The 65,534-nt window shown below is 35.5% G+C and overlaps 6 protein-coding genes and 1 pseudogene across 10 annotated transcripts; 2 read left to right on the forward strand and 5 right to left on the reverse strand.

Moving 5' to 3' along the window:
- Positions 1-18,430: 18,430 nt before the first annotated feature.
- LOC108564750 (pickpocket protein 28-like) lies at positions 18,431-21,764 on the forward strand. Its single transcript, XM_017927872.1, has 12 exons — positions 18,431-18,579; positions 18,639-18,977; positions 19,044-19,158; positions 19,581-19,729; positions 19,791-19,986; positions 20,058-20,242; positions 20,298-20,383; positions 20,445-20,504; positions 20,558-20,585; positions 20,647-20,784; positions 20,847-20,938; positions 21,006-21,764. Exons 1-12 carry the CDS (start codon positions 18,431-18,433, stop codon positions 21,164-21,166), a joined length of 1,698 nt encoding a protein of 565 aa, XP_017783361.1. The 3' UTR covers positions 21,167-21,764.
- A 38-nt stretch (positions 21,765-21,802) lies between these two features.
- LOC108560513 (E3 ubiquitin-protein ligase RNF13-like) lies at positions 21,803-26,319 on the reverse strand. 2 transcript variants are annotated; one of them, XM_017918469.1, is made up of 5 exons: positions 26,134-26,319; positions 25,568-25,717; positions 25,012-25,500; positions 23,954-24,128; positions 21,803-22,760 (listed from the first exon to the last, which is right to left on the reverse strand). In XM_017918469.1, the coding sequence occupies exons 2-5, from the start codon at positions 25,637-25,639 to the stop codon at positions 22,348-22,350; spliced, it is 1,149 nt and encodes a 382-aa protein (XP_017773958.1). In that variant the 5' UTR covers positions 25,640-25,717; positions 26,134-26,319; the 3' UTR covers positions 21,803-22,347. The 2 variants fall into 2 exon arrangements, with proteins under 2 accessions (XP_017773958.1, XP_017774738.1); XM_017919249.1 differs by having other exon boundaries at positions 26,044-26,134.
- A 742-nt stretch (positions 26,320-27,061) lies between these two features.
- On the reverse strand, positions 27,062-30,628 carry LOC108562766 (transient receptor potential cation channel subfamily V member 5). Its single transcript, XM_017921586.1, has 16 exons — positions 30,484-30,628; positions 30,348-30,430; positions 30,198-30,293; positions 30,060-30,147; positions 29,837-30,013; positions 29,592-29,781; positions 29,374-29,527; positions 29,053-29,307; positions 28,780-28,996; positions 28,509-28,723; positions 28,305-28,456; positions 28,138-28,247; positions 27,890-28,071; positions 27,620-27,736; positions 27,413-27,538; positions 27,062-27,328 (listed from the first exon to the last, which is right to left on the reverse strand). The coding sequence occupies exons 1-16, from the start codon at positions 30,572-30,574 to the stop codon at positions 27,230-27,232; spliced, it is 2,352 nt and encodes a 783-aa protein (XP_017777075.1). The 5' UTR covers positions 30,575-30,628; the 3' UTR covers positions 27,062-27,229.
- Positions 30,629-30,845: 217 nt separating this feature from the next.
- LOC108561911 (replication factor C subunit 1) lies at positions 30,846-34,564 on the reverse strand. The gene is made up of 7 exons (XM_017920430.1): positions 34,437-34,564; positions 33,524-34,333; positions 33,346-33,469; positions 32,164-33,281; positions 31,504-32,105; positions 31,047-31,443; positions 30,846-30,968 (listed from the first exon to the last, which is right to left on the reverse strand). The coding sequence occupies exons 1-7, from the start codon at positions 34,443-34,445 to the stop codon at positions 30,870-30,872; spliced, it is 3,159 nt and encodes a 1,052-aa protein (XP_017775919.1). The 5' UTR covers positions 34,446-34,564; the 3' UTR covers positions 30,846-30,869.
- Positions 34,565-34,818: 254 nt separating this feature from the next.
- LOC108569215 (NADH dehydrogenase [ubiquinone] 1 alpha subcomplex subunit 9, mitochondrial) lies at positions 34,819-36,382 on the reverse strand. Its single transcript, XM_017931072.1, has 3 exons — positions 36,311-36,382; positions 35,943-36,142; positions 34,819-35,885 (listed from the first exon to the last, which is right to left on the reverse strand). Exons 1-3 carry the CDS (start codon positions 36,345-36,347, stop codon positions 34,929-34,931), a joined length of 1,194 nt encoding a protein of 397 aa, XP_017786561.1. The 5' UTR covers positions 36,348-36,382; the 3' UTR covers positions 34,819-34,928.
- A 795-nt stretch (positions 36,383-37,177) lies between these two features.
- Positions 37,178-57,715, forward strand: LOC108557919 (spondin-1). Of its 4 annotated transcripts, none has more exons than XM_017915036.1 (12): positions 37,178-37,337; positions 42,322-42,547; positions 53,459-53,673; positions 53,733-53,924; positions 53,992-54,198; positions 54,461-54,715; positions 54,771-55,373; positions 55,425-55,698; positions 55,784-55,957; positions 56,026-56,136; positions 56,472-56,711; positions 56,781-57,715. In XM_017915036.1, the coding sequence occupies exons 2-12, from the start codon at positions 42,370-42,372 to the stop codon at positions 57,011-57,013; spliced, it is 2,682 nt and encodes an 893-aa protein (XP_017770525.1). In that variant the 5' UTR covers positions 37,178-37,337; positions 42,322-42,369; the 3' UTR covers positions 57,014-57,715. The 4 variants fall into 4 exon arrangements, with proteins under 4 accessions (XP_017770525.1, XP_017772815.1, XP_017772069.1 ...); XM_017915810.1 differs by lacking the exon at positions 37,178-37,337 and adding an exon at positions 40,340-40,393; XM_017917326.1 differs by lacking the exons at positions 55,784-55,957; positions 56,026-56,136 and having other exon boundaries at positions 37,179-37,337; positions 56,781-57,714.
- Positions 57,716-58,012: 297 nt separating this feature from the next.
- On the reverse strand, positions 58,013-59,290 carry LOC108556274 (annotated as a pseudogene).
- Between the last annotated feature and the right edge of the window lie 6,244 nt (positions 59,291-65,534).

Here is a 65,534-nt window from a genome sequence, read left to right on the forward strand (position 1 = left end):
CGAATTCCCGACCGGCTGGACAATGATGGAATTAAAGAAAGAAATGTAGAAAGAATTAAAAAAAAGGGAAGAGGCACGACGAATCGGTTCAATCTTCTCACAGAGCCCGAGACCGAGGAAACGTTCACTTCACGGCCGGAATCCGTGCGGATTAAAAACGAATTGAAACTAATTCAATTCATCCTTAATTCCACTAATTAACTTCTGTGCTCGTTTTCTGACTCGAGCCGCTCGTCTCCTCATTAATAAAACGCTGCTGCTCTCACAGTAACTTTAATTGCACTCATTTAAAATCCACTCATAGAACAGTAGTCGTTCAATTACGACATTGCAACGTTAAAGAAGAAACTGCAATAAAGAAACAGTTTTCATTTACATTAATTATTTGCTCTTCAATGTTCTTTATAATTTAACAAGTTGTAGCTTATATATTAAATAATTCTCATTTATTTACATTCAAAACTTAGTAAAGTTTATTTTTACTAAAAATTTTAATATCAAAATTTTAAACAAAACACAAATTTGTTATGAACTCGATGTTAAACTTATTATGTAACTGTTGTTTTATTATAACATAAGTAAAGTTTAACTTTATTTCGAACATTACAATACAGTGGAACCTCGCTTAACGAGTTTAATCCGTTCGAAAATTTCAGTATAGTGAAACATATTCAAAAATACACATAATATGTGTACACAAGTTTTGAAAATGATGTAGCAGACGAACAATCAGCGACTTCTCTTCTCCGTTATGCGAAACGTCGCTCGTTAAGCGAGTCATTTTTCTTACAATTAAACAACTATATACAAGATATAGTTGGTTTTATCAAAGTAATGTCGAATGTTTTAAAAAATATTTATATAATTAAAAATTTAATGTATAAAACAAATGTTAGTTAATTCATGTTTCCACGCCCAAAATATACTTTATTGTTTACTTAATAGATACGAAAGTAGGAGTTTAGTTTTCATTAAATTTATAGCTTGAATTTGATCTATCTATTGCAATATTTGCTGAAAATACAAAAAGTAATCAAAAATAAGTAAGTGGAAAAGCTCTGGTTGTTAGCCCAAAGTAAGGTTAATAAATACATAAAAAACTAATTTTTAATTATCAATAGTTATTAAGGGTATGAAAATTTTGTTTTTATATTTTCATCGAAATTGATAATTGACATTTTCAAATAAATTTTAAAAGATTTACTTTATAGACAATATTTTTAATTTTGATAATACTTAGTTAAATTGGACTTATTACTTCGGTTGTTTGATTTCTATAAAATTTGAATTTCAAAATAAGATTTATTTTCTAATTATTTATTTTTATTCATATTGTTTAAAAAACTTAATCAATATTTATTTAATAAGATTATTTTATTTGTCATAAAATAAAGAAAAGTTCTTTGATTACCATAAATATATTGATTGTAGAGTTTTAAAATCATTATTTGTTGGTATCCCACGTGTATCGATTCTCAATCCTATTGGTCAATAATTTTCTCCAATCCAGCGGCTCTGCTTATACGATTATTATTTACATCCAAATTATTGTTATTCTCTAATACATTCGTTTCAAATATGGCCGTAATTGAGATTTTACGATTATTGCAAATTCATGCTCCATGAGAGTACATGGAGGTTGTTGAATAGGAGGAGAGGGAAGAGCAGGATAATATAATTTACGATTAGCGTTTGACGCATTTGATAACTCAATATATTAGAGTTTACGAGTCGCAATTAAATTCCGTAATTGAAGAAGAGGATCGCGGAAAAGCGAAACGGCGAGTCTGGAGGAAAATAAACTCGGCAAGATCATAAAGTACCCGGCTTAATATCGGTTCTCTCTCTCTACTGTTTTTTTTTTTCAAATAATACATTCAGAGCCGTTCAGCTGTAAGATTCAGAACCTGATTTTCGAACGTCTGCATATTACGTGCGCGCATTCATAATCATTTTTGTTTATCGGTAATCGACTTAATTCTTGATTCTTTAAGGAATCGTCAATGTTTATAGGCGTATCGAAGCAATTTTACAATTACTTATATTTTTTATATCGTAATAATTTTATTCACAATCTATTCATCAATGTGAACATTGAGTAAATTTAAGATCGCGGTTGACATTAAATGGATAATCTTTCCCGGTGGATAATTTTGAACATTAATAATTACTTAAATCTATATACTAAATCTAGTGGTTTGCAACGCTTCAACCTGTTTGTGGTTTTACTGTTGTCGAGTGGGCCAATAGCCAGAACATTAGTATGTGACCAAGATACACTGGGTATCTTGGTATCTACTACTAAATGTATTGTATCCTCGACCATATTTATATAAAGATCTTCGTGAATTTGTTTATTCTTGATGAACCTTGGAGTCCTAATAACATTTCTTAGGCATTTTAATTGGAACCTTTGTATGATTTGATACTTATAAAATTGAATTCTTTAAGAAGCCATGCTTTAAGGATTTCGTAATTTTCTAAATAAATAATCATGTTTTATATGTATTATTAAAAAAAATGTATTTAGTGTTTGCGTGTTTGACAATAGAACTTTGTTGACCAGAAACAGCGAAATCTACATATTTGATTTATAGTAAATATTATAAGTTTGTTAGGAATATTTGAAGATTTGGATAAAAAAAAATACATATCAATATTTTTTTTTTGTAAATTTAATAATAACAGACTTAACTAGAAATGTAGATTATAAAGAAATTTAAGATCTTTAATATTTCGTTACTCGCGTGGCGTCTGAGAACCACCGTTAAATATAACGTTAGCAATTTATTTATATAAATAAATATAATTGATCAGATTGAGGAAAAAATAAATATATTAGCTTCATCGTCACTACTATCGTTTGTCTTTATTTGATTCCATTGCTAATTTTCATAAAATCTCTGCATTCGCATCAATTTCTGGATGAAAAACTTTTTAATCGCGTGGCGTCTGATAGACTCTGCTAAGTATATTTTTCTGTTAATAGTTCAACGAATTACTCGAAAATGGCTTGATGTACTTTTACAAATCCTCAATCAGTAAGAAGAAGGTAAGTAAGGTTGTATATAGGTCAGCATTGCCTGACATTTCCAGTTTTAAAAGTTATGATTGGTATTGTTCACACTGGTGTCTCACATACGAAAACAAGAAAGTTTTCATATAAATAAATAATTTTTCTTTGTTAAATCAAATATTCTAAATTTCCTGATTATTGATTATTCAATATCAAAATATGTTAATTGAGTCAATTAATGTACAAAAATGTTTCTTGACAATTTGAATTCATTTTACTCGAATAGTAATAAAAACTTTAGACATTATAAATGCGTCAATTAAATTTAAGTAAATAAAATGAACAAAATGCACTTTCCCGGTGCATATATACCTTAACTTTTTTTTTCGTTAACTCTTAAACAATTGAAACTTGAATGTGTCACGAATTTCGAATATGTGTAAAGATTATATCGTGCTTCGGAAATTACAAACTAAAGGTGGAAAAAAAAGAAGGAGAAACAAATAATCTACGACGTCTGGAGATCGTAGATAAAACCACTATAAATTAAGAATGATCATAATAATAATAATGTGTGTGTGTGTATACGTGTTTGTTCCTTTATTACGTTTCTTTCATCCATATTTTTGGGGCAAATTGGGCGGTGGGCGCGATCAGCGGGGCGCCATCAGAAAGGATAAAACAAATGACAACGAGATAAAGTGGGAGGGAAAACACCAACAAGAACAAGGGAGGACGCGAGAGAGAGAGAAGAAACAAAAATGAAGTGAAAACATCTGCGCGCAACAAAACAATACCGTGACAATTAACCCGATGCGCTCTTATTTCGCTCGTCCCCTTTACTTTTTCCTCTTTCCCCATACCACTCGATACTGGTTTATATATTTTTTCTATCCTTCTTTTGTTCATCGTCACGGACCTAATGATTACACGAATGATATATAAAAGAGGAATTAATATAATTTTATTCCCTTTTCAGTACCTTTTTTCCTTCCATTCGTCTATAACTGTGTGTTTGTGTGCAACCCTTAAATAATTCATTCCGGATTGGCCCACGCTGCGTTTCTGATATTATTATTTTTTACTATTATTATTTTACATTCGTTTCTCTCCTTTGCGAGTCTCAGCAACATTTGGAGAAAGAAAGGATCGAATCCTTCAACCCCCTCCGAAGGATGCGGGTGCACCCCATTTGTTAGACGTCATCGGCGTTAGCCCGATCCTCTCGACGGACATCGGAATCAGCAGCGAAAAGCCTGAATAAAAAGGATGAGGAATGAATGTGGTGGATGAACGGAAAATCGAATCTCGAAGGAGATTGATTGCTGCCCCGTATAACTTTCCTTTGCTACCTCGGTCTTCTTCAATCTCCAAACAATACATCCATTACAGACGATTCATCCACGTCTTATCCTCCCTCCTTACCTATCATAAACCATCAAAACGTATTTGGAGCATTGTCATAGAAACATGCAAACGTTGCTATGGTAATTATGCATATTAACAAAATTAACGAAACTTCGAACATAAGTCTAATCGAGCATTTCGCTTAAGACCAAAATAACTCGCTTATCGAGCGACGTTTCGTAATAACGAGTGACGAGGAGAAGAGAAGTTCATGAAAAATCGAGACCATTGTATTTAACATTAGTTTATATGGGGAAAATTTTGGAACGGATTTTGCTCGATTCCACCGTATATAAAAAAAATAAAGATTTGTATGCATGTGTTATAAAATAATCATTACAGCTCGGTTCTACCATCATTTCTATTTACTACAGAAGTTATGTCACTTTTAAATAAATTATTGATTCTACAGTTTTCAAATAATATTTTTTTAGACAACAATAAAAAAAATGTATTATGTGTTATTTTTGTCTCGAAAGATCCAATTTGCAATTTGTCATAAACGAAACTTTTGTTATTGCTTTAATCATTAAAATAACAAAATCGTATTTCATTATAAGATCAACGTAATTTGATTGGAATGATAAAGTTCAAATTGATTAATTTACATTCAAATTTATTAAATATTGAAAATAGTAAAACAAAAACAGTAATTTACAAATATTAACATGATATTTGTCAGATTTCGTGTACAATATTAAGTAAAATTACTTTTTACATAAATTCTTGTGTTCAGTTTACAAACAACATTACAAAATAAGGCTTCCATCAGTCTGGATTTACTATAATCAAGTTAAAGAACATAAATTGTTTCTTTAAACAATTATCTTTTTGTTTATTTTTTTATGTATTTAATTCTCAAGTCCTGGATATTGGCGGAAACGATTGCACGCAATATGTCTGGCATTTTTATATATCAGTCGTCCCCAACCGCGGATGAAATGCTACCATTTTTTCTATTTTATTTGCTGTGGTGTATTTCTCTCAGATTTGTGCGACTTTCTATGGATAAGAGATTATTTATGTTTTTATTATATTCTGAATCCATTTTTTTTGCAATTTTCGCATTACTAAGTTGTGTTTTTATAAATACTATTTCATATTTATAAACTTATTTTTTTAAATGTTCTTGTAGTGTTCCGTGGGATTAAAAATTTTGAATTTAGTGAAGTCCGCGAGGTCAAAAAGGTTGGGGACCGCTGTTATATATGATTAACTATATGAAATAATTTTAAAAAATATGAGATAAGTTACAAATATTAAAGGTAATTACTTCCTTATGAGATTATTGAAACATTTTTCAGCATCCGCAAATTCCAAAAATCCGAAATTCCGAGCATCACTCCAAAATGTACAACTTTATCTGTAAAATACAACTGCCATAAATAAGACGGACCGAGATTGTGACTCGAGTCGAAACCGCAACTATTCTCTTTTCACAGCGAGAGAGCGAAACTAAAATTGGAACTATTTATTGGGGGGTTAGGTCAATAGCTTTTCTTGTTTGCGTCCTTTTCAGGATGTGCCTTGACGTAATTTCACCATTCATCGCTTTTGTTCCTCCTCGGACTATGAGACTATGAGTCGTAAATAAAAAAAAGAAATATTTGTGCTTCGAGTCAAAAAGCGTGTCGAAAGGAAGGAAGGAAACGGTCGTATAAATTGACGTGCGTCGTAAAATGTCGCAGTGGTTCTGTTTATGCAGAAATTTGGATGTTACTTTTTTTCTAAAGTTATTTATAAGTTTCTAAAATACTGAAACACCTTGAAAATGATATTAAGTAAATTGGTTTGAAAGATTTATTGGTTTTTCGATAGAAAGGGCACAATAGGCCCTAGATAGATTCATTAGGCACGATAGGGAAATATATATTGGGTGAAGTAAAAAGTTTTGATATTAAGTTGCTAAGATATTCACTCTCCCCCGACGTTATCTACTAAACTGGGCGAGCCCACGAAATTGTATTATTTGGTTTTGTAAGATTTTTTTTTTCTAGTTTATCAATTTTCAATATATATTCGTATAAACGAAGCATCATTTTTTTATGTTTAGATTTTACTATTTTTTATTTAATTACATTATAAGATCATACATACATCAACCGACTTAGATACCCGATTTCTCTACTTTAACAATTATTTGTTGTTTTTTGTATTATAAAGGTACTTCGTTTCAGACGCACGTTTTGATTTGTGATTATCTTCATATTGCCTTCTGAGGATTAAATTGTAAATGTAAACTATGAATAACCAAAAAAATTGTGTATTATTCGAATATGAGTTCCTCGAAGTGTAAACGATGTGTTAGGTATGAACATGACTAATGAGCGCACAGTACGTCGATGGTTTGAGTAGTATAACTTTATTCTTAACCCTTTTGGACCTGTCGGTCGCATTTTCCACCGAAATATATAAAGCGTTCTATTTTATAACTGAATACCGATTTATAGCATGAAATATCATCAAACTATTGCAAAGATATTTCGTTACTAATTTCTACCATATTTGAATCTTTTCGTATCTGAATAACTGTTCTGTGCAAGGTGGCAGATAATATAAATATTTTCTATACAAAGAATAATTTTGACATTATTTTGTCTAGAATGTAAAGTACAAAGTTTATGAACCTACTATACAAAAGTTTTGTGTGGTTTTTACAAACACCCATCTTCATAGCTCTTTGAAATTTGTGTGCTCAATTGACATAACTGGGCATTTTGTCTAGTTTGACGATAAAAAAACATATTTTTATTTTTATTTATATAATATATATAATGATGAGTTGCAGTTTTATGGAAATTTTAAAGAAATTTAAAGAAAATATATAATTGAATTGACATTGAGGAAAAGTCAGATGATGAGCAGTAAGAAAATGAAGATGACAAAAAAACATACACAGTTCCAGTGAATTACATCAGATATGATAATCTTGGTCATTGGCCAATACAGGTACGTGGCCATGAACAACGTTCTAAAGAACTATTAAGTCTGATGGAGGCATTTTCCACGATTTCCTAGTTTCTATACCTATGAAGGAAACCAGTTCAAACTTGGTAGAAGTGTTCTTGTATGAAGCACCATACGAAAAATATTTAATTCCCAACAAGATGTAAAAAACGGCATTAAAAAACTACCATTAAGATAAAAAAAACTGTATTTATAGTTTAGGCACATACTCTGGTTAATTATACTACTTCCTATTTGAGATATAATAAATTAAACTTTCAATTCAAATCCATTTCATACTTAATGACCTAATATATCTTTTACATTAAATTCGACTTACGTCCAAAGTTACGGAACGTAAGTCGAGAATTGATTTCTACAAGAATTTCATATTTTTTTCTGACGATCACATCAATGTGTCAAATAGTATATATACTAGATTAAAGTGTGTCTGGCAAAAGCACAATGGAATCCGGACGTCTATGGATCGTTGACAGTGACATCTCTTGTTGTCATTCGATGCGGAACGGTGGAGGAGAAGAAGGAAGGTACGAAGGGGTTTCCCGAATTTGCACAAACAGAAAGACAACACTTTGAATGTGTCAAAAAAGAAACGATGAGCTAATGCAGATGTCTTCGCAGGACAACATAAAACGCATCCCTTTTGCGGTTTTCTCTTTTCGCCTTCAAAGAAGGGCGTGTAACATGGGTGGTTCATTTACGGGCCCCCCACATACGGAACCCACAGTTTGTGCAAATTTATAGTACAATGCAAAATCGTCGGTGGACAAAACGTTGAGGACGAGGGGACGGATGATGGATGCGTCGATTCAGTTTATACGTTTCAATTAGTCCAGTCCGGTAGTTGGATGGAAAAAGTAGGGGGGCAATTTATCGTCTTCATTAAAAGTATCACCGAACCACCCCCCACCCAGCATCCAGAAACAAGTGAATTAATTGTGTGGCTCGTAAATAAATAAAGAATAAGAAACGATCATCACTTTGTTGTTGATGCCTGTTGTCGAGTCGAGTTTGAGTGCTGTCGTTTTCTAGCTAATCGTGCTCGAGACGGCAAAAAGACTTTACGATCCGAAGCTTAACCTTTAAGTATTTATTAAATTTAATTAGGAAACCGATATCGAGAGGCGATCGTAAAATATAAGGATCGGTTTTGTTTTTGAGGGGGCAACAACGCGCATATACGATTGGATCGGAGAATATGGGATTTAATAACAATTCCCCCGTCCATTTATTTATTCCACGTTACGTCCTTTTAACTTGTTTATCCAAGTGGGGCATCCAATTAACTGCCCCTGGGAAAAATTATTATTGCCCCATAATTTCAAATTATCCACGTTTTCTTTTCTCTACTTCCAACTCTTTCTCTCATTTTTCTCTCTTTCTCTCTTATTTTTCATCTTCATCTTCTGGTATTCATTTAATATATACCACTTCTTCTTCTATCCTTGTTTCTCTACTGTTTCGTCGTCTCCGCGCGGCCATTAATTTTTAATGAATTGTTCTCCTCCGTTCGCTCGGATTTTATTACGATTTAATTGCCACAAACACACAAACCGAGAATTTAATGAATTTAGAACCTGATTCAATTCACATTACGCCAACAAATGCCATCGCAAGAAGTAAAACAAACATTCAAAAGCCAACCGATAAAGCGCTCTCGCGTATTCTCTTTTTGTCCTTCTCTTTACCCCGTTTCATCTCTCAACTCCTCCAATTAACAACATATCTTAGTTTTCATGGTAATTACAATTTTGTGTGCGAACGCAGTAATCTTCATCCGATACATTAATTAACCACAATTTTAATGATTATCAATTAATAAAGTAATGAATGTATTAATAATAATGGTCATGACAATAGAATTCATTTTGTCAGTGATATATCGGTTACATCAATACATCACATAGGCTGTGGCTTTTTAATTGAGCAAAATAAAAATAAATTTAAAAAAATTAGTACACTAACTTATGTTTACTATATAAATGATCGATATAAAAGCACAAATAGAGACTTTACCTTCCTACAATAATAAACAATAATTTAGTTTCCATGGTAACTGCAAATTTGAATGAAAGATCAAAAACTCTGTCTAACAGTTAATTATTTTTGTATGTTTTTTATAATTATATCAATAAATATTATTATTAATTATAATGAATTCAATAATTAATAATACTCAGATGATGGATTTACGCTTTTTACAATAATAAACATTAATACTAAACCGATAATAATAAAACTATTTCATTTCTCGTATTTAAATCAAAGAAAAAGATTATTTACATTAAAAAATATTATTAAACGTTAATTATCGCCTCATTTCTCAATTTACCTTCTATTTATGTGTTAATATTAACTCAGTTTTAATTTAATTTGTGCAGATCTTCCAGAAATTAAATATAAGTTTTAAAAAAAGCAGATCATTTAATTTTGTTTTGAATCCTTAAGAATTTTGTTACTACGTTAAAAAAAAACGAAAACTCACGTGACACTTGTCAATTTTATTTGGACAAAAAAGTGATGTATTTGTAGAATGAGAGTAGACTAAATCTAGTTTAATTAACAGCAAATGTAACAAACTAAAGCCAAAATTAAGCTTATTGATCCAACATTCTTGAAATTTACATTTCTTAAGGTGTCTTATATATTATTTATCGTACATTTGGAAGTATTTATAATGTGATGTAAATATTTAAATTTAACTAGAAATTTAAATAATAATCATTATTAGTCACAATTGTAAAAAAAGGGCTATCGACTAATTTTAATATTTTCTGTAAAAATAATATTTTCTGTAATAATATATATATTAAATTTAGAAATAAATATTGTGTTAAAACTTTTTTTTTTTCAAAGTTTTGAAAATATTTGAATTTGTGTATAAATTTGCATCAAATTTGAAAATTACCATTATGAAAGTATATAGTTTCAATATCAAACGTATTACAAAATATTTCAATAAAAATAATATTTAAAGTCGATAATTGTGCGATTTTTAGTAGTTTCGAGATTGTGTTGAAAGGGTGAAAAAAAACAATTAAAATTTGAGGCTCTAAAAATGTCTAATTATGAAAGTGTTCAATATACGTCCATAAATATTGGGCTCGTTGATGTGCGATGCGCGCCTGTCAGTTGTTCGTTTGTTTAATGAATAAAGATCACATGATTACGAATGCGAAAAGAGGCACTCCGACAGTTTATAGATAAATTAACTTCGACGTTTACGACTTTTTCGAGGCTCGACGTTTAATGGCCCAAACCATTGAAGCAAAATAAATAGATTTTGCATTATATACACACACACATATACATTTTTTCTTATTCTTCGCATCTTTTCTTGGTGTGTTCCTCTCTCTCTCTTTTTTAGGCAAAACTTACTTGGTTTTTCTCTTCAGCCTCGGGTAGGAAATTCGTGCCGGAGCCCACCCATGAAATCAATGTGTAAACATCGACCATTGTGTCCGGTAAATGGATCTCTTCTCTCTTTATTCATTCTCTTTCTATATTTCTCTCTCTCTCTACATATATTATATATCTGTAGCATTTATGGGATTTGAGGCATAACCGAGTCAAAAGTCAATTGGAACTGTTTTTTTTTCTGAAGTCTGCCCTTGTTTCGTTTGAATGGTGCACACCCATTGTTGCTCATGGCTCGTTACATCTAAATCTTCGTTCGCAGAAAAGTGCAGCTTTCACTGCGGGCCGGAAGATCCTCTCGGACAACCAGTTTTGACGTGCAATACAAATGTGCTTTTGGGAAAGAAAGAAAAAAATGAAAAATTAGGGTATTTTCAGAGACGAAGGACAAATAAACATTACGTCCTTCAATTTACTTTATAATTTATCGAAGAAAAAGAAAAAAATGATAATAATTCATTAAGTTTATTATCATTTTCTATTTTATTTATTTATATATACAGTAGAATTTTATTTTTGTGCGATATTTTTATGCTGTCTGTATATGAAATCCAACCAATTCCAACGGCGTTGACACCGTTGTAATGTTTTCGAACAGTGTACATACGTACAAACGATTCTGTAGTCCATTTTAAACGAATTCATCACGATTAACACGAGTTGCAGTGAATTATGTATGTGTATTTTGAAAATTTCTCCATATGTACAATGAGAAATTAAATGTTTGTAAAATGTTTCCATGTGAATTAAGTTATTTATTTTGTTTGGGTGCACTTTCTTCATTTCAAAATTTCGAATATTTTTGTTGTGCGATTTCTTTTATGCGGTTTCTTATCTACCGCACAAAAAAAGGTTTTACTGTATATAGTTTATTATTTTCATTGTTATAATTCATTTGTATTGCTGCCTTGAACTCTCAATGCCAGTTCAAGTGAGCTTGTCCTGTCTTTTACTTTTTTTTAAATCTTCTAGTTTGGTTTTAAATAGTTGTCTCTTTGACTTCATTTAGTAAGAAGTTGTATAGTTTCACCACTTTTGTAATTATGCAATTATTTAGTGCATTCCTTCTGCTTTCCTCTCTTCTGATTTTTTTTTTGTTTATTCTTTTTATGTGTAAGTCTCTCCATTCATATGTAGTTTGAATTTGTATTTTTTTTAAATTTTATGAATTATAGAATTATTTGTTTTACTAATTATCACCTATTAAATAGTTACTAACAACAGCGTTGCTTAAATTTTCCATAAAACAACAAATATGGTGTAATAAATAAGTGATTTTTTTTAAACAAATGAAATATTAAAGATTTTGTAATAATGCATTTATCAACAGACAATTGATGTAAGTAAATAAAGAAAAGCAATCCAACAAAAATGTTGAAATTAAGAACGTAATTTTGAACAACAGTTCCAAATATATTGTCTAAATTAATTGAAAAATTAAATAATGATTAATAATTTCAAATATTCAGGCTATACATCTTCATGTATGACATGGATGACCTTGACATAGAACAACTGTGTCCGATAGCTGCATGCGGCTCTTCGTTGAATCAAGTGTGGCTCCCACTTTAATATTTATTTTTATTTTTCCTAGTTTTAATACTCTTAATCAGAAGGATTACTTCGTTAAATAAAATCAGTCTGACTCCTTATTCTTTATTTTATTTATTATGTTTAATTATTACATAATATTTTTGTTAATTTGGGCTAAAACACTGCGGGCAATAGTTATACAATAAATCTTGTTTATTATTATTAATTTCAAATATATAGATATATATATAGATTTTTTTTATTCTATCTTTAAAATTCGAAAATTGCTGTTATAAACTGTGTAAAATGATAAAAAACGTATAATAATTACAAAAAATTAAAAAACAAATATGATTATGTTGTAACACTTATAAACATCATGATCTCAATAGAATTTGTCTCTACAGTTCACTGCTCGACTGTATTCTAACTAAACTAATTTATTTCGTAATAAGTAATAGGATATAATGGATTTAGGATTAAATTTGTGTGTGTGTGTATTGAATCCGGACAACAATAAAAAGAGAGAGTGCACCAAAAACCTACTGCGAAGAATTTGGCTCTAGTTTTGATGCAAAATAAAAAAACAGGGGGCCGCGACAATTGTTCGGAGGATCGCGGGGGTCCGGAACCCCCGGAATGACCCCCTCGCGAGGCCCACCCCGCGTGTCTTTGTCCCTTGTTGCTCGGATCACACGTGCTGCTGCGACCCGACATATGTACGTAAGTACGTACGTGCGCTTTATTCCTACATTCTACTACGATTTCTTTCTTTTTTTATGAACTAACTGTTGAAATGTTGTTCGATTATTTTTCCCTTCCCCTGGTGTATAAGATGCGGCTCCTTCAGCTTTACCTTTCGACCGGAAAAACGAAAGCAAAAGAGAGCGTGCCGTTCAAATAATAATAATAAAGGACTTACTCTGTTTTTTTTTATGAAAGAGATGAAGGGTGTAGCAACGTCTGACGCATCTCGAGATGCCACTGATGAAGTCAAAAGGGCATATGGAAATATTTAAATACACTGGTATTGTTGGCAATGAAGTACATTCGTCGAAAAGGGAACAACGGCTGCACGTCAGGTGGTGATGTGTCAATTTGATTCGAAAATATTCTTTTATTATAATTATGTAAGCCTCGTTGCAATATTAATCCTTCTAAAATGTTACCAAATATCTATATTAAAACAAACTGCAAATTACTAACGACTAGTATTGCAAACGTCATTGCAATTATGACACTTCGTAACGTAGTAAATGTTATATTTTATATATTTTTTAATAGAAAAACATTCGAACTTTTCGACTCACAAATCGTGTAATTTGTTTTATTTAAATATTATCGTCATTCTAATCCAGTATATAATCGCTCTTATTATATAAAAAAAAACAATTGAAATGAACTATTCCTTAATATTGAAAATTGAACAAATAATTGTAATTTCTTCAAAAAAAAGGAAGTGTTGTGCTTTGATTTTTAATATGTTGCTTAATTATCATAGTAAGTAATCAATTGGTTTGGAATTTTCTATATAAATGTCAGAACGAAAAGCGAAAGTTTTCAAGTTTGAAGTTTTACGGCGTAAGTTTAGTTGTTTAAGCGAAATAATGGATATGCGTTTAGGAAGTGGAGGACCGTTTCACGGCTAATAAGGCTCTCTTGATACTCCCTGTCGTGGAGGCAGTTGTTTTCTATATATATTTTTTTTGCGGGGGGCCTCCCAGTGGGCATCCGTCCGTTTTGTCAACTCCGGGGGGGTCGAACTGCTTTTAAACAATGCGGAAGTCAACGGTGGCTGCGAGCCCCCCGTGAAACACAACACACTGCAATAAAGGGCACCGACAGAGAGGAGAAAAAGAATATATGCCGATGGGTTGGTAACGTATGACGATCGACCGCACATGTAACCCAAATTACTAGTTCAAATTTACCGTAGAAAACCAGTCAAAATTAGAAAAAAATATGATCAAAGCGAATGCATTACGCTTGTTTTAATGTATTATAGAATGCACAATTTTTCAAATGCGCCTTTTAATATTCCAATTGAAAGTAGAATAGACGCTCTTACCGCTCTTACCCAGTCATTTTTGCGCAAAATATCATAATTTCAATCTCCTTATAGCTCAATACATTTAGTCTAACAATTATATACCAAGTTTATAATTATTTGTGTCAAGACTTGGAAAATAACTGTCTACACACCAGCGGTCGGGGAACTTTTTTAACCATTACCCCAAAATATTTTTGCGTAAGTCGATATCAACCCCCACCCCCATTCTGAAAAGAAAACAATCAATGTAACAATAATTACTTTAAAATTAAGACTTTTTGATGTAAGAGCAATTTGAATACAGTCTTCGGCGTTTAATCGATTTCTGTTTTACGTTCATTAGAGTGGAAAAGCCTTGTTCACAAAGGTAGGTTGTTGCAAATGGAAGCAATTTTTTACCACTTCCTCATGTGCAATTTTGAAAGCCTTTGCAGCATTTGATAACCAAAAAGACGACAGATTTGCTTTGGTCTGAAATTGAATACGTGCTTCAGTATTGCGATCGAAGTTCAAGAATTGCCTCTGCCAAACCTGGAGGTTCTTCTGGTATGTTAGTAATTTCACATTTAAAAGGATCTACAACCCAATTCACAGTTGGTACATCAAGATCTGAAAAGTAGTCAGAGAACCGCTCTCTGAGTTTCGTAAGATGAAATTAGAAAATTTTCCCCCATTTTGGGTAATTTACCCCGGTTCCCCGACCGCTGCTCTACACCATCGATTACTTCTTGAATGGACAAAAAAACGCTTTCCAGAAAAAAAAACTTTTTTGGGAATGTTCAAGCAGTTTTATTCTTGTTAAAACGATGTTCACTATATTACTATTCTATATGTGTGGCTTTCAAAACTTTTCAAACTCCTCGTATATGACTCATTTCAAAATAGAATAGGCTTGAACGGAACCGTGGTAATGTGTAATTCTTACACACTAAAAGCATTCGCCTCTCAAACAGGCATGTAGGACCTCATCCCCCATCATCATTTACTTATTGACCTGTCGTGTCCCGGGATTCAAATATCTCTGGACACTGTGGAATAGCTCGTAGTTATGTCGTTGTGGAGTTTTTAAGAAATGCTAGAGGCGAAGTTGTAGTTTTTATGATAATAAACACTTTATTATTCACTATAAGATTATTAATAACTTCTATGTCTAGATTCCAGTTGCTAGGGTTTTTATGAGTCTAACTAGGACTCGGGAGGACTCTCCTCTAAGAATAAAACTAACTTGGACTAGCGACTAGGACTGCCTAGGACTCCCTTTGATATCCTATTATATTGTAGTGAATTAGCATAATGCAAGTATAATATTTGGTAAGAGAAGATAGTACCTAACTTTCCCTAATCATTAAGTAATTAGGCAGATGTACATATTAGTAGTCATTATCGATTGGCCCTTTGAATTTGTGCACAACATGATGACTAACAATAGTGATTAAGAATAGTCGTTACATAATGATTAGTTATATAATCTTCCTAAGTGGTGTACATAACACACCAATAAATATTTGAATGAAAATTTAAACATTTATTTAATTGGTTCCTAAGGCCCACGACAACCTTTATACGAACCTACTCTCAAACCAAGTCATTTCATATGGTATTTTAATTATTTTTTTTTAAGGGCATGCAAATAAAATTAGAGTCCCGAACTATTCTTAAACCAACACTGCATGTCTCTCTCATCTTTTTTTTAATGGTATGTACTGATGCGATATAACAATCTACTACGATTCACTTCTCCTGGCTTTTCAGATGATTCTTTACCAGGTTTTCTGGCTCTAGGAGCTCTATCAACTAAGCTTCATCATCGTGATTATTCGTCGTCCTCCTCTTAGCAATACCAGCACTTTGGGTCACTTTTCTCGTAATGAAGTAGAGGTACAGCGTGCGCGACTGTTCCTAGTAGCCTTCGTTTTCTCTGTTTCGGCCCTCCCACGTTTGGCATTAACATACTTATGGAAGTGGTGGTTAATGACGCGCGCTCCGTCGGGTTCTCAAAACTGAAGTTATTGTCTATAGCATTTGATGGCTTTTTATGATATATAGAAATATTGTAAGCCAAGCCCCGCTGTCATCATCTATGTATCCAAGTGACATACCCATAGGTATTTGATTGCTTTCTGCTACTTCTGTCGGTCAGCATTACTGCCTCCATATTTTCTGTCATTAAGATAAGTTCATTTCTGTCCATCCACTTTTGGATGTTGGCAACCGCCAGGTATGCAGATTCCACCAGTTCCTCTTCAGTTTTGGTGATATCTCCTCAAGATCAACTCTTCGTACAACTTGCCCATAGTGTCGATCATATACAGTAGCCTGTATAATGACGGGCTTCATGTGGGCTTCCCTGGCCTCTTCACGAGTATTACTTTCGCGGGCCGAATTAAGGTTGTCGTGAGCCCTAGACCAGATTTCCTACACTCTCCTCAGCATCTCCTTACTTAACTTAATAACTAACTATGTATTATTGCATCCTAAATCCAATATTTGTGGTGCCCAAAAATGTTCGTATACCTTAATATTGCTCGGGTTCACGAAGCATATTTCCTAATGGATAATGGTATTAACCTAGGGCCCCCAACCATTGGATTAATGATCAAGGTATGGTCTTTATTCGAATTTTAGAATCATTTATTTATCCACGAAATTCCAGTTGCTAAGCTGCCGAGAGACGCACAACAACCTCCCTCGTCATGTATTGTCCTAAGTAAGTAATAAGTCATGAAATTATATAATTAATAACATTAGTCTTTTTGTGATGTTTTACCAAGAACATCATACACGAAAGAGGACGAAAATGGAACGACTGTAGGGTTTACCTTGTTTAATTGTATCATATATTTGGAAAGCGTCCTCTTTGTGCAGAATCATTCGAACCAGCTGACTTTCTGGAACTCCTTAGTTACGAGTTTTATGTTCCAGAGGTTTTTCCTGCTTCGCTCATGAACTCTGGCGAATTCGTCTCTATGAACAGTATCTTTCCTTCTTCGGTTCTGGTTTCTTCGTCTTTCTGGTGTTCTTGCCCTACCTGTATATTCTTCCTCATGATCTCTGAGCAAAAGATGATGAAAATTGAATGGCTATCGGATGTAGCTTATATAAGCCACATGTACATGTATCATGGTTATAATTATCTAAAACTTATTAATTAAAACAAAGAGTATAAAATAGGTATTATATGTAATTCAATATACTGTGTAATAAATGACTATCTTCCACAAATAAACAAAGTATACAAATTATCAAAGTTGTGAGAATCATGGCCCATAATTTTCAATTACTTTAGAAATGAGAACGTACGTAATTGAAGTGGCCCCGAGGGTAAATTAATTGTGTTTATAGAAACAACACGCGGGCCGACGATTTTCCTACATTTTCCTCTTCCACCCCCATGCAAACTGTTTTCCCCTTTGACTTATCATTTTCCACCTGACGTTATTTTCATTTCCCTTTATAATATGCAATTTACGTGCTAGCACGCATCCACTGTAAACTGTTCCTCGCACTTTGTTATCATAGCTTATCCAAAAAACATATCTACAGTGTCGTCTATGTTGTAACCTTTGCGTGCAGCAACACACACACACCTATTCCCATTATTCCTATACACGTAGAGTATAACTAAATTTAATTAATTTAGGTCGCATTACGACGATTGGAAAACCGTAAATTGCAGGTTGCCATTGTGTCAAGAAGAAAATGAATATTGTGTCTTCTCTTGTTTAAATCAAACACATCAAGCAAATTACTTTCACCTTTTTCCCCGATTCTCTTCGTTTTTTTCTATTTGTTTCATTCTGACGTGTCGTGTATGTAGTTGTTGCGAAGGGTAATTAAGGCACGCCTCATAGATAACCGATGAAATAAGGGAAAACAAAGTTTCATAGCTAGCTCGATCAGACTAAGGACGACTTCGACCAGACTTCTTGACGATGTCCGACGTAGACCTAGTCCGCTGCCACAAGTCAAAATACGTCAGCGAATTTATCATTACGGAAACGAGAATCGAGAACGGACGCGCCATTCAGTTTTTCCGAAAGATGGATCTCGGTCTACGACCTCGCCGCAGCCTTCATCCTGTCTGGCCGGAAATTACGCCCAAATACGTAAATGAAGCATCCGTCTATCATCTGACCGACTACAACAACACCAACGTCAATCGCCCAAAGATCAAAGAGAAGAGAGATCGGTATTGAAAATTTGTATAGATATATCAACAAATTATTTACATTGATTAATTTATTTCAGTATGAAGCAATTCCGGAAAGAGACTAAGAAGTTTTATGGCAGGGCTATCAACAGCTTCGATAGGTATTGCCAAAATTCTACGTTGCACGGTTTGAAGTACGTTGGAGATGAGAACATTTCGACAACGGAGAGGCTCTTCTGGCTTTTGGCCTTCATTTCGGCGATCTGTTTTTCCACATACTTCATCACGAGTCTCTATACCAAGTTCAATAATAGCCCAGTCATCATCAGCTTCAGTCCTACTCCTGTCACCCTGGATACAATTCCATTTCCGGCCATCACCATTTGCAATGTCAATATCGCTACAAAAATGAGCGCCGAGAGGATACTGAATTTCGGGTAATTAGAAATTGCAATTACAACAGGAAAATTACTTAATAAACTGACATATTGGTCCATCTCCAGGAGCGAAGTTGACAAACGTTTACTCTCAGATATGTGCAATTTGAACAACTCTTTTTCCAACGAGACGGACGAGGATACCGCCGATTGGAAGACTGTCCGTAAATTTATCATAAAAGTAAATTATAGATTTTGACATTTCAATATCGTATTTTGACATTCAATTTCATAGATATCAAAACCAAACGACATCACTAATTTTTATATTTTGACAACGAATCTCATATTCCTAATGTCAAACTTCAACATTCCTATAATATTGACAATGTTCAAATAATCATTCTTTAAGATTTTGAAAACTATCCATATCGAACCTTTAATGTTAATATATTTAAAATTAAAACCGTCAATCAACATTGAGGTTGATATAATCATAGGTATCATAAAATTGAAGTTTTTGACTACCAAAATTATATTGTCTATGAAACATTTTTAATATCGAGAGAATAGGCATTTTTATTCTTCATTTTTTTTTAATGTAACTCATACTTCCGTCATAGATTGATGTCGTAGATAAATCTAGATATTGTGTACTTTAAGATAAATCAGCGATGCGACGAAATGTTTAAAATTTGCCGTTGGGAGAATAAAGACATAGACTGCAAGTTCTTCATCAACAGTGTGCTGACGGATGAGGGCTACTGCTGCTCCTTCAACCGACTTCCATCCAACTACTCTCTGAGACAAACGTACGATTAATAAATTATCATAGTAATTTTCCTCTTCATACAAATATAGTCCGCATTTCAGTGCCGACGATATGAACGAAACATTCTACAATAAACGTGTTGATTGGAATCCGGAGGTTGGGTATCCTCCTGATGCCGACGCCGACGTCCTACCAAAGAGAAGCTACGGCGCCGGAAGTCACCTTGGTTTAACACTGGTCCTCGACGCTGATTTGGCACAGTACTATTGCTCATCAACGAGCAGCACCGGTTTCAAGGTGATCTAAACTGCACTTACTATTTAAATATACTAGTTATTAATAATTATTCATTTTATATATTTTTATAGGCTTTGATTTCCAGTCCCATCGAGTCTCCGAAAGTAGCGGACTTTGGTTTCTTAATTCCACCAGGAGACGAGACAAGAGTCACCATCGAACCAATAATCATGGATGCTACCAAAGGTATAAAGGGTATCGATATCAAGAAGCGACAGTGCTTCTTCAACAACGAAAGATATCTACAATTTTATAGGTTTTGATACAATTTTCATATCAAACACGCAACAAATTAAAGTATCGATTTTTAGGCTGTATTCCGAGCGTAACTGTAAACTAGAGTGTCAAGCTAACTTTACATTGAACCTTTGCGGATGCATCCCATATTATTTACCAAGTATAGCAAAATCACAACTGAAACTAGTGCACATTTCTAAGTTAAATGTTTTTTTTTTCAGAAAATATGTCCACCAAAATATGCGATAAGAAAAAGGAAGAATGTTCAAATAGAGCTAAATGTACGTAGTCGATAATTATATCCGCATTTATAAAATTTAATAAAATGTTTTAGATATAATCGAAAAGTACACAAAAGAAAGGTAAACAACGATTAAATGTGACGTGAAAGTATTTGAATTAATTGCGCGATATTTTATACAGAAGAGAATGCAACTGCTTACCAAGTTGTTTCGACATAAACTACACCAAGAAGGGATACTCTATGGGAAAGATCACCAAGAAATACAACAGCACAGTCAACAGCGACATCATGCAAAACGCAACATTCGACTATTTCGCGTAACAATTGTTTTACTAAACATAATTACAAAACTTACCCAATTATACTTTTTTTTTTTCAGAGAAAACATGGCAGTCGTCCACTTCTTTTTCAGCAACGACAAATTCATCAAGCAGACTAAAAGCGAACTCTACGGATTCTCCGAGTTTCTCTGTAAATTTCCCCATATCTTCGCTGATCCAAAGAAAAATATCAATATTTGTATTGTTTCATATTTCAGCCAACACCGGCGGCCTATTGGGTCTCTTCTTGGGCTTCAGCTTCCTCAGTGCCATCGAAATATTCTACTTCATATTCCTGAAAACCAGCTGCAGCTTCTACAAAAAGGAGAGGAACAAGCGCGACATGAAACCGATTTCAAAATTGCCCTTCCTTCAATGAACCACATTCGGTGTGTGTTATTTAGTTGCATTATAGTTGATTCAGTAATATGGAAGTATTTAATTGTATAATAATAGAAGTGTGTATTTATTTTTTTTAATATTCTTTCATATCTAAAAGTGATTAAAAAACTTATGTTACGTAAAATACGCCATCTACGATGGGAGAGATGAAAGTTAGATTGAACTTACTTAGGCAACTCCACGGGCGATTAGAGTTGTGCGCGAGTCAAGACACGGAGAAAAACCTTCACGAAATCCGGTACAAAACATATAAACGTGTTTCCTTTATTATTTATGTACATTTACAAAGTTTAGTTTCAAATAATCAAAGAAGAAAAATAACCTAATTCAATTAATTAGTTAATTCTCAACTACGTAATAATCCTCTTAAAAAAATAAAATCTAAATCACATTTAAAACAAAATAATAAACAAAAACAGTGTATGTATATGTATAATATATATGTATAAGGTGCTAAGGGAGAGAAACAACAGAGCAATTGCTTCCCTTTATCTTAAAGTATACTTTTTTGTTTAAACTAATCATAACAATATATTGGAAATAACCAATTTAAACAATTAAAACAAAAGTCTTTGGCTTTCATGGAGAAAAATAAACAAATTATATGCATGTGTGTATATATATATATCACTTCTTTTCGATTGGGTTAAATCATTAGCACCAACTAAACGTATAAACTAAACTCATACAGGGTGTAATAAAGACATAAACAAAAAACAACATTCTTCTATGCATTCCGCTAATGCAAATAACACGTCCAACACCGAAATTCGAGTTTGATCTTTCATCTCTTATCGCTCTTCCAAACGCTCGCATGTACGTATTCATTCTATATATATATATTATATCGTATTAACAATTATGTATTTACTTGATTGCAAATATTTAGTTACTGCCGCAAAGCAAACAATTAAAATAAACTTCGTTTAAAATTATCTAAATATGTTTTGTATGTAAGCATCAGATACAATAACCAGTCAAATGTGTTTTCAATTTATCTTATATGTATAAATATGTAGTCGTTATCGTGAAAGAGAAATAAAATAATAACAATAATAATAGTATTAATATAAACAGGCGGACAGAAGGCGACAATTTGAAATATCTTTTTTTGTAGGAGAGAAATCAATAAGCGAAAGTATATTTGTTACCAGGACGTTAGACGATGACGTCCGTGCGGCTTCCGTTGTCCATATGGCCGGAGCTGACGGAGGAGGAGTCGGTGGAGCCAGAGTCGGTAGAGCTGGAGAATTCATGGAAGTAGTCTGAGTCGTCCGGGTTGTGTTCACCGTTGATGCTGTGGCGATCGGAAGCGGTGACGAAATTTGCGGGCTCGGCTTGCGATTGATTGAGAAAGAAGTGGGAGGGCACCAGATCGGAGAAGGTGCCGCCCTGTGTGACAGTTCGCCCGTTGGCTACGCCTGTCAGCAGGGGCGTTCTGTCATCGCTGTCGGTATCGCTGTCGGTATCAGAGTACGGGACTTCATCGTTCACGAACACCTTTCTCTTGCACACCGGACAATCGCGACGTGCCTTCGTCAACCACGGATCGATGCATTTCGCATGATATGCTAGTAAAGGGCGAGAATAAGAACAACAACATCAGAATAAAATATTAAAACCAGAGTCGAACCGGAACCGAAAACTTTAACAGAACCGTAAATGTAACCGGAACGTAAAATGGCTCAATTTCAGTTCAATTTTATTTTTTTCATGAAATTAATTCATAATCTCTTTCTATCATGTATGTTCTTTTATGGGGGGTCTATATCGCAAGCCCGACAACCGAAAGACCGTCTATTGAAATCCCGACTGTATCGAAATCCCGACTATATCAAAATCTCGACAACCATAATCCCGACTGTATCGGAATCTTGACAACCATAATCCCGACTATATCGAAAATTTTTACAATAACATTTTAAAATTATTTCGGAGCGCAGTCACCCTGTGCTACACTTTTATTATTAATAACAATAAATTATTATTAATTTATTTGATTTTGTTGAATTATTCATAATAAACCTTGACATTATGAAATAATTTCAAATACAATTAGATTATTCATTGTTATTATTTATTATTAATAACAATTTTAATGTCACTACGCTCCGGAATAATTTAAAAATGTTATTGTAGACATTTTCGATATAGTTGGGATTATGGTTGTCGGGATTTCGAACGTCGAGAACTTGATTGACAGTATTTCGGTTGTCGGGCTTGCGATTGCCACCGCTTTGATGGTAGTGTGCCGGTGCTAGTGTTTTAATTGATTTATATATTCGAAAAATATATTTTTTCGACATTGTGTTGGTTGGTGTATTGTTAATAGAGTATATAAACAAACAATGTATAAGAGACATCCACAAAGTCTCTTTGAATACTCCGAATTCTCTTTTTAAATAAACAAATACATAATAAAACCATCCAGGCATAATTCCGTGGGAACGCTTAATCAATAATATAAATAAAACCCTACTCCCAATCACAACCCATAATAATAAGAATTTATTTATTATTAAACGGAAACCAAGCCGCAAACATCGAACGTCATAAACCAAAATTTGATATTTGATCCGATTTTAAATTTTAACTTTAACGAATTTTATCATCCAGAACTGAACCGGAATCAAACCGAAACTGAACCGAAATTTTTAGACTAACTGAAACCGAATCCGGAACGATAAACATTTACATGGAACGTAACCATAAACCGAAACGAAATTGATTTCAGTTCGACTCTCTGATTAAAATGTTTGCATACCATGGGAGCATGGCAGTATCCTCAGCTTCTCGCCGTCGACGTAATCGTCCAAGCATATGGCACAGGTCTCGTACGGATCACCCTTCTGGAACTTATTCGTTGGTATCTTATTCAGAGCCGAAGAACTCAATCTATCTCTGCGTTGCCTTCTTCGGTCTCTCACGTACTTGACGACCTACAACAACGATGCATCATCTCTGATCGATTTACTAATAATTATTACCTTTCATGTACAACAAATTGTTTGAAAAGCAGTTGGAAATTATAGCTAACACGAGTAGATTGCATTGTTTAATAATCACTATAAAGTGAACTCTGTATCAAGTTTTCTATCACTTATGAAGCATGAGTTATTTTGGTGATTAATTTGAAAACAACATTTACTCAATTTCTTGATTTTTATAAAATTTGATAATTTTACATATATGTTAAGGAAATATATTTTAATAGGTTATTGCGATTGTGAAAAGCTTAGGTTGGGATAGGTTTGATGAATATGAAATAAACAATTGGCACACAGATGATAAGATGTTTAATTAATTGAGTTAGGAATTTCAAATGAACTGTAGCGGTTTGGTCCACAGCTGATTTATTTGCATCAATTACTAAAAAAATTAATTTTGTTTGCATTGTTTTCGAAATACATTTGACTAAAGTAAAAAAAAAAAATGCAATGATTAATCGTTCAGATTAGAAACGCGCAATATCAGCTTAAAATTACCCATTCATTTCTGAATACTTTATAATAGTATTATTATTATTGTTTCTCCTGAGTCATATAATCACGTAAGAAAATAAATATCCAATTACGGTAACTAGTGAAATAGTTTTCCATGCAGTCAGCAATGAATGGATGCTTTATAATAAAAAATTATTTTAATGTTATTAAATACTGAAACGTATTATTAGGGTGACCAGACCAGTTCAATCAAAAATAGGAACAGAACGTCTGGTCACCCTATGTATTATTATAATTTCTTTTATAGCCATTTAGCTACCTTGATTATAGGTAGGTGAAAGAGTATCATAAGACCTATTAAAATCAAAAGGTGTCTTACCATAAAGATTAGCATTACTAAAAAGCAAATTCCAACTGCAATGGCGAATGGCAAGAGCAGATGGGTGTTTATATTGAACGGCATATCGGAGTTGATAATGATGAAATACTCTCCGCTATTGTTGTACGAGTAGCGAAGTAAGCCTTTGCCGGTAGTCTCGGAGACGAAAACGGAGGGTATGAATATTCCGCTCGAATTCTTTGCGGACATTGGCTCCAGCGCATCGGAATCAACGTTGTGCACAATCACAGCCTCGTAAAACGCATCTTGGGCTATCCGGACTTTCTTTTCAAAAGGACACTGGTTCCTGGAAACGACTACAAACCACTTTCCGAAGCGATTGGTAAAGTTCGGGGGTGGCTTTATTGGCTCACAGGCGTGAATCGGTTCAGCGTATACGAACATTCCTTGGAGTCCCTCATAGGGTAGGGGAATGCCAAAGGTGGATGCCATGTCTCTGAAGGATTCCACCATGAAAGCTGGATCCTTCTGTTAAATAATTAAAGGTTCATCAGTTCTGTTTATCTTCTTGATATTATTATATATATATACTTACATGGAGAACGAGGATCTCTGCAGAGGCATGCTGATGAAGGACAAGAAGCAGCAGCAGTGCAGGGTAGATCATCTTTGATTTATTGGATTGTCGATTCAGAGATTGCTTTACTCACATAACATCAACTGTTGGTATGAGGATGTTGGAAATCTGTAGGGATGACAACAAGAGATCAGAACCAATATATTTACACCTCAGCAGATGAAGGGACAACTATTAATAAACTGCAAGAGGTAAACAACAACGGACGTGATAAGCAAACGTTCGGTGGTTTCAAATGACGCTTTTCATCTTTTCTTGTTGTGATGATTCCCTCTAGCCCCCCCACAACCGTATCACTCTTTCTTCTCCTTCTCAATTTTCCACCTCCCTCTCACTCACTCATTCTCTCTCTATCTCTCTCAAACACACGCGCGCTACCAATCCTCTCGATAATCACAAACAACTACTGCAAACTGTCAAATTAAACAAATAACCTTCACGTTAATAATCTATTTTAAAAGGATTTCTCTGATCCAGCAGGGAGTGTGTTTGTATGCACGAATTGTGGCTATCCTCAGCTGTACCGTAAATACGTCGCTCATTTTACACTTGCAGATGAATCCACCAGTTCCGTTTTTCCTTCTTCTGTTGTTATTAACTCTTCCAATTCGTAAACACTTAGACTGTCTGTCACTGGGGCGACCTGGGCTTCGACTTTCAGCAAAAACTTGACAACTTTGACGTTCGACCGTGCTGAAGACGTGCGTTAGACGGAGAGGGAAGATATGCACATGAGCGACGTTGCCGTGTTTTCTTCAATTCCATCATCATTACATGATAATTAGAAACATTGCTTATTTTATTTATTACTATTTACTTATCATTAGAATGCGATGTTTTCACTTGATCTTTCGTACGTTTTTTAAAAACCAAAATACAAATGCTAAGAACTTAACTAAAGTCAATAGCTTAATTATCGGCAGATGAATAACATATTAATCCGAAATGTAAACAAAATAATTTTAAGAAAGGAATTTAATGTGCGTTACATCTTTGAAACGGGAAATCATATAGATTATTTTCTGTTAACAAACAACTTTTCAACAACAGATTATAATTATAGAATTTATGCATTAATTTATTTACAAATATCTCAAGACAAATAACATGGGAATGCAATTATTGTGTGACTTTCAATATTATAGACAATTGTATGCAGAGTTGCATAAATCACTATTGTTATTATTGAATATTTCAGAAACCAATAATAAAACAGTTAAACTGTTCCTAGAGGGAAGCAGGAGAAAGTAAAAAAAAACAGTTATAACAACAAAGTAAAAATATTTAAGCTGAATAATATAGAAATTTATTAATTACTTTATCCATTATATTTAATTGAATTAATAATATAGCTTTAATTTTAAGAAAATATATAAATGTTAATTTTGATTACTTGGAAAATTTGGTCATTTTGTGACTAACGATTATATTGAAATTGAGGTGAAAGTGCTTTTCCCTGACCGCAGGACCGAACTGCGCGATGGACATGAAAATCACAAGGACAACGAGGTTTAAAAACGTATTTAATGGATAAATAAAGTGATAACAATTAAAATATGACCCCAAATGATGAAACAAAGGAGCAATTATCTGTTGGGGATGCTTACGCACAACAAATGATTATATTGCTTCTTCCTTGGTAGTCTGCCATTTCTTCATGTAACGTTCGTGTCTCCTCTTGATTTCCATAATTTCCTTCATCTCCTCCCTATCTTCGTCCTACAAAATTGTTTGATAAAATTAAACGATCCATTCTTCGTTTAATAATTATAGCTAAAAAGTAGATTAAATTTGAGCATTCACCGATTGATTCAGTCGCAGCACAAGCGCTCTCTTTCCATTCGACATAGGTTGCGAATAAACCATCAATTGTTTTAGTCTTTCCGCGGGGCTCACGCCCCTTTCCACCACCAAAACGATCCTAGCCCACTGCGATTGTAAATTTAGTATATTATTATAAGTTGCATTAGTATTAGTATAAAAATGCAATTGCATCCACTGTATACAAACCTGTCTTTGCCATTCGTTCCTGGTCTCGGCGATTTTTTGATACGTGTTTCCCATCATCGCTATCAACATGTTGACCAGAAGCACTCCAACAATCACCATGTAAATAACGAACATTATCTGAAATCGAATTTATATTTAGAATTCGGTCAAACTTACAGACATATCAAAATCCATTATTGTCTTGGCTTCCTTAATCTTCCGTCCCAATGGAAGCAAGAAATGTTCATTGATTTCCAATAAACAAAGAACCGCTTGGATTGGTTTATTTACTTTGGCCCCGATCTCGTGTTCCGTCTTTTCAAATGAAACGTAGTAATCGCCGAAATTGGTCATCGACATCAGAAACATAGCCATAATCGATTCCACCGAAGTGGACATCGGATTCGAGCTGGAGTCGTCGACGTCTTCGGGTGTTAAAGGATTATCGAACGATAGGAATATTATGTAAAAAGCTTCAAAATAAATATTTCCATTAGAATTAATATGTTTTGAGGAGATAAATTTTGATATTGTAAAACCTTGAGAAAATCCCATCACAAAGACGAGGTATATAGACGCGAATCTGAGCAGGTCGCCCATCACCATGCGATATATCATCACGACGAACGGACCGACAGTTTTGAAACCTCTGGACAGTTTTAAAATTGATGAATGCAAATGTTTTTTTTTTATTAATGATGTTTACCTGCAGAAGAATAGAAAGTACGGAGCTGTTGTAAGCATGATCACTATGGCAACAACGTCTTCGATCTCATCCAGACAGAACATTCTCAATACAGGAACAATTAACATTAGGATGCAGGAAAACAGGAACATGACTCGAGATGGTGCTGTCATCTAATAGCATTTTTATAATATTAATAGATAAATAATTAGAGAAAGAGATTACCAGATTTTCGAAGAACATCCTGCCGCCCAAAAATCTTGCCTCTCTGAACCCCGCAGCTAAATAAATCAAAGAACCCAAAAGCATTCCTCCCTCACAGAACAACCGAATTTGCTCCGCAAATGTTTCGTAAGTCATCAATCTGCATTCCTCCGTCAACTTATCCCACCATTCCTCCACATCATTACCAATGTCCTCTTCGACGCTCACATTTTTAACTGAAACCTTGAAATGGAATAAACGCTTTAAAACCATTAGTATAAATGTAAATTACATTTTGTCATGTTCAAAAGAGTCGACGCATTGACCTTATCCTCCAGTTTAGTTAAAGGTGGACCAGGTCTCAGTGTGAAACTGATTAGGGATATGAAGAAGTAAAAGGCGAACGTAAAGAATTGCCTATAGAACTTGTTCTTCACGAATGTGTTCCACTTGGCGTTCAAGAGATCAATTAACACTCCGTCCATCAGCTCTAAATGCTCATCTTTATCCTAGATAAACCAATAATCAGTTTAGAAACACTAATGTGTTAATTGGACGGATTTACCCCAAAAACGACAAGATTCAAAGCCGAAGTTTTGCTTATGTGACCTGTCTTTGTATCGATGGTGTCTATTTGATTCAGTGGATAAGCGGCGCAAGTGATGCTACCAATCTGCCAATAGATTTCCCTTTCTAGTTTCAAAATGTGAAAGAAAATCTCAATTCTCGCCAATTGGGCGGCCAAAGTTAACGCGGTCATATCCTGCACGTTCCTCATGTGCAGCTGAGCTCCAACTTCGTAAGCCATATCGAAAGATTCCTAAACAGAAAGTGTGCTTTTCTTTTCAATCCATCATAATTACTTTAAACTTGAGTATATAAGTACCAATTTTTCGTAGATAACTAACATGTGCAATATGCTATTTCCATTTGTGTCTTGCGCATTTGGATCCGCTCCTTTCTGCAGAATCAGCCGAAAGCACTCTTCTTGGCCCAAGCACGCTGCGAAGGTCAAAGGGTATTCACCCCAATACACGTAACTGCCACACAAAAACGTGTATTTACTCTTCAATTACATTTAAAAACTTGTCAATATATCTATACCCGTTGTAATTAGTCACAGCGCAGACGTTCACCCATTCGTGATCCAAAGAATCCGATCTCGATGATTTCTGATCCTCTGGACACATGAAGTTGCCGAAACAACGTTCCTGCACGTTTACGTTTGCTGCCAAAAGGAATTTCACCATACCCGGATCCTCATTGACGATCGCAATATGCAGCACATTCTCCCCTATTCGATATAATCTAAACTTAGTAATAATATCGAAAGAAAATATTGAAATTACCATAATACTCATCTGATATGTAGATGTCGTTAATCAATTTCGGATAGAACCTAAGCAACCTTTTAGCGATGTCTGCATGTATGGAAGTCGCGTTTAGGAGACAAAGATGCAGAATAGTCTCACCAACAGCACCGCGATCCTTCAAATTCCAACACGTAAATCTGTACAAGGAAGGATCTAAAAACGAACTGATTACATCTAATAAATGTTAATTTCTACCCACTCTTCTGATATTCCTCTTCAGATATGCCAGGTCCTTCATCGTCAATCTCAAAGTCATCGGGGTTTTCCATGGCTTTCAATGGTGGAAGCTACAAAAAAGCAATATTAAACTTTAGTTATATTTTTTAGTTCCCATTACGAGTTTATAACGAGCTCGTTCTTTATTCCTCAGCAACACTAAATCCGATATCTTCAGATATCTCCCTTCGCCCTTATTGTACAGCAAAGGTTCGACCTGAAAGCGAGAAAAGTTAATTCAAATATAAAATATAGTAAGTTAAGTGTAGACCTTTGTTTTGATCGCGTGATCTATTTCGGCGTATTGTTTATTTTGAGCCGCCCTCTTCATCAATTCTACAAATAATCCGCCACCTAGAAACGAATCTTACAATTCTTTAAGGAACTTGAATTAATAGGTTAACAACCTTTGAGATCGCAGAGCTTGTAGATCTCGAGCACAGAAGCGCCGGCCTGTTTCTTGACGCCGCTCGTAACGTTGCTCTCCGTGTTACCCATTATTTCAGGTGAATATGGACAGAATCTCTACACATTTGTTTTTAAATTTGGCCTTTATTTCTTAATACTTAATAGCTATGGAGAAGGAACGAAACTTAAAAACAATTAGAACACCTGGGTACTGACGAGCACATATTGATCAAACGTTGAGGTGGATACCAACCGGTTAAAATATATACAGGCAAACTTCAAAATAGTTTTAAAAAATAATATTATGTAAATGTAATGCTTAGAAAATAACAATGATAAATATAGAGTATAAAGTAATTCAAAAGAGTACATTCATTTTTGCAATTTATTTTGCCTTCTTCGCCCTTCCTTTCGAGGTACCCGCACCCTTCTTGCTTCCCTCACCAGTTTCCTTTTTGGTTTTGGTCGCAGGCTTTTTCTTCTCCTGAAATAAGAATGATCAATATAAAATAAATGCACAATCGTTTTCACCACACGCGTTTTTCCATTTTTATTTTGTTACCTTTATCATAGCATCCTTAGTAATGTCATCATCGTCTTCGTTGTCATCGGATTCCTCGCCTTCGACGTCTCCGTAAACGTCCGATTCGACCTTCGATGTCTTCTTCTTGAAGGTCCCCGTGTTGATAGAATATGGCAGCATCGCGCCTTCCTTGTTGTAGGCGCGGGTGAATGCAGCTTTAACCTTGGACTCCACCGAAGCCATTGGGTCTTTTCGCTTGGGCCACTGGCTCAACTCCAAAATGCTATCCAGGTCTTCCCTGAGCAAGTTGTAAGCTTGCATCACCTCCAGCGATTTTGCCACGCCATCTGATCCCTCCTTCTGTAGAGGTTTCACGATCGAATCTCGTAAATAGTAGATGTAATCCAGATTAACAGCAGTTTTACTTGCGGAAGCTCTAAAAAATAAATTTTAAAAAATCTATCTTTGATAGAGTCAAGAATTCGAGTTAACGTACGTCGTGCGCATGTGGACTTGAAGCTCAGTCATGAGTCTTTGGAATTTGGTTCTTTTAGAGTTTTTGCCCAACCATCCGGGGAAGTTGATCTGACCGCCAAAGTGACCGGACATGTAGTGACCTGGCAACACCGACGAGTACATAGCCTGCGACTCTAACAGAGACCAATTGTTCGTAGATCTGATTTTCTTGTCAATGATATCACCCATGCTGATGGCGTCTGCGGCGGAGGCTACCCTCTCTAGGAGATCCTTCTTGTTGCAGTGTGGCACCACCTGCAGATAGTTCTCTTGCACGAAGAGCGGCGCGATACTGTAATCGTAAAAGAACAGCTTCGACTTGTCCGCGATCGAAGTCTTCTTATGCTCCTCTTCAGAAAACACCTTCCGGATAACCTCCCAAGGCCCGATCACAGTGTCTTTCTTCGAAGCATTCGACTCCTTCTGCGCAGTGTCCACCGTCAAGTTCTTGTTTGCGGCCGTCCACATCGACAAGTTGTTCAGCGTTTGTCTTATATCCATGCCGGCGCCTTTGATAACCTCCATCAAAGCGTCCGGGCTGATCTTTACCTTCTCTTTGAAGCAAATACTCATCATGGCGCCCTGAAATAAAATCATTCTGTAAACTCTAATTCATAAAGCATTTCTATTATATACTCACTCGGATTTGTTCAATGCGAGGATTCGCGAATCGCAAATCCATACAATAGTTTACCAAAGAACGTATCTTCGGATGCTGACGATCGTTGCACATGCATATTATTGGCACACTTGTATTCTTTATGAGACCGATGAGCTCTTGGATTCCACCTCTATCCTCATTTCCGGCCATTCCATCTACTTCGTCCATCAGAAGGACGTGCTTCTTGGTCGGCGCAGATCCATCCTTGAAGTAAGTGGCCAGAGACTTGGTGCTCAGCAGCTGGGCTACTTCTTCGTGCAGCAATCTCTTACTCCTGGTATCTGAAGCATTGAACTCTACCACGTCGAAGCCCAACTCTTTGGCAACTAGAGTGGCCGTGGTCGTCTTACCAACGCCCGGCGAACCGCTCAGCAGAGCGCATTTGAAGTACGCGCCATCGTCGTTCTTCGCCCACGGACTCGGCTTTACAAGCTTCGGTCTGTTCTTTCCGGAATGATTTTTGTACCAATTCGTCAACCATGAAATTAACTTTTTCATGTTGCTGTTATCTCCCTGCTGTCCGATAATACCTGCAATATCCTTAGGCTTATACTTCTCAGTCCAAGACCTATTATCATCTGACACTTCCACCACTTCCCTCTTGACTGCAACAACCTTATTCTCCACACTTTTAGCTACTTTTGATTCCTTCTCATTTTTTATACTTTTAACTTTATTTCCAGAACACTGCGTTTTTTCATTTGCTAGTATATGAGCCTTCACTTTTCCGTTTTCCTCTTCAGTTTCTTTCTTGGAATTCTTCACTTTTCCATTTTCCTCTTTAAACTTTGGACTTTTTGATTTTACATTTTCTTGTTTGTTCTCCTTCTCCTTCTTGGGACTCTTTGGTTCGACCTTGATTTTCTTTTCAATTTCTTTCAGATTCTTCTTCCGCCTCTCATTTGACTCTTTGATTGGAGAACATACAATATCATCATCATCTTCGGAATGTTTCACGTATTTTGGCGGCATTCCGGATTTTACCAGAATCATATCCAGCAATTCATCTTCAGTGATCTCCTTAATTCCAAAGCTACGCGCTTTTTCCAACTTCGATGGACCGGGGTCTTGACCGACCACCATATAATTAACTTTCTCTAAAAAAAAAAAACACATTAACTCATTATATTACACTAGCTTAATTGAAATGTATTTCATTACTTGAAACGGCACTGACTGTCCTACCGCCGTGCTCTTTAACAAGTATATCCATGTCGTCCTTCTCCATTGACTCTAATACTCCAGTTTTCAAGAAACATAAGTTCTTCAAACAATCCGGTTTTCCCTGCATAGTAAATGTATAATATAACTAGATTGAGGTCATTAATAATCATCTTACCTTAGGCATCTCCTTTTGTCCTTTAAGAACTGGCCCACTTCTGTTCAAATACTGTTTGTAAAGCATAGCACTGTATCTCTTCTTTTCATATCTCTCCTGGTCAGGGTCCAATCCAGACTCATCCAAGTCCTCCTCAGCTTTCCTCTTCCTACTAACAGGAGTTTTATCCACCTTTGCTGTATCCTTCTCAACCTTCATTTTCTCCTTCTTAGGAGTATTCACCATTTCACAACTGCTTTCCCCATTATCACATTTATCTTTATTTAGTGAATCTTTTTCATGTTTAACTTTCTTACAAGCAACCTCTACAACAGTTGTATCTTCCTTAGATGACTTCTCTTTCTTCAATTTACTCTCTTTGCTTAAAGTTTTCTTAGGTGTGCTCTCTTCAAACATAGCCTCATTCATGCTCTTATCCAAAATGGATTCATCTATATCAAAATCATCATCCAATTGCTGCAGGGTCTTCTCAAAATCTTCATCCTGCTTTTTCTTTTTGTTCTTTACTTCACTCTGCACTACTTTCCCTCCGAACAACTTCTTGACATTGACAGGTATTAATTTCTCCTCAGTCTTCACCTTTGCCTTCTTCTTCATAGACTTGACCTCTTCATCAGAAGAATCTGATTCAATTACCTTAGTTTTCTTCTTCTTAATTTTGACTTCATTTTTCTTCTGTGCCTTTGGTATTTCTTCATCACTTGAAATCACCTGCAACTTCTTATTTGCTGGTGATTTACTGCTCTTTACTGGTGATGGTTTCTTATCCCCTTTCTTGGTGTAGACCACATTGAAATAAGACTTGATATTCTAAAAATATAAACAATGTTAGTTTTATGAAGAAACATAACCAATCACTTTTTGTTATTTTAAATTTCTTATATTTAAAGCGACAGCTTTCGTTAATACTCACACGAGACATTGTGTTAATTGATCTTGGATATTCAAGCACTTTAATAATACGTTTTAGTATTTGTCTAATACATAACGAAAAACTATTCACTGAAGCTTTGACTAAAAACCCTCCAAAATGTGTACAGGTGATCTAGGCAACCAATGATTCAGTCATAATTTTAGCTTTGTTCATTGGAAACAATAAAAAAGATTATATAAATTTCAGTTTAAAGGAAAGAGTAACAATTTCATTTTAAAAAACAGATACAAATATAAATTCAAGAGACATATTTTTAAATAACGAAAAGTCTGTTGCCTAACTTTTCAGTTAGGAATAACATACCATTTTCAAAACGTTCATTTTTTTGTAATATTTACTAAAAATAATATCTGTGTATTGCTTGTGATGGTTAACATTAGAAGAATTTATTTATTAATAATTTACAATCAAAGAGGGGCCTAGCCACTATCAATCACTTGGGCCAATTCAATGAAATAAAAAGTTTTGCATTTATGATACATATTTTGGTGGCTTAGGTTCGACGACGGGTTCTTCCGAATCTGTTCCGAAGTACAGGCCGTAGGTAAAGGGTTTCAACTCCCACGGCACTTGATCCTCCATCCTTCGCAAGTTAACACCTAGATCCTCCAAAGTTGGAATGGCTTGGTTCACCCTGTCAGTGACGAACTCGCGCTCCAACCTCTCCCAATGCAGATTGCCAACGGGGAAGGCGGGACTAAACTTCTGGGTTAACGATACCTTCAACTTGAAAAACATATCGTACTTCATGTCGTAGCGTTTGTATCCCCATTCGCTGTCCTTCCGCATCACCCTGTAGAACCAGTCCACAAGTTCGTTGAGCTGATACCTCCTGGGTCCAACAGCTTGGTAGACCTTACCAGCGGCCTCCGGATCTTTAATAGCCGCGACGATACCGGCGGCCAAGTCGCTCACATGCACTGGCTGCTTAATGGTAGCTTCACCATTTTTCCACATCGGCATGTACTGTCCTTGCCTCCTCCAGTTATGAGCGTAATACCTCAAGAACCTGTCCTCTTGGCCGTACACATCGGATGGCCTAAAGATGGTAGCTTCGGGAAACTCTTCCAGCACTGCCTGTTCACCTTCCCACTTGCTGGAAAGGAATTTGGAGCCTTGGCGACTGAAGATCGCTTCGTTCGGTCCATCACAATTCAATGCTGACAGATGGATGAACTTTTCAACACCAGCCTTCTTAGCGGCCCTCGCCAAATCCCTAGCGCCCTTCACGTGAACATCCTGGAAGGAGAAGTTCTTGGTTTCCCAATCACGACCAACCAAATTGATGACCACATTTGAATACTTCAAAGCTTTATCAATGGACTCCAAATCCTTCAAGTAGTATGGCTGGAAGAGCACCTGTCCCAAATCTCCACATAACTTCAATCTCATAGTTTCATAGTTGTTACCTCTGTATGGTAAAATCAGCTACAACCAAATCAATCATTAAATTAACTCAAATCCATCCCAAATCCCAATAATCACCTGAGTGCCAATTTTCCCCAATTTATTAGCAACATATCTACCAATGAAACCAGTTGAGCCAAACACAGTAGCAACGATTCCATTAAAACTGGACCGGCCACCAGTGCCCCTCTTCAGAGAGGCCAAGTTGTACACTTTAGCATCTGAGCTGTAATTGTTCACGCGGATATAGGCAATGCCCACCAACCCACTTTGTTGTTCTGCAACAGAAAAGTTCACATAATTTAGGTTATATTATTATGTAATGGCAATAAGCAGGCAGTAAATATCGCAGCAAAATTTCTAAATCGTCCTCTTCACATATTTATAAAATTAACTGTAGAAATTCGCGTTCACCGCTGCAGAAAATGATTCAATTTTCTACTTACTCAAAAGTTGAGCCCCAGTAAATATAACTGCTGCCATTTTGGCAAATCGACTGATCCTGCTGGATAGGCAATCTCCTGTTATGACATTCCGCAGGATTGTTTAATGTGTTGCATATATACATCTTTGAAGTAATATAATATATTTGTTTATCGATTTCACAATATAATTATATATTATTTATAAATTTTTAAATCGATTACCTTAACATATGGTATGATTTATATAAATGTAAATAAATTATCAAAATTTTAGTTAGCAATTAGATGAACGTTGAACAGGGCCGGATTATGTTATTTTTGCATTGAATTAATGTAACAAATTGAAATAAAGAGCAACAAACAATTATCACTCAATTTGTTAATATTGTTCCTAGGATTCCAATTGGATTGTAAAAATTTAATTGTGGTATAGGATCTAAACTTTAAACTATATAATCTATTTATAAATGTAATTAAAGCTGTTAAATCCATGTAAAGAATTGAAGGAAAAAATAAACTAATAGGGTTATTTAGCGAAATGCAATTTCGTGTGTTATTGTAATACCGTTTTATGGTGTTGGGTTTAATATAATTGAATTTAATAAAAACTGACTGCCGTTGAACGCTTGCAATTGATCCGTGCAGCCGGAAGAAGTTGCATTCTGAATGTGCCATTGAGTGCGGAACGGCGTTTTGAACGCGTTAAAAATTTGCGATGCGGAAACTGTTCACTCGGTTTGCAAGAGGATGCTGGATGCAAGATCAGATCGAAATTGCTTTTTGTTTCCTTCGGCTGTTGAAGGTGGCAAACGATGGTAAACAAAAGTGGGATTCGAGGCGCGTTCTTCGCGGCAAAAGCGCACGCGTTCCCATATTGTAGCGGACTTGGAACTTTCGGTCTGTCGCTGCAGGCAGTTCGCGATCGCAATTCATACAGATAACAACGCGAAAATTAACTGAAAGTTTTGTATAGTGAGAATACGGAATTCTCAACTCGTTTCCAAGCCGCAATTCCCATAACAACTGCAAATAATTAATCTAACGCAAAGTAAGTGTTCTTTGGTTTTCAATTATTCTTATAATTATAATACAATATAAATAAAAAATGCACTTAAAACTTAAACTGGAATTGGGAGAAAGTGGAATTATAATTTCATCGATAATTTTGTAATCGATTTGGCAACTCCATTGAAAAACTTGATAACCTTTTGCGAAGAAGTGAACAAAAAAAAAACTAGAGTGTCAGAGAGTTCGCGTTTTTCCAGAGTTTTCGCAGAAAATTGAGCGTTTCACGAAGAGTATTTACCACGAGAAATCGCGCCTTATCGCCGTCAATGTCTCTTTTTCGTCTTCAATAATATTTTGATAATCTGCGAAATGTTTTCTTATTTTTTTTTTCTCCTGATAGCATTTGCTCCCAAGGCCTAAATTACAAATCCACAAAAATTATTGTAATTCAGTTACTTCATCCAATTAAATTCAATCGTCCACTTAACTTTAACGCACTTTAGGTAGTTTTTTTTTATATTATCTTAAAAAAAAATGTTCAAATTGCAATGAATCACTCTCGATAAGAAGTGTCGTAAGATAACTTGAAATTTAAATCAAATAGAGAATATTTAATTCAACGTTGATTTTATTATGAGTTTTATCTACATGCAATTAAAATTTAATTTAATCTAATTTATGTTTGAGCATTTAAATAAATTACGTTTATTTGGGATTAATTTTAAATCGCAAATAATTTGTATTCATAATGTTGAAGATCTAATTTGCGTGCTTGATTATTATCATTTATAATTACGAAACGCATTGTTATTAACATAGGAAACATTATTACTAGTTGGGTGCACTTCAATACACGATGTTAATTTACATTTTCGGTGAGCACGGATAATTAAATATGCTTTTGCACGGATTGACTGATCGACTCAAATATATTAGTTGTTGCAGCAAACTAAATGCAAATATTTCGTTTTAATTGCTTTTCAAATAAATAATTAAACAAAAAGCAAATAAATGTAAAAGTATCATTCGAATTATTTCTATTAAGAAAATAACGGAATCTCAGATTTGTGTTACTTAACAATGCAGTGTTACATGAACTGAATTGATTCAAATAGTAAAAGATAAATTCTGCATTCGGAATTGTTCGGATTTGTTAAACTGGCAGAAGAAAGATTATGACTATGTTTATAATTGTAATAATTAATCGCACATTGACATATTTAATAGCTTCCAAATTCATGATAATTTTTGACAATTAAAAAAATATATAAACTGACTTTAATTGTCAAAATCAATATGTCAACTGTCAATTATTAAAATCAGAATGACATCGAGCCATAATGTTCCCATTCGTTTAACTACTCCATTTGACAATCAATTGAACAATCGATGTTTTGCCTAAGGTCAGTTTGCCAATTGGAGATTTCTCTGCTATTATTGGTTATAATTCAAAATAGCCGATATTTCAATGACAAATGAAAATTGCATGTCAGTTGACATGTTAAAATTGAGAAAACGAATGCTGCTGTTCTAATTGATTCTGTTACTCGATTTTACAATCTATAAAACGAAAGATTTTTCTTAAGCTTATGTTGCCAATTGCAGACATCTTTCCTGTGCTATTATTGGTTGTAATTCAATATAACAGATATTTCAATGACAAATAAAAGTTGAATGTCAGTTGACACTAATTGTAAAAAATATATGTATGTGATGTGTTTCCATTAATTCAGATACTCTATTTGGTAATCAATGAAACAAACGATATTTTACTTAAATCTTTAAAGGGTCAGAAATTCCCAACCCAACAAATTTCTAGACAACTGAATCAGACAACTTTGTCAACGGAATCAACATCGGATGATATGGACTATCAAAACCAACCAAGTTAAAGGGTAATTCCTCTTTCATGGACATTTTCTAGTAAATTATAATAATTCCACATTGGGCATGTGGTACATTGCGTGTACCACCGCCCCTTAAAGAATTAAGGTCAGTTTGCCAATTGGAGACATTCCTTTTATAATATTATTGGTTACTATTCAAAATTGCCGATTTTTCAATGAGAAACAAAAGTTGAATGTTAGCTGACATTAATTGTCAAAATCTATATGTGACAGAGGAAATGCCAATGGAACAATTTTTACTTAAGATCAGATTGTCAGGATGTCTGGTCGATATTTAAATGTTAAATGAAAATAACCATTTTGAATTAAATTTTAGATTTTAATTACAGCAAAGTTTTGAATATGAATATATAGTTTCTGAAAAGATTTGAGCAAGTGTGTGCATCGGTACATTCTCTAATATTTGTATATGACAAGAGGATTGTTAATTATAATATGTTGGGTATTCGAAGGATACAAAACAATGGATAGACAGACGTGCAGCGAACTAATTTTGTAATTGGATCGGATACGAATACTTTCATCGGAAGTGCAGAGTTCCGAGTCGGAAGTTTCTACTGCTCCGGCAACTTATTAACGTTCGAAGAACTATCAAACTAAACTTGTGATTAAGCTCAAAACAAACCTTTGCTCGCATTCGCGTTGCCCCAACTAGTCTATGCATGTATGCACATTGCACATTATACAATTGAGAATCTATATAGCTGTTGTCGCCGTTTGAGCGATGGATCGGTGATGCTAGGAATGGGAGTTGGTCCTTCAATAATTCATGTGCTCGGGGGATGCAATAGCGGCGTTAATTAGAAGCGTTAATGATTTATTAGCCGTTTAGCGCACATTATCGCATCCAGGAGAAATCGTATTCTGAAGCGTTCCGTCGCTCAAACTGGTAACGATAAATCTGGTATCCATTGAAGTCTGGAAATTATTTTGTTTTGAATGTAAATGCGACGCAAAAATCATTGCCAATCAGCTGAGACGCGTTGGCATTCAATCATGGATCATGTAGCCTTCGCACTGTACTCTTACATCAAGTGATTCACGATTGCTTATAGCCTAGTTTCATCTTTTTAACCGCAAGGAGCAATTGGCGACCAACGTGGGGTTCTGCCAACACAATTATAAAATAATCACATTTTACGCAAACTACTTCACAATTTCTGTGCATTTAACCAACTCTACTCCAGAGGTTCGTTATCCAAGTATCATGTTTCCAGGTGATAAATGCATTAAAACTAGAACAAATCATAGCTCGTAACGCGAAGCACTGTCGCTGATTAAACCTCTATAATATTAATCCGACGATTAAAGCTACAAATAGCATCATTTATCTGCATAATAACGGCTCGCCTTTTCGCAGGCCGTCGCGAATTTTATTACAGAAAGCGCATACCTTTATAAAGTATAAATAGACCAGTTCGCTGTTCAGAACGACGCAAAATCAGAAGTTCTCGCAGCACGTTTTCCAATGAAACCATCGTCGTTCACAATTTAAAAAAAATAATAAAAGAATTTAATTACCACATAACTTTCTGTATATCAAATCAATCTTTTAATATTGCGAAACAATATGATGGATGCGCCGGGTTTCAAAACCATCATAAATTTTCTATTTAAAAAAAATAATAAAACAAGAGAAACGTCAAAACTTAAAAAAAATATATCTCAAATGTTAAGTTAATTGTTGTTAATTGTTATTTTTCATTTGATTATTGTTTTTAAATTTGTAATCAGTTAATGTGTTATTTAATGGTTATTAAATTGTTGGGAATATATCATTTGCGGAAATGGTTATTATTATTATTCATATTTTGTCGATCAATGATTCCATTCATAACAATTATAATAAATGTCAAAAGTCAAGAAAGCCGCACGATAATTTCATCGAAGGTTCGTTTACACTTGTAATCCATTTCGTGATGAATTTTCGAAATCATGATTTATACTTCAGGTAATTATTCAATAAATAATTAGAAATTGAATCTTAATTTGTAGTTGGTATACATTTTACATGCCATATTTGACAGTTGATGTAAAAATAATGTAAACAAAAGAAATTGCCAACTGTAATTTAAAATTCTAATAAATTATTACCGAAATCGAAAAATAAAAAGACATATTGCGTAAATGCGTGTACGTTTGATTGATATAAACCAAAATTGTATAGATGACAGTTGAAAGGAAAAAAGAAACTATGAAAACAAACAAAAAAACATGAGAAAATCTCTGTTCAGTCAAGGACGGCTCGATCTTGCTTTCTCTGCTTTGCGATTACAGCCACATCGGGCCGAATAATGTTGAAGCATATGCGAGATCCGAGTTCTAATTTTAAAATCTCGCGAAGATGGGTTAAGGTCGGATTCTTGCGCAATGAACGTCAACAGTTCGGGCCAGATACAATCCGTGATAGATTTGCCGAATGACCGTGAATTGTTTTCCCATTTTGTTTTGTTTCTTCTCTCACTTCTTCAGTGTTATGTGAACACAACACAATTGGGATCTAGAAGTATTACTAATAAAACAAAATGTTCCGTATTTCTACACTTCTTAGTAATAATAAAGATTAAATATAATTTGAAATAACCAATTTGAAATAATCTATATTAAATTTTACTTATATAAAATTACATAACTAATATTTTTAAAAGGCGACCATCAATGATTTTTTTTATATAAATAAACCGCAATTTGTATATTGTATAGTAGCAGTTTTTGTTTCAATTTATTAGATTGAAACAATATAAAAACTCGGCTTTTGTTTGCATATAAATTGAAGTCTTTCATTATTTTATATTAACAGTTTCGCATTGTATATTTTTGCGCAATTGTTTTGTAAATATTTTCGGAACGACGAACGCACATTGAAAGTTTCAAATTGAAATGATTCAATCTGTTGACTGCATTAATCAGCCATCCAGTTTAATTATCTGGAGGGTTGGAAAATTTTCGCTCGGCCAAAATTAAGAGGGAAAGGGCAAAAAAAAAGAGTGCGATGAAAACAGCCGTTGGCCGGTCGCCAGGCGTTCGATCGTTTAGGAGGAGAGGAAAGAGCGGGCTAATGAAAACGAATGTTTCTCATTAACACTTAAGAGTTTTTTTTCTTTCTTTTGTTGCTAGTTTTCGGAGGGCAGGAAGAGTAAATAGAAGCCAGCGATCACCTACAGGATGCGGCTGAAAGTCGCTTTCCTTTGGTTGGTCTCATCCATATCGTGGATTGGCGAGGCTCTGAGATGCGACAGAACTCCGGAGGGAACATTCTCACCGAGGACCAGGGCTGATGGAAGATTCGTTATTGAGGTTTCAGGGAATCCGGATACTTATGTTCCAGGAGAACAGTATAACAGTAAGTTGTTTTTTTTTGCATATGGCAATTGTTGAAAGTTAGTAACAATTATCATTCTTTTTTCTTACAAAGTTTTTGAAGCAGAAACGTTTGTCCCATTTAATCATTTGATGTCCCAGACGTCTAAAGTTTATTTTAGAATTTGCAATTAATTACGAGGTAAAAATAATAACTAGTAAAGTTTTAAATATGTTAAAATATGCAGCAATTAAAGTAGTCTTTAGTATTGGGTTGTCATGCCTAAATATATTAAATACAAATGATCTGTATCAGTTTTAGTACTTTAATTGAACTTTAGGAACATAATTCTCTAAATTTAGATCTGATGATGATGATGATGATAAACCGTTAAGACAGGGGTGTCATACTCGCGGCCCGTAATAATATATAATAAAATAACAAACCGACGAAGAATACAAATAAGATAGGTAGAATTCGCTAAACATTTTTTTAATTACACTCTTTTTTGCTGTTATTAAACAAAATGCGTACATTTATTTTGAATTAGGTATTTAAGCATAAATATTATCTAAAATATGTCAAAAGTTGGGTTACTGACTTTTTGACAGATGAAAAATGTTGAAATAAGATTTTCAAACAATTCTGAGATTTGAAAGAAGTAGTATATCAGTTTAAAAAACTAAAAATCAAGACACAAGCTATTTTTCCGATCCAATATGGTTGCAAGATTTATCTTTTATGGTTGATATAACCAAACACTTAACCGATTTAAATTTATCATTACAAGGAATAGATTACGAACATGTTTTATATAATTAAAGCATTCAAATGTAAGCTAGTTCTTTGGGAAAAGCAAATTAAAAATGAAGAATTAACGCACTTCCCGACGTGCAACATGAACAAATCAAATTTAGATGATAGATTTAGATTTAGATTCTTTGGAAGATTATTCAACAAATATATACTCAGTACGGCTGGGTATATGCAAATGGATGTGATCGAGATTCAGTGCGAATTCAATTTTGAAGGCAAAAGGTTTGAAAACAATCGAAAATTTGCTTATGAAATTATTTCCATGTTTGGACTTATCAGTGCGAGCAGTTATTTTCACTTATAAAAGGAAATAAGTCTCCTGTTAGAAACAGTATTAATGACGCTCACCTTGCCTCAGTTTTGAAAGTAATCACTGCGAACAATTTTTTTCCCGAAATAGGAAAGATAGTAGCAGAGAAGAGATATCGAGTGTCAGGGCATAAACATTACATTTTTCTTGTTCTTTTATATATGTTTATTATAATGTATTATTCGAAATATAGAAACGTAGGCTTTTCTATGAATATTGATTTTTTTTTAAATCTTGTTTGTTTGGCCCAAGTTATCCAAACGTAGTATTCACCAGATAATACACTTTCCGATCTCCACAATTTTGGGTCTTTGCAAAATTCCATTACCTGCAAGAACGATTAATTTTTAGTCGACATATAAAACTACCTGACGAAATGTTTTTGATGAAAAACCTAATAAATTTTGTGAGGGTGTAATGTTTAAGTTGCATAAAAGATGAAGAAAGGTTTATAGATCAAAAATAGTGCATACGTAATTAAAAATGTATATATCTAACATATATATATATATATATAAAGGTTTAGATTTTTAATCTTCCTGAAAAATCGGCACGAACTTTCCGGATAACCTAATATTTCTAGAATTATTTACTAATGAAACAGTTCAATACTAAAGGAATTGTACAAAATCTAAGTTCTTATTTTTCGTTACATAACTTATATTATATTTGTATGTCAAAAAGTTAAAACAGAAATATCGAATGTAGATGTACAACACACCTAACTCTCGTTTTACGCGGTACTTTCTTTGCACATTTCGCTCCATGTTAAAATAAAATAATAAACGTTGAAAGTAACCAATCCTATACTTTTTTTGCATACTTTTCTATTTACATGGTTTTACATTAAAAAAGTTACAATTACGATTCACACGTTTTTCTCAGAAACCTATCTAACTCGGGGAATATGTGTACTGCACTTAGAAGAAAATGTTTAAATTTTGAACGCATATCATTTTTCGTTTCGTTTACTGAATTCCTTGCGAATTAATAACTTAGGACGGCTTCGGAAGCAATTAATTCGGAGCCCCTCCGAAAATCCCACTTTAATTGTTCCGAAGTTTTCGGAATCATTTCCCACGGCTTATTCGGCAGTTTCTAGTGTTTTTATTTTTAATTATTTTTCCTCGTCGTCGTCCTTTCGTGAATCGGTAATTTATTTTCGCCACGTCGACAATAACAAGCAAATTGCTCGGATTCAATTCGCAATTAAAAATCCTTTCGCCTCGCGCCATTACATCCACTAATCCGACGATTTTCAAGTTTCGGAAGCTCCCGGCGGGTGCTTAAAATTTTGTTATTTTCTTTCGATTCGTCGCCCTCTTTCTGCTACATTAAATTGTTTCAAATTATCATTAAAATACTTAAATTATAAGTAATTTCTCAGTAACAATTATTGAAAAGTTTCATTTTTAATTAACAATCTACAATTTTGCTAAATCGACACTAATTTCAACTAATGTTGAACGTTTTTTGACAGATGACATTTAATTTGAAATATATACATTAACTAATTGCAATTGTGCAATGTGCTATTAGGGTTTTCGGTTTTTAAAACCCGGTTTCTGAAAAACGTTTTTTTTTTCATTAATTATTTGATTAGAAACAAACATTTCGATACATAATCGTTTTTAGTACACAGCAGGATAAACTTTTGCAGAAATGGGTTCAAAAATTACGCTTGTCTGGACTCGCTACTTTATATAGCTATCTATGTATGCCTATATTTATAGAGTTATCGCTTTGAGTAATATAATATAGTCGATGTCGCTTAATTGGGACACGATTAAGCGTCTGACCCAATTATCCGAAGTTCTATTGCCATTTGTTATTTGCTCGGTTTTGTTTCCGTTCTTTGGGATTTGTCCCTATTAAGCAGTTGTCCCAATTAATCGGGACACCGGAAAATCGGCTGTATTTGTTTCCTAATGCAAAAGAAGAAAGAAATCTAAGAAAATGTATATCGTAAAATATAAATATGCAAACTTAAGCATATCTTTATATAAAAACTAGGTTTTTGGAAATTAGGAACTTCTCCGTATGTGCGTGGTATTCCGTGGAACGCGCTGCTAACAACCAATACAACCACACAATACATATTCCCACTTCAACTTTATCAAAAAAAAGCATCTAATTCTTCATTATTTTTTCAGAAAAATATAATAATATTTTATAGTCATTTAGATAAATGATTCGTTTCTATGGAGAAAATTTTATTTTGTTATTGTAATGTAAGTTTTTAAGATTTGTTTTGTGAGAATTTTGATTTATTTTTCAATTTTGTATAAGGTTTAAACCGATTTTGAAATTTGAAAACCGGTTTATTAAAATGTCGGTTTTTGCATAAAACCTAATACCGATGTTAAAGAAATCTTTCTACAATTTGCGGAATCTCGTTAATGCGTTAAAGCAGTTAACATAACGCGATACATCATTAGTGTCATCAACACTTGTTTGCGTTTGTTATGTCAACGTCAGTGGCAGCTCGTAGCGAGTGAAGTGCGGTAATCCATCTTTCGCTTGAGGGTGGCGACGATGTTAACCCTAATCCAAACGCATCTGCATATCTGCCTTCTCCTCCTCTTCCTTCACCTCCTTTATACGTACAGATATATGTACATGTATTTGCTTTGGCATGTGCAAAAGATTATTTACGTCGCCAAGTAAGTAAGTAACTCTCGACATCAGCAAACGCACATATAGAAACGTGCACATCCATACATATTTATAGAAGGAACAGGAAGAGGATAAAAGTAAAACCGCGCAACCGGAGACGACTTTTGCACAACTTTTTGTACTTCTTCTTATTAAGTTAAGTTCGGCGAGGCGGGCAAGGCAAAGAGAATAAAAGGGAAAGAAACAAAAAGATGAAAAGAAACGAGCGATGAAATAATGAATGTGTGAAAAGAGAAGGGTTCGGAAAAGTCCGGCGAGAGGATTTATCGCTAGCCAGAATAATCCCCGCACCGTCCGCAACACGCTTATTCAAATCCTGTTGACTGGTTATACACATCCAGGTCACCATTATTTACAACTAACCGTTTTCTTCATTTGCCGTATATTGCATAAAGCACGAAACCACTGAAAATCAATAAAATCTTTATTGAAAAATATACTAAATTTAAAATTCATTTTTCAAGAAATTGAAAAAAGTTAAATAAATAAGTAAACTAATTGATTCAGAATATAAAGATAAAAAAAATACTTATAGATCTGGAATATACTTTGAAATGACTGGGAAAGTTGAAATGAGAATAAACGATCTCTTAAGTGATCATTTTAGAATATTAAAAAGAGATTCCACATTTGTTTTTCTTTATAATTTTCGACTAAGTTATTATTATATTGGTATTGCTGTAGTGCTCGATTAGCTTCTTATTAAAGTTAATTGGATCTGTTTCTTCCTAGTATATAAATATCATATTAAAAAGGATTGCATTTATGGAATATGCAGATACGCTTTCATTGCAGCTGCAAACAGACTGCGTTGTCGTTAAAATAATCGGGGCATTTGCAAATTTCAAAATTTCAATGAGGTGATTCCGTTGAAGCCGCTTAACGGCTATATTGATTTCGGTATGAACGAAGCGAAAAGTGCGGCCGAGGTCTGTGTGTGTGTGGGATGAGATATGGAAATGAAAGAAGCGAGAGAATAAGAAATGCACTGAAAATAATAGAGGAAGATAGCAAGAAAGTCTGAGATGGAATGAAAAAAAAGTTAAAAAAGGAAGGAAGAAAGAACAGAGATCGGTGGATGGGAAATAGTGGAAGATCATTAAATCTTATGACGGTATAATCCGAGGATACTTAAAGGTTGGCTTGGGGGAACCTATATATGCATGAGACCAGATAGTGTTGCGCTAATCTACTTCCCAATACACTTTTCGAAGAAGCCCATCGTCGATGGTCATAAAGAAATCCAGACGGCTCTGGCTTCCCTATTTAATTACGTAACGACAGCTCGATTCCGAAATCCCCCAGCGTTCGATTACCGCTAACTGACTGACATCTTGCAAATCCGTCGCGCAAAGTATACAAATTTACCATCCGGAATAACAAAACTAAAGAGCAACAACATTTGTAATAAAAAAAATACTACATCAACAAAACAAATGAACGGTACACGTACGAAAGCTGTGCTTTTAATCTGGATTGTTTGTTCTGGCGGTATATAGGTGAGGTGAGCCTTTGTTTGCGTAATACCGTGGAGTGTGGGTAACGTATGTATGTGTGTGTGTTTGTGTTAAAGCTCGTGAAAGATGGATTCGCTGATACATAAAATTCCCTCGCCTAATATTTGCCTAATTTGCAAATAAATGGAAAACACGACGGCCGTTTTCCTCCCAAATCCGACTCTGTCCTTTTTTTCCCCATACGTATGAATAAATGCATACGCGAATGTGCATTTCGTGCCCGGCGCTTCCGCCCTAACGAATCACTATGAAAACGCAACAAGCGCGCTTGTAAACAAGAAAACACCAAAGTATTTATTTTTAAATAGTAGTTCATTGAAGTATAGTGAAACTAAATTTAACGATCAAAATAAATTGTAACTAAAATGACTCGCTTAAGGAGCGACGATGCTAAAAAGTGACGAGGAAAAGTGCCACATGATTTTCAAAACTTGTGTTCAGATATATTATGTGTTTTTTAATATACAGTGGAACCTCACTTAACGAGCACCTCGCGTAACGAGCATTTCGCTTAACCAGCAAAATGAATTGTAAGAAAAATGACTCGCTTAACGAACGACGTTTTGCACAACGAGTGACTGTCGTGACCGACCAATTTATTGTCATCTATTGTATAAGTAATATGTATATTTGTTAGGGCCATGACTTTCCTCTGAATTATTACAATCATATTTAACGTATCCATCAAATATACAAACGGATACTTGTACGTGATTATTTAGATATTTAGAATAACTTGTATAATATTCCGAACGACGGTTACATATTAAATCGTATAGTTGCGTCTATTTGTATCACCACTTAACAGCCTTCTGCACTTAGATAAAGAAACGGTTGTATTTTCCACAAAGTCAAACCCTTTTCTCGCACGCAGCCCCTTTTTGAAATGAACATATTTTTGTATTATATAATTTAGTCTTAGTCAGGGGATCGAATAGAGAGGAAGTCCTAGTTAAGGGGCCGATCTGAGAAGTTGGTTTTACTTGGAGAGTCCAAGGAAGAGCACTTACTTCATAAATACTAACTTAAGAGGAGAATGTAACTCTTAGTTAATAATCCATGAGATCAGCTATTGTATAGTTGACTTCTCAATAAAAACTCCGATGTTAATTAAGAATATTGCATTTAATATTCATAAACCCCTCTAAGACTCCGCAACGACATAACTACGAGATAATCCACGGTGTCCAGGGATTCCTTAATCCCGGGACACGACATGACGATGAGAAATCCCGGATTTCGCGCCTTCTACATCATTTTTAAAACTTATGTACACATATTATCGATACAAGTAATATAAACAAATAGAGTCAGGCGTAATCCGTGTGTAAATGGGAAAACAGTACCTGATGTCTTGTAGTCATTCAAGTTGCATCTTAGTATTATTTATGTTCACACATATTTCCAAACCTGTTATTTGTGATTTTTTCATTTGCAAAATTTAATAACATTTGCATGTCTAAAAATAAAAAGCCAAAGAATAAATATGAAAAGCGAAATCATTAAAAAGAGTGTCGTGGCTGACCATTTTATTATCATCTATTGTATAATTAATAAGTATGTTTGTTAGATTCATCACTTTTCTCTTAATTATTACATATCATATTTCACGTATTCATCAAATATACAAACTGATACTTGTTCGTGCATGTAATTCATTTAGTTTAATTAATACCCCATTTAAATCTCCTGCCAAAAACTAGAGAATATAAATACATTCAAACATTTACAAATGTTATCAAACCGTAAATTGTTAAATGATAATTATCGATTATTCAAATACAATAATTCAGATTCTGATGATGAAATACATAACGATAGTTACCCAGTATATTTGACAACCTGATAAATATATGTGACATTTGTACCAACTTAATAGAAGTGGCTTTGCATGTGCATGTATTTTGTACTTTCTCTTCAATATTGTCAAAAAGTATTGTAAATTAAATGACACCCGTTCTGTATTAGAGAAATTAAATATGAATTTCGCTAATAGCAGTTTTCATAAAAGAAATAATAGAGTGATACGGGCGACCATAGAATGTGTTAATTATAACAGATTATGTTCAAACTTTGTTGACAGTTTAATCTAAAGCTGTCTAATAGTTATCATGAATTTCCGATGAGGGAACCAATTAATAGAAGATTACTAACTCCAAAAAATATATTTATAAGTCATGCTACGTTTGAATTGTTTATTTAATTCAATTTTGTTTTTTTTTTTTGGAAACCATTTCTGCTGAACAATCTTAAAAAAAAACAGTTAAATCAGTGGTTCTTAACCCCTTAAAATTTTAAAACATTTTCTTGGTACACTATTTTAAAATACTGATTTTATATAACTAACACTTCACTCAATAAGTAGGATGTAGGATGACTAATAAAACAACAACTTTTGGGCAATATTCGACTTTATTCATCAGCATAGTCTCCTTCAAGAGTGATACATTCATTCCAACGCTTCTCTAACATTTCGGTACTTTTCTTTGGCCTCAAAATACGGCTTTCACCTTTTGCTGTCTACTCAGCTTACGACCGATTTAACTCTTGAGTATAGTTGTGGATTCAGGTTTCATCCATTGATACATACCGCATGAAAAATCCTTTTTATTTCGTTTGAACAGCTCCAAATAGCGGTACGTTATACCCATTTTGAACAGATCTTTCTTGTGATCAAATGTTCATGCAAAATGGTGAATACACTGCCTTCTCTTATCTTCAGGGTGTCAACTATCTCACGCAACTTCAATTTACGATCGGCCAAAACCATTTTGTGGACTTTTTTTGTGTTTTCTGCAACAATTGCTGAATTTGGGCTACCAGAGCGTTCAGCATCATTTGTATTTGTATTACCACGTTTAAAATCAGCAAACCATTTCTCTATCATTTGTCTCGACTGAGATGAGTTCCGATAACATTTATCAAGACATTGCCTTGCTTGAACGTTATTTTTCCCATCAAAAAGCAATGTTTTATCAACACACGAAATTCAGATTTTCCATTGTTTTGAAAATTACAAAAGTATCGCCAGAAAAACCACTGTAACTTGTGAACTTAACGTCAGATTGTCATGAATTTTTGACAGTCGTCGTCTGAAGGTTGGTACATCCTAAAAATCATATGGATAAACGTGCTATCTATATGTCATCCTACGAACTTATTGAGTGACGTGTTACTAGATACAAACACCTGCGATGTCCGACTGGTTATGGAGTTTGTTACTAGGTACAATAATGAAAAATAAATCCGAAAATAAAATGTATAATATTTATTTTAAAATTACGATGTGCCAAATAAATTAGACTTCTGTTGTTGAATACACTTCAAGTCAATTACCTAGTTTTAATATTGACCATGAAAAATCCATTTTCGTACAGATATGTGGTACCAAAGGCAATAAAACAGGTGCGGATATTCCTTACGAATATATATTCAAAACTTTTTTTTGAAATGTTAGTTCAAACTTAAATTCTTTATCAATTCTGGCAGAGTGTCATCATGGGTTAGTGATAAATTTACTTTCTGCTACCATCTAATTTTTTTGGAAAATATTTGTCAACTTTTGCAATTAATTTTTGGTGATGACATTGAAATAAATATTATGTATGTTCTTTATCAAATTCCAATTATCTGCAATCATTTGAGAATAATTTGGAAACATTTCGTAAATGGATTCGAAAAAGTGGTATAGAAAGTTTTTCGAATCCATTTATGAAGTATTATATCTCGCATGGAAATCATGTTGTGTTGATTTCTTTGCTTAGATAAATTTAGTTGAATTAGAATGGAGAAGATGTCTGCCAAATATGAAAGTTTTGCAATACTTTTTTTGTCGTGGAAATTAATAGCCAAATTTGATTTTTTATCAATTAGGAATATTTCAAGGCAATTTGTCACACAGATGCGAAATACAAAAGACAAAATATTCTTTATCAGATGGTCAGTAATTAAAATATTTCTTGAAAAATAAACAAATTAATGTATATTTGCTATAGTGTAGAAATCGTAAACCAATAATTATAGAAATTATTTTGATTTGAAAAGATATCAAAACATAAAAAATCTAATCGTTTAAGAATAGCTAACTTAGATTTTATTTATTTATGAAATATATTTCCGGTAAACTAATCATGCAACATTGCTCGATCGTCCGTAGTTGATAACAAAAATATCGCGGGTTTTTTTATGCACGGAGGCATCTTATTATTGCATCCGTTTCCGGTCGGTTGCCGCAAAACCAAGCAAAATCTGTTTCGTGAAATTGGAGACAGATTGCGCCGCTGCTAAATGGTCCATGTTTGGATACACCAAACGGGAAACAAAACAAATACTAAAATGAGTTTTGCAAGGTTTTGCGTTTGCCGAGGATCGATTGTGGTGGACCCATTGTCCTTTTCGCAGGAGAGAAAATTGGGACAAGTCCTAATTAAATTGTCCCTCCATCAACCACAAACACACTTACACACTAGTATATCCCGTCGCCTCCGCCACAAATCACTATGACTTCCTTAAAACTTTATTTATGTCCAAGCGCGACGCCAGTTCTTTCTTCTTTTATTTCCATCGCATCGCCACTTCCCCCCATCCTTGATTCCCTTTAGGGCCTTTCCTTTATCCCCCTTCGACAGCCTATTTATCTGAACTCTTTATACATCCGAATGCTTGCGCTAATTAATTTTCCTTCGAGACTTCCTCTTCCACTCTCCACTCTCACCATCAATGCAACAACAACAACAATGCTATAAAAGCAGCGGCCTTTGATCGTAGCTTATTGAATTGAGCTTATTTGAATTTATTTATTTATTCACTGTTACAAAATTTTTAATTCCTTTCAAATTAAAGCAAGTAAACAACAAGTTAAACTTATTATTGTGAATATTTTCTTTTCATTTATTATCAACTTCCACTACATTCGTTTTTTTAAATTTGGTCTGAGATTTAAACTCTCCACCGTACATGTACAGCGGTACACTCCGTTGTCATCTTTTCCATCCTATTCCTTTCATTTTAAAATGTTAAAATGTTATCATTTATTTACATAAATATACTAGACAACACTCTTCCAAGAGTTATATACTTTTAAAAATAAACTCATTAATAAAAGGGTTAAATACTTGCTTTAACAGTTGTAACCATAAATATAATAATATAAAATGTTGAAGTTCGAACACATATATGCACAGCAAATTTTCAATGGATGAAAGAGTGTTTTATAGAATAATAAGCTTAATTGCATTTTCATCTGTGCTGTTATCGTATTTCAAAACTGTTAACTGATAAATACATGAGGGCAGAAATGAACAGTAAGCATTAATGCACTCTTTTGTATTCAAATACAAAAAAAGAACTTTGTTGTTGGACACAGTGTTGTTGAATCTGTATTTTACATGTTGTTTATGTGTTATTCGAATGTTCGTGAAGGCAAGAAAATATTTTTAATAGATTCATTCTCAAGTGAGAGCTTGTTGAGTTGCTGTTGTTGAATGGCAGCTTTTGCGCGTCGTCGGAATGTAATATAAGTTTCGTTTCGCGTTTCCAACGTTCTCGTTATTATCGAGTATATATATATATTTTTGTTGAGGTTTATTTGTGTGCAGTCGTGTGTTTTGAATGGATCGCTTTAAATTTTCGCAGTATTCTTGAGGAGCAACGGAGAGTACCAGGCCAAAAACAAGTTCAAGGACTTTTTATTGTTGGTGGAACATGAACCTTCCGAGAAGATCCTTGGTGAAGTACACAATCCTTCGGTGGGCACACTCCAATTGCTCGGTGATATGTTGATGAAGTTCAGCGAGAAATGCCGAAATGCCGTCATGCAGACAAACTCTCTTCCTAAATCTGAAGTGCAGGTAGAGTATATCATCAGCCGTTCATCCAATTTGCAAATTATTTCGAAAGTCCTCTTAAGGTGTTGTGGGTTGCGCCTCCTTCTGGAAGCGGTTGCGTAGCAATCCGTGCAACAGTCGTTGAATCCAAGGAGTTCTGGTACACCGACGATGGTCCGCTTTCGAAGATCTTATGCGAAGAAGTACAAGAGAACGAAGACACTCAGCCCAACATGCTGAGACAGTGCTGCGCTTGCGACGAAGCCAAATACGAGGTAGTTTAAAGGAGCACTTCAACCGTCTTCAACGGGGGCGAGTAATTCATTTTGGTTTGTTATTAAGGTGACGTTCGAAGGGTTGTGGTCGCGCAACACTCATCCCAAGGACTTCCCCTCAAACGGTTGGCTGACTCGATTCAGCGACATAATTGGAGCCTCACACACCTTCGACTATACATTTTGGAATTACGGCGAAATCGCGAGTAATGGTCTGCGGCAATTAGCTGAAAATGGCAACACCAGGATGCTGGAAAGCGAGCTCAAAGCGAAGGCAAGTTACAAACGTCGTTCACCTCAACCAAAGATCCCCCTTCCGTTCACTCACTCTTCCGCAATAATTGGATTCTTTTAATATTCCTTTGATTCTCCAACATCGCAGTTTATCGATTTCCATCCATCGACTAATTGCATCTCCTCCCATTTATTACCCTTTTAATGTAATACTAATAATATACATAATTTTTAACCATTTGAATAAATCAATAAATTTTACTTATTATAAAAATTGTAATACTTTACATTATTTTTGATAGAGTGAACATATTAGGACTATAATAAAAGCAAGAGGCATAAGCTATCCGAATATAACTGGAAAAACCTTCGCCGTTTTCCGCGTGGACAAGAGACACCATTTGATGTCGCTTGTATCGATGATAGATCCTTCGCCCGATTGGATTGTCGGTGTTTCCGGATTGGAGCTTTGTCTTAGGAATTGCTCCTGGGTGGAATCTCGAGTGCTAAACTTGTACCCGTGGGACGCTGGAACAGACGATGGTCCAACTTACATAGTAAGTCTTAAACAATATAATCAGATTTGAAAAAATATCGAACTTTGTTCATCAGTCTGCGAATCAACCGTCAATGCCACCGCATCCCATAAGAAGGATCAAATCGAACAGCCCCAACGACCCGCGTTCCCCGTTCTATGATCCCACCGGAACGGAGATGAAGCCTCTGGCCAGGCTCTACCTTTCCAGGCAAAGATTGTACGAGAAGAACTGCGTGGCGCAGGTGGATGTGAGCGAAGAGGATGGCGGTGTCGAAGGCGACAAGTGCGAAATGGAGGAGTGGTCCGAGTGGTCCAAATGCACGGTCACCTGCGGCAGAGGCTTCAAGTACAAGCAGAGGGCGTACAAGAATCCCGCGAGCAATTTTGTCTGCAATAAACCGCTGACGAAGAGGGCCTCGTGCGTGGCCATCCTGGAGCACTGCAGCAATCAGCAAAGGCCACAGGAGGCCGATCCCAGCTGCAGCCTCACCGGATGGGGCAACTGGTCTAGCTGTACCGCACCGTGCGGTCCCGGCTGGAAGACGCGCAGCAGGCGCTACAAGAACAGGAAGGCAGCAAAACGATGCGCGGCAGGAAACGAGAACCCCGAACCTCTGGAGCAGAACCTGGAGTGCATGGAGCGCGAATGCGGACCATCTGATAGAAGACCGCTTCAGGTAAAAGGCTTAAATTGTTAAGATATAGTTTTTGATCGTATGTAAATGCAGGAAAGCAAAGAGTGTGAGGGCAGGGCATGGAGTAATTGGTCTCCATGTTCCTCGACATGCGGCAAAGGTATAAAGGTGCGTCGAAGGATGGCCTACAGATCTCTTTGGGGCCGAAGCCCCGCCAGATACAACAGAGGCCTGTTCGACACCGAGGACACCTCCAGGGATGACGACGACGACGGCTCCGATGAGGATCCTTGCATGAACCTAGATGAAAAGGTCGAATGCATCAACGACGATGTCCCTGTCTGCGAGGATACCGTAGACAACTCAGGTAACTCCGTCTATTTCTCATCTTTTACACTTAATTACAACTAATCGCACTAACAAACAAATAAAAATAACTCCCCAACAATCAGCTGTCGTTTGCGGATTTCCGCGCGACGAAGGTGGATGCATGAGCAACGTCGATCGGTGGTATTTCGACGTGATTAAGGGCAACTGCGACATCTTTAGCTACAGCGGTTGCCAGGGCAACAAGAACAATTTCAAGACGCTGGAGCGGTGCGAGAACGTCTGCGACAGTTATAAGAGTAACCTTCCTCTCCGATCCTTTTAATTCTCATTAAATTGATTGCATTACGCATTTTGCACGCCGCAGAGGAATTGCTCGCAAATCGGACAGCCTACAAACGTCAGCTCGGCGTCACCGTTTCCGGTGTGCTCTCTTACAATCTGCACCACATGCAAAACGACGATGCCGACAACTGTGGTATACTTACTCATAAAGTCTTTCTTTTACTACTTAGTAAAATATACAAATATGAGTAATATTAGCGACGAATATGAATTTTATCTTTTATTTAAATGCTAAATAATGTATGAGCGTAGTTTTAGAGAAAGTCTATATTTTGTTCAGCTTCGATTAATTTTGTCGATTTTTTGTTTGCTTAGCATGTTTAATATGAGAATAATGAACATTCTAACATTTCTAACTTATCACAGACTAACGTAAACTGAGTTTGGTCTCGTGCAGAGACAAAGTAGTTGACAAATTTATTGACGGTTGTGGCTTTTCAGTAACCGAAAACTATTTTGGTCGAATAGTACCGGGAAGCCAGACGCGCCAGGATCAGGACAAGAAAATCATTCAGGAGCCGATCGGCGAAGTCGTCGACTGTCAGATGTCCGAATGGACCAACTGGAGCGGATGTAACGCCACCTGCGGCCGAGGATTTTCCACCAAGCACAGATTCATTCGAGTCCATCCTTCTAACGGCGGAAAACGATGTCCACAGAAGATCCTCAAGAAGCGCAAATGCAAAATACCATGCCCCGGCGACTACAGTAAGAAATCATCGAGCTCTTTTTTTACAAAAGTTTGTTTTTCTCAATAATACTATTGATCATATCTAGCAAAGAGAGATCCAATGCTGCCCACCTGGGGTACGGCCAATTCTCTCGAGCACGTGCAGATTGATTGCGTTATGACCGGATGGTCCGCCTGGTCGCCTTGCAGCAGATCCTGCGGCCCCAACGCCGTTCAACAGAGAACCAGAGGAATCCTCCTTCCGCCGAGCGGAAGAGGCGAACCGTGTCTTCACAGGACGGAGGAACGTCCATGCAGTCTACTTGCATGTCCCGAATAAAAAGAAAATGCACCACCTGGATACATCCGGTGTTTATAATACTTTTCAAGTGATAGAATTATTTTCGAACGTCACACATATCTCAATATTTATTCTTATTTTCTTTTACTTTACAACCTCTCTCCATAATCGGAGATACTTAATTTAAGAATGTACTGTATTTTATTATAATTTAACTCGAACATAATATACGAGAATACTAGATTAATTCATATTCGACGACAGTAGACGCTCTTAGCGAGCTGAAATATACGACAAATCTAGTCTTTGTTCAATATTCTATTAAATTTATTAACAAACGGTAAATCGAGTTTGAAAAGAATAATTAGAATAACCGTATAAATATAATACTCTTAATTAGAATTGAAAGATCCAAAGTCAGTACTTATTATTAAATTATTTAAATACAATGTTACCTCACCGCATAACGAGTGACGAGGAGAAGGGAAGTCCCGAATTGTGCGCCCACTACATCAATTTCTTGTTTCCTGTTCAGACATATTATTTGTGATTTTTTTTGCAAAGTTTACTTTTGCAAAATTTTCCCCGTAGAAAAAGCCACTAGAAGACTGCCATAAGAGAATTAAAAAGGTATGTAATCAGAGAAGAGAATTAATTAGGTATGTACCATAAATAATAAACTAATTACAGTGGAACCTGTATAATCCATTCCAAAATTTCCGGACTTTTACTCGTATAGTGAAACAAATTTCCATATAACTAGTGTAAAAAACGATAATGCGTTTCCATATCGGAAAATAAAGCTATATGAAATAAATATGATTTTTCCAAACTTAAACTAGCTTTTATTTTCATTTGTCTTGTTGTACTTACAGATTTTATTTATGCAATTTTCATTCGCGTAAAAAAATCCACGTAAATCGAAAAATCTCGTAAATTCATAATCTTGATAAATGTAAAATGATGCATTATTTGAATTGAGTCAGTAATTGAGCAAAACAAGTTGGAAGGTAAAAAAAAAGGCGATGTCATCTGGTTTTTCTTATAATTTATTACATATATGTATAAAAACAGATAGAATCAGCTGGTTCAATATGATTAATGTCCGATTAGGTTTTTTTTTCGTTGTCGTGATGATGATCAGACGGTGTCAGTTTCGCAAACGTCTTGTTTGAAAACGAACTCATTGCTGTACGTTTTCTGACTTGAGCAACTTCGCTTGCAGGTGTAGACCAGCAGAACCCCGAAATCGAGTTCGTTCTCTTTGAGGACGGTCAGCAACTGAGGCATAACTTGAAACTCGAACTGCCTCGGACCTCCGCACTGCTCGCAATCTGGTACAGAATCAGGTTTCGGTTCCGAAGCGATCCAAAGAGGTTCTCCACCTCTCTCGTATCTCAGGATTTGCTCCGGATTGCAGGCGACGCGTTTCCGGAAGTTCGCAAAAACTTTGTCCTTCTCACAGGTGGCGAGTTCCTCGAGTTCAGCCTCCTCCGATTCCGGAAGAGTTCCGGTTCTGCCTTCGCCGACCAATCTGTTGTAGAGCTGCAACTGTCCCTCCTCGTTGACGACGCTCTTCTTATACTCCTCGCTCTCGATCACGATCTCGTACTCGGTGAAGAGGATGCTTGACAGCTTCGACGGTTTCGAGGGGTTGCCGCACGCGTCCTTATGATGATCCTTCCAGTGAATGATCTGGTGCTCGCTGGAGCAGTACCAGGCTTTCTTGCATTTGCTGCACGTTTTCTCGGCGAAGCATCCGCACAGTTCGCAGAGTTTCGAGAATTGCGCTGCGTCAAAGTGGACGGGTTCCTCTTCCGGTGGCGGTTCGTGGCTGTAGAAAGGATTCTTCCAGGACAACTGGTTGCGGAACACCCGCACGGTGTCGCTACGGTTTCTCTGGCAACAAGTGGCACTGCGACATAAGAATATGAAGATGGTTCTGTGGAAGTTGGCCGGATCGTCCTCGTGCGGCGCGTACACCTGACACAAGAAGCACATCTGTTTCTCGCATTTCGGGCATTTTAGATCCTCGTAACTGGGAATATGCTCGTATGAGAGCCAGGCTGGCTTCCCGCCCACCTTACTCGGAAATTGGGCGCTCTGCACTCTCCATTTCTCGTGCACTTCCTCGCAGAAACCGACGTCCACCTGCGACGAAATCTCCTCGGACATTCTCTTTCTTCAAATTCGCTAACATCCGAAACGCACCTTCAACGCTCTAAACTCACGGGTTATGTTTACACATGCTTCAAGAAGTCAACAACCAGAAACGTCAAAACATCAGCAACCTAGCGCCCTCTGCAGCTGCAAGATTCTACTCCGCATAGACGATACGATGACAGTTGGTTTCTAAAATAATATTTTAGGAGACCCGGATCGGTAGTTATAGTAGTGTTTAGCATAGTAATTTTAGTTTTAGTTATATAGTTTTTAGTGAATTAGTATAGTTAAGAGGTCGTTAGGCTACCCCCAAGATGGGGGTAGACTCAGAAGGTGATCCGGCGATAGTCGTGTGTACAGAAGAAGGGATTACGTCTCTCTTAGACATTATTCACAAGATGAATGGTGTAATCGAAAAAAAAAAGATGTGTCTGTCATACAGAACATCAAATATAAAAAAGAACTTCAAACAGAACTAATAGCATTGGTGCAAGAAGGATCATATTTAGATTCAAACAATAAATCTATAGTGATATCGGACAAACTCAACGATCTTTTAATAAAAAATATTAAACAAAATCAAGATCCCCTTGTTCTCTATGAGATATTGCCCCTTTTGTGGTTCAACTCGAACCAGTGGTTCCTAATATATCACTGTGCCCTTTGCAAATGGGTAGGAAGATTGATAAATACAAAATTGCACAAATAATGCAAGTTCAAGTAAAGCGGGAAGAGAATCACCTGAACCTCGGAAACTAGCAATTATGCAAAGGTCCGAGGATGACATTAAATCGAACACGATTCATAAACTAATCGGTATCCTTCGGAAAGCTTTGGAGGTACCATCAGTATTCGATCAACCGGACTGCGCTTTAGCGGTCGACTCAATAATCACTTCAATAAATATGCTCCAATCTAGGAGCAATAACTACGACTTTAATACCGCCGAATCAGACACAAAGTCAAAGTTAATGGTTTTCAAGTTCAAAAATGGTTATTAATAATAATTTCAAAATCCTTAGTTGTAATATTAGAGCTTTTCGCTCCAATTCTCCTGATTTATTCCAACTAGCAAACAATGAACAAATAGATATCATGGATAAAACTAGGGATGGTAGTTCTGCATCCATCCCTATAAAGCGCATCATGATACCAGATATAATGGAAAGGGAGGCGTAGCACTCCCATACAAGAGCAACTTAGAGTGCAAAAAGTTAGAAATAAACTTTACCCATCTTCCAAATGCACAATTCCTTGCAGGAAAGATAGGACCTGTTACGCTCATCTCGGGATATGGTCCGCCGGGTGTTACTATGATGGAGAACCACTGGATAAATCTGTTTTCGCTAATAACAGGTCCTTTTATACTGATGGGAGACTTTAATGGACATCACTCTTTATGGGGTCACACAAAAAAAATACAATAACAGTAGAGAACTGGAAAGATACATTGCAAATAATAACCTGGTGGTGTTGAATGATGGCAATCCAACACATATTACCTACACCAAATCAACTATCTTAGATTTAATCGTTGCATCACCGGACATTACACTTAGTTGACAGTGTACCACTTTCTTAGACTGAGACTAAAAAGCGAGAAAATAAACTGGGAAACATATAATGATGTGGTGTTCACTCCAGCCCGCTTATATGACGTCACCTACAAGCTCGTTACGGTGCGCCCCAAGGTCTGATAATGGCTCTACTTGGTTAGGGTATATAAGCGGCAACATTTCTGCACCCGCTCTTTCCTTTTTACTTTCTTCTCTTATTTCCTATCTTCATTTCCGCTACTCTTGTGTCTTAATAATATGTAAGTTTCTCTGTATTATCTCGTAGTTATGTCGTTGCGGAGTCTTAGAGGGGTTTATGAATATTAAATGCAATATTCTTAACTAACTTTATTGTATACATCGGAGTTTTATTGAGAAGTCAACTAATCTATTATAAGTGTTTTTATTGAGAAAAATTCAACTATGATCTCAGGATTATTAACTAAGAGTTACATTCTCCTCTTAAGTTAGTTTTGAAGTAAGTGCTCTTCCTTGGACTCTCCAAGTAAGACCATGTTCTTCGTTGGACCCTCTTATAAGTAAGTGCTCTTCCTTGGACTCTCCAAGTAAGACCATGTTCTTCGTTGGACCCTCTTACTAAGACTTCTTCTTTCTTCGCTCCCCTAACTAAGACTAAATTATATAATACAAAAATGTGTTCATTTCAAAAAGGGGCTGCGTGGGAGGAAGGGTTTGACCTTGTGAAAAACAACCGTTTCTTTATCTAAGTTTTATGATCCTCCCAAATATTTAGGGGCGAAGAAGGCTGTTAAGTGGTGATAAATAGACGCAACTATACGATTTAATGTGTAACCGTCGTTCGGAATATTCCACAAGTTATTCTAAATAATCACGTACAAGTATCCGTTTGTATATTTGATGGATAATTAAATAGTGATTTGGAAATTCCACAAGTTATTCTAAATAATCACGTACAAGATCGTATATTTGATGGATACTAATATTATAAAAGAGTATTAAATATGATTTGTAATAATTAAGAGGAAAGTCATGGCCCTAACAAATATACATATTAGTTATACAATAGATGACAATAAATTGGTCGGCCACGACAGAGCCTCGGACTCATTATACTGTAAGAAACCTTTATATCCTTTGTATCACACTGTATTGTAACAAGCCATAATTTACTCTAATAAACATTATACTACGAGCATCTTCAAAATGATTTATTAGAAAACAGCTCAGTAAATGAACCAGAATATGATGACTTCCAAAATAGAATTTTAAATACGGCCAAGGAATGCCATAGACCGGCATCTTCAAGTTCGAGGCCACCATGTCCATGGTGGGATGATGAATGTGGCAGAGCAGTTGCCAAAAGGAAGCGTTTAATAGCTAAACAGCAAATGGAAATAACAAAAAGGCATTTAAAGAAAAAGAAACGAGATAGGTTCAAAGACTTTTGCGGCAGTTTAAGCAGGGAATCAAAGCACTCGGAGGTTTGGAGAAAGATCAGGGCATTCAAGGGGTGTATAGTCTGGGTGGAGTTTCATCTTTTAACTAGGAGTGGACTGAGGAGTTTCTGTGCAACCTGGCTCCACATTATGTTCAATCACATCAGAGTTTGATCCCTTCAGAGGGAATTGTCTCCTATTACCATCTGGTGGATAACATATCCCTTGAAGAATTGGAGGCAGTGCTTAGGAAAGCCAGAGACACGGCTTTGGGTGAGGATTACATCTCGTATCCAATGATCAAGGCACTTCCTCTTAGAGATAAGAACATTTTAATAAGTTTTTATAACAAACTTTTAAATGGTGTTGCCATCCCAAGTGTTTTGAGGGAAATAACGATTCGTCCTATTTTAAGGAGCATTAAACTCCCTATCGGCCAGTTACAGACCAATGAAGAAAACATTTGAGACGATAATAAAAAATCGAATGGAAAAATGGTGTGAAGAGTATGGTATTACGAGACTTTTTCACGGGCTCACGTAGAGGACGCGGTTCCCAGGATAATACAACCATTCTGGCGGATATATATAGTGCCTTTGCTCAAAACCACCACCTTGTTGCATTTTTTTAGACATTAAGGCAGCATATGACAATGTGTCCATGGACATTTTAAAATAAGTTTTAATCGGAAAAAACCTTCCATCGCTTTTAATAAATTGTGTAATGTCTCTATGTGGGAAAGGACTGTTTCAATAGCAGGATTTGAACAAGAGAGTTGCCACAAAGATAGATAGATGCCCAAGAAACCTAACTAGCTATCTGAAAACTAAAAATCTATCTATTTCTCAAGAGAAAACAAAGGGAGTTCTATTTTCCAGAAATACACCGAGTTACATGCTGCCTATCAATTTGGAGGGACGACAGGTGGAATGGGTGAAAGAGATAAGATTCTTGGGAGTTTGGCTTGATAGCAAACTTTCATGGAATAGACAACTAGGCCAAACCCTTAAAATTTTAACCCTTGATAGGATACAAAACAAGGTAATTAAGATTGCTCTTAGTATGATCCGCATAAGTCCCATCAACTCTCTATATGTGGAAGCCGGTGAGGTCCCGCTGAGCATTAAAGGTGAGAGTATTACCAAAAAATATATTTGTAGGATTTTGGCACAAGATAACACCTGTGATAAAGGCGATACGGCGAGCGGCATTTTTATTTGGTTGTTATGTATAACCGTTATTGTTAATATTATGTTAGCCCTTATTATTTTATACATGTTTATTTATGTAAGTCATTAAGACTTAGAACAAATACCACTTAGGGAAATCCCATAACTAATCATTGTGTAACTACTATTCTTAATCACCATGTTGTGAACAAACTCAAAGGTCCAATCTATAATGACCTTTAATATGTACATCTGCCTAATGACTTACGAATTGGGGAAAGCTAGGTACTATCTTTCCTTTCCAAATATTGTACTTCCACTATGTTAATTCCCTACTATAAAATAGGATGTTTATGTAATACAAAGTCAGTCTAAAAGTCGGAGGGAAAGTCTTACCTAAGGGGCCGATCTGAGAAGTTGGTCTTACTTGGAGAGTCCAAGGAAGAGCACTTACTTCGTAAACACTAACTTAAGAGCAGAATGTAACTCTTAGTTAATAATACCTGAGATCAACTATTGTTTAGTTGACTTCTCAGTAAAACTCCGATGTATACAATAAAACTAATTAAGAATATTGCATTTAATATTCATAAAACCCTCCAAGACTCCGCAACGACATAACTACGAGATAATCCACGGTGTCCAAGGATTTCTTAACCCTGGGACACGACATGGTACTAAGCCTTTTTAGCCAAGTAAAGTTTTGCCCTTACTGATCGAAGCATACAACATAATGAGCCGATGGGAATACCTGATATATAATTCGTCGATTCAAGACTATTTTAATTTGTCTGTATATGTTCGTTTTAAAAAGTGGATATATCTGAGTGTGGGTACATTTCATCAGTGTCCTCAATATTTTCGGCAGAGTTCTACGCCATTTATAGGGCTACGAGAATTATTGAGTCGAACGGTTGGAGGGAGGTTGTGATCTTTTCGGATTCACAAAAAGCGATGGATGCAATTGAATTCAGCGATAATTTTATTATATTTAAAATTAAGGCTCTACTGGGCACGAAGACTTCGTTCTGCTGGATACCGGGACACGCGGGTATTCCTGGAAATGAAAGGGCAGATACTCTAGCCAGTGAGGGAAATATGGAAAGGAGAATGATGCAGTCTATTGCATATACCGATTTGTATCCAATTGTTATCAAGGACGAATGCAAATATGTATTTCCACGAAAAGTGGCAATACATATATACAGTAACGCATCAACTAATAAAGGAAAAATATACTTCGAGTGGAATGCAGTAGTAGGAACGAAACCGTGGTTCTTGAGAATGGGCTTCACTAAGAAACAAGTATCGGTGATTAAATTGCGATCTGGGCATGTCTGTCTGTTGATCGGCTGATCAAATTTTCCGTATGAATCTTTTGGAATCTCCAGACTGTGTTTGCGGCATGATAGCCACTACAAATCATATATTTTTTAAATGCCCAAATAATAGTATGCATCAATTCAACAGGGCAGTGAATTGATATCAAACAATGTAAATCTCCCAACCTCAATAGATGTATTGGTAATAATGGAAGACACCTTCCACATTGTGATAAGAATCGCTGGGTCCCGATTCGTGAAGAGTTCCTATATGTTTGTTTTTTTGAGTTTCATATATGTGCATTTAATGTTTATTTTATCTTATTCAGTATTTAATACGGCATCATGCACCCCGTTGTGCGAGCTCCTTTTCAGCGTGGAAGAAACAGAAATCTTTCTTAAATATTTTTTTTTTTTTCCTCAATGTGACTAGGCGGGGAATTGATCCCGTTGCCTTTTATCTCTCGGAACATGTCGGTGAATGTTGTGTGAGTGAAAACTCTGCCTTACGGCACGTGGCTCTCGTGGAAGGTGTGACGATTAGGCCTGGTGGCTCAGCTGGAGGAGGAAGGAAGTGCTGTCTCGGAAGCGGTGATAACAATTGATGTCATCGTTGACATTCAGGATACCTGAATCTATCGGGCTTGGTGGCGAAATGCAGGCATGACGGTGGTGATCCTCTCCATCAGGGCTTGCATTGCCAGGATGAGATCGGTGAACATTTCAGTGCTGATCGCTTGGGGGGCGGAAACAGCTGCTGCATAACTGGCTGGTCTGGTTTGGCCACGAGGTGCCGCAGATGGCGACGGACGGGTCGGCTGGCTGGGCTTGAATTGCCTGGGAGCCTGGAGATTACGGTCAACTGCCTGAACGTAACTCCTATCTTCGTGAACTATGTTGGATGGAACACCATGGGTCTTCTTTGAGTTCAG

Source organism: Nicrophorus vespilloides, unplaced genomic scaffold (genome assembly GCF_001412225.1).
Source record: "Nicrophorus vespilloides isolate i.1.1-1 unplaced genomic scaffold, Nicve_v1.0, whole genome shotgun sequence".
Classification (NCBI taxonomy): Eukaryota; Metazoa; Arthropoda; class Insecta; order Coleoptera; family Silphidae; genus Nicrophorus; species Nicrophorus vespilloides.

Excerpts from the sequence above, each read along its gene's own strand:
- LOC108564750 (XM_017927872.1), top strand. The coding sequence starts at position 18,431 with ATGGATCTCGGTCTACGACCTCGCCGCAGCCTTCATCCTGTCTGGCCG. Across the intron at positions 20,243-20,297 it reads AGATATCTACAATTTTATAG|GCTGTATTCCGAGCGTAACT; the intron begins GTTTTGATACAA and ends ATCGATTTTTAG. Across the intron at positions 20,384-20,444 it reads CATCCCATATTATTTACCAA|AAAATATGTCCACCAAAATA; the intron begins GTATAGCAAAAT and ends TTTTTTTTTCAG.
- LOC108560513 (XM_017918469.1), bottom strand. The coding sequence starts at position 25,639 with ATGATCTACCCTGCACTGCTGCTGCTTCTTGTCCTTCATCAGCATGCC. Across the intron at positions 25,501-25,567 it reads CAGAGATCCTCGTTCTCCAT|AAGGATCCAGCTTTCATGGT; the intron begins GTAAGTATATAT and ends ATTATTTAACAG. Across the intron at positions 24,129-25,011 it reads TAGTAATGCTAATCTTTATG|GTCGTCAAGTACGTGAGAGA; the intron begins GTAAGACACCTT and ends TCGTTGTTGTAG.
- LOC108562766 (XM_017921586.1), bottom strand. The coding sequence starts at position 30,574 with ATGGGTAACACGGAGAGCAACGTTACGAGCGGCGTCAAGAAACAGGCC. Across the intron at positions 30,431-30,483 it reads CAAGCTCTGCGATCTCAAAG|GTGGCGGATTATTTGTAGAA; the intron begins GTTGTTAACCTA and ends ATTCGTTTCTAG. Across the intron at positions 28,724-28,779 it reads TCTTTTGAACATGACAAAAT|TTAAAAATGTGAGCGTCGAA; the intron begins GTAATTTACATT and ends TCAAGGTTTCAG.
- LOC108561911 (XM_017920430.1), bottom strand. Across the intron at positions 33,470-33,523 it reads GACAAAAGGAGATGCCTAAG|GGAAAACCGGATTGTTTGAA; the intron begins GTAAGATGATTA and ends TTTACTATGCAG. Across the intron at positions 31,444-31,503 it reads CAAGTCCACATGCGCACGAC|AGCTTCCGCAAGTAAAACTG; the intron begins GTACGTTAACTC and ends TTTATTTTTTAG.
- LOC108569215 (XM_017931072.1), bottom strand. The coding sequence starts at position 36,347 with ATGGCAGCAGTTATATTTACTGGGGCTCAACTTTTGA. Across the intron at positions 36,143-36,310 it reads TACTGGGGCTCAACTTTTGA|AACAACAAAGTGGGTTGGTG; the intron begins GTAAGTAGAAAA and ends TTTCTGTTGCAG. Across the intron at positions 35,886-35,942 it reads TGGGGAAAATTGGCACTCAG|CTGATTTTACCATACAGAGG; the intron begins GTGATTATTGGG and ends ATTTGGTTGTAG.
- LOC108557919 (XM_017915036.1), top strand. The coding sequence starts at position 42,370 with ATGCGGCTGAAAGTCGCTTTCCTTTGGTTGGTCTCATCCATATCGTGG. Across the intron at positions 53,674-53,732 it reads TTCCTAAATCTGAAGTGCAG|GTGTTGTGGGTTGCGCCTCC; the intron begins GTAGAGTATATC and ends AGTCCTCTTAAG. Across the intron at positions 56,712-56,780 it reads ACCATGCCCCGGCGACTACA|CAAAGAGAGATCCAATGCTG; the intron begins GTAAGAAATCAT and ends GATCATATCTAG.